The sequence below is a fragment of the Macaca fascicularis genome, chromosome 1, assembly GCF_037993035.2.
Source record: "Macaca fascicularis isolate 582-1 chromosome 1, T2T-MFA8v1.1".
In the NCBI taxonomy this organism is placed as follows: Eukaryota; Metazoa; Chordata; class Mammalia; order Primates; family Cercopithecidae; genus Macaca; species Macaca fascicularis.
In genome coordinates, this window is record NC_088375.1 from 99,482,517 (window position 1) to 99,549,504 (window position 66,988).

The window sequence follows — 66,988 nt, forward strand, 5'->3', positions numbered from 1 at the left end:
GTTATATTAGAAGGGAGGGAGAGGGATAGATATCAAGCTAGTACATCACATTCTATTTGTTGAGTTAACTGAGTCATAGCAATTTTTGAGTTGGAAAAAACTCAGAACCTACTATGGATTCAAGTTCAAGAAATCCTTTCCTACATACAATAGCATTGCTCTGTAGCCCTGAGCTAAGATAGCATCATGAAATACAGTCTTCTTGCTGTTTATAATTGTAAGCAAACTCTTGGACCTGAGAGGGGATGAATGGATAATGTCTGTCTGACTTGCTTCTTTCTAGTTAGTACCAACTACCTCCCTTCTTCCTGTGATCGTTCTTAGAATAGGATAAAAAATCTGCCCTTCCCTAGATCTTAAAGTCTCCCCTTCCCCCAGGCCTTTCTATTTTTAAGGATTTTACTCTAATCACCACAACACCAAAGAATTGTGAAATCTTTAAAGTGCATTAGAGTAGCTAGTTGTGGCAGCATTAAAACACGGCTGCAAATTCTTTGACACTCTCTCCATCAAGAGATGAGGCCTACATCCTCTACCCTTGAATCTGGGTGGGCTTATAACTTCTGATGGTTAGAATACAGCAGAAAGAGAAGCTGTATAGCTTCCTAAATGTTACAAAGTCTTTTATTATTATTATTATTATTATTTTTATTATACTTTAAATTCTAGGGTACATGTGCACAACATGCAGGTTTGTTACATATGTATACATGTGCCATGTTGGTGTGCTGCACCCATTAACTCGTCATTTACATTAGGTATATCTCCTAATGCTATCCCTCCCCACTCCCCTTCCCATAACATATGTGTGCATGTGTCTTTATAGCAACATGATTTATAATCCTTTAGCTGTCAGATGGGGCATTTACCTCTGCTGAGGTTTCTGCTGCTTTTTGTTTAGCTATGCCCTGTCCACAGAGGAGGAGTCTAGAGAGGAAGGCAGACCTCCTTGAGCTGTGGTGGGCTCCACCCAATTTGAGCTTCCCCGCAGCTTTGTTTACCTACTTAAGCCTCAGCAATGGCGTGTGCCCCTCCCCCAGCCTCACTGCCACCTTGCAGTTAGATCTCATACTTCTGTGCTAGCAATGAGGGAGGCTCTGTGGGCGTGGACCCTCTGGGCCAGGTGTGGGATATAATCTCCTAGTATGCCATTTGCTGAGACCCTTGGTAAAGTGCAGGATTAGGGTGGGAGTTACCTGATTTTCCAGGTGTTGTGTGTCTCAATTTCCTTTGGCTAGGAAAAGGAATTCCCTTCCCCATTGCACTTCCCAGGTGAGGTGATGCCTTGCCCTGCTTCAGCTCTGGCTGGTCGGGCTGCACCCATGGACCAGCACCAACTGTCCAACATGCCCCAGTGAGATGAACCCGGTACCTCAGTTGAAAATGCAGAAAGCACCCATCTTCTGTGTCGCTCATGCTGGGAGCTGGAGGCTGGAGCTGTTCCAATTCGGCCGTCTTGGGCACGCCCTCTAATGTTATAAATTCTTAATGATAGCTGCCAGCAAGACCTTAGGACAAAATGAGTCCTTGTTCACATCCAGTGGGAGAGAAAGAGAGAGACCCTCTCTCCCAAATATGGCACTCCCCTCTACCTATAACGTTTACATAAATGTTATAGGTTAAACATTCCACAACAAACTAAGTACTATTTAGCATCAAGAGGAAAAAGAGACAGGAGAAAGGGTTATCAAACCAGTTGATGAGGATCTAAGAAGACTGAAGGAGTCCTTGTCTGGGCCTGGCTACCCTTTGGTCTTGCAAGGAAGAGTCTGAGGTGGCAGAGCCTTCAGTGAAAGATGTCAAATTATTATCATGAGTGACTGCAAGACAGTGTCAGCTAAGATAGCCATTTCAAACTGCTGAAGGCCTTCTCTTTTAGTTATGGAGTCCCATGATAAGAACTGAAAGTTGGAAGAGTGTGCTTTTTTGTGGTCTTATTTGGTTGGATGCAGTCTTTATCATTTTTGTTTCTTAGAACATCTTATTCTTGTTGGCCCCATGAAATATAAAATGGAGTCTTTTTCTAAGATGGAGTTAGTTATGAAAAGGGTCCTTTATACAGTCTTCATCCTTTTTCCTGGCATACAACTCCTAAAATCCTTAGAATATCCAAAGTGATGTCTTTTGGTGTGCTAATGAGGTAACTGATGGCTGGCAGCTCTTAGGTAGCTTCATGACAGGGGCTGAGCACAAGAAAGATCATGGCAAGGTCAGAGGATTGGGGCTTTTAGCTCCACCCTCCAAACTTCCTCTGGGAAGTGGAGAGGGGCTGAAGGCTGAATTGATCACCAATAGCCAGTGATTTAATCAATCATTCCTAAGTAATAAAGCTCCCATAAAAACCCAAAACGACAGGGTTTGGAGATCTTCCAGATAGTTGAACACATGGAGGTTCTTGGAGAGTAGTGCACCAGAGGGCATGGAAGCTCCAAGCCCCTTCCCACATGTCTTGCCCTATTTACTCTTTATCTGTGTCCTTCGTAATATTATCACAAACTGATAAATGTAACTGTTTCCCTGAGTACTGAGAGCCGCTCTAGCAAATTAATTGAACCCAAGATGGGTGTGGTGGGAACCCCCATTTATAACTGGTTGGTCAAAAGCACGGGTAAAACAACCTGGGGCTTCACCCTGTAGTATCAGAAGTGTCTTGTGAGACTGAGTCCTTCACTTGTGTGACCTGATGCTATTTCCAGTTAGATAGTGTTGGAATTCAATTGAATTGGAGCAGAGGTCCAAATCCCCAGACCTGGAGTTGTCAGTGACCTCTTAGGAACTGGGCTGCACAGTAGGAGGTGAGTGGTGGGTGAGGAGCAAAGCTTCACCTGTATTTACAGTCGATCACCATGGCTCACATCACCGCCTGAGCTCCTCCTCCTGTCAGATCAGCTGTGGCATTAAATTATCATAGGAGCATGAACCCTATTGTGAACTTCACATGCAAAGGACCTAGGTTGGTTCTCCTTATGAGAATCTAATGCCTGATGATCTGGCATTGTCTCCCATCACCCTAGATGGGACTGTCTAGTTGCAAGAAAATAAGCTCAGGGCTCCCCCTGATTCTACATTACGGTGAGTTGTATAATTACTTCATTAAATATTACACTGTAATAATAATAGAAATGAAGTGCACAATAAATGTAATGCACTTGAATCATCCTGAAACCATCCCCCACCCCCCTACCTCTGTCTATGGAAAAATTGTCTTCCATGAAGCCAATCCCTGGTACCAAAGATGATGGGGACCACTGGATTAGAAGACACCCAGTTGGTGCCCAGTGCTGAATTGCTTGCTTGCTTGCCAGTGGAGAGAAATCCCCACATATCTATTGTCAGAAGTGTGTTGTGAGAGCATAGTGGGAGGAACTGAGTTTGTTTTTTCTACAGTTACAGCAATAGGTAACTGGAATTCAACTTCAGGACTATACCAAAGACTGCCAGGCCAGCCTACCTTTCTCACAGTCTTCCTGACTCCCTGTCTTGGATGAAGGCCCACATACCTTCATTCTAGCATTTCCTCAATCTGGTTGAGCTGCTTTGGAGGTACTGCAGGTTGTAGAACCCCCCTCCACTCCTGCTCAGGACTGTTTTCAGCAGGTGAATCAGACAGCAATTGGCATGGAGTACAATTGGAGAAATGTTACCAGCACTGAAGACTGATCCAGCTACAAATCCATAGCGACCCACCTCAGCTGCGCCCTTGGCATTGCTTGGTAATCCTTACAATTGTTTGGAATTCTTGGTAATTCTTGTACATACAAACAGTCGACTCCTTCTCCCATGCACCACAATGGCCATTCTCAACTCTGGTGTTCTCAAACCCCCAATCACAACTGTTACCCACTGTTTCTTGACAACTGTCTTTGACTCCACCTTAACCAAGAAAATCAGGACCAGCAGATATGGATGGTCACTCAACATCTGAAAATGGATTTGCATATGTACCCCCTCAGCTCCTGCCTTCAGCTCAGAGCGAGAAGTAATCCATATCCAGTTCACAGCCAACTCCCTGTGCATGTCCCATTCCCATCACCTCAGGACCCACACTTGCTTCTCTAGGTATTCCATCCCTGTTGGGCATCCAACTTCTCCCATCCTGCTGGTTTCTTCCCAAAGACCTATAGTCAGGCTCAATCTTTCACTTAAAAGAAAACAAAAACTCCCATACTCTTGAAACTGCCTTTGCAGAATTGTGTCTGAGACAGTGAGAGAGATCTAACTTAATTGACTCCATCTTGCTTCTAACCTCCAAGCTGTCTTTGCTCATTCTTGGGCATAGGCTGAACTAACTTTGGGAAAAACTTAATTTATAGTCTGTGGTTTAAAGCAAAGATGATAACAGCCCTTTCCCAGGGCAGACCTCCTTTTTTTCTGAAGACTAGATTGTCTTTGTAGGACTAACATTAGCCACAAGATTGGAAATTATGGTTTAGGAATCATGTAGCTGGAGGCTACAAGATTCTGACCCTCTCTGAACTGCTGCTAAGATTAGTGCTTGAGATATTTTGCAGACCCTGCACTTGATGCATCAGCTGGCACCACCCAGATCAATAAACTGGCTCATCTGATCTTGTGGTCCCCACCAAGGAACTGACTGAGAACAAGAAGACAGCTTCAACTCCCTGTGATTTCATCCCTGACCAGTCAACACTCCTGGCTCACTGGCTTCCCCTCGACCAACCAAGTTGTCCTTAAAAACTCTGCTCCCTGGGCCAGGCGCAGTGGCTCAAGCCTGTAATCCCAGCACTTTGGGAGGCCGAGATGGGCAGATCATGAGGTCAGGAGACCGAGACCATCCTGGCTAACACGGTGAAACCCCGTCTCTACTAAAAAGTACAAAAAACTAACCGGGCGAGGTGGCAGGCGCCTGTAGTCCCAGCTACTCAGGAGGCTGAGGCGGGAGAATGGCATAAACCCGGGAGGCGGAGCTTGCAGTGAGCTGAGACCCAGGTGACAGAGCGAGACTCCGTCTCAAAAAAAAAAAAACAAAAAAAACAAAACAAAACAAAAAAAACTCTGCTCCCTGAATGCTCCGGGAGAGTGATTTGAGTAACAATAAAACTCCAGTCTCTGGCTCAGCCAGCTCTGCATGAATTACTCTTTCTCTATTGCAATTCCCCTGTCTTGATGAATCAGCTCTGTCTAGTTACCATCCTCCACTTCTCCTTTCTTATTGTATCACTTAGGGCTCTAGGTTGTAAGCAACTTTATCAGAATCCAGATCTTTGAAGTAGAGGAAAGAAATTTATTGGATGGAGACTAGAGGAGGTCAGCCCATCCCACTGCTGTGATGACTGGGACCCAACCATCTCCCTCTCCTAGAAGTGAATCTCCCTTATGAGTAAACAAGTGTCATTTATTCAGGATTCATCTCAGAAGAGACTCTAATGGGCCAAACCTTAGTCATATGCCTGTCCTCTATTTGCCTATATCAGTTAGCTAGCACTTTTATAACAAAGTACCACAGACTGGGTGGCTTAAACAACAAACATGTATTTTCTTACAGTTCTTGAGGCTGGAAGTCCAAGATCAAGGTGTTGACAGGGTTGGTTTCTTTTAGTTTGGGGTTGTTTTTTTTTTTAACTTTTATTTTAGATTTAGGGGTATATGTGCAGGTTTGCTACACAGGTAAACTCCTATCATGGGGGTTTGTTGTACACATTATTTAATCACCCAGGTACTAAGCCTAGTACTCAATAGTTATTTTTTCTGATCCTCTCCCTCTTCCTACTCTCCACCCTCAAGTAGACCCCAGTGTGTCTGTTGTTCCCCCTTTGAGTCCATAGGGTTGGTTTCTGCTGAGGCCTCTCTCCTTGGCTTGTAGGTGTCCATCTTCTGCCTGTATGTGTCTGTGTCCCAACTTTTAGGACACCAGTCATATTGGACTAGAGCCTACCTAATGATTTTATTTTAACTTAATAACCTCTTTAAAGGCTCTATATCCACACGTAGTCACATCCTGAGGTACAGGGGGTTCCACATGTGGACCTCAACATATGAACTGGGAGAGACACAATTTAGTCCTTAATAGTGCCCTGAAGTGGGGAAAAGGAAGATCTGGAGCCTTGGCTTTCTGTAGTAGAAAGTAATCACTGCTTTCTATTAGGTACTCACAGTGGGGCTTCTCCAGGGGAAAATGACATCCTAGTAAGATGGGGAGGAGGAGGTGATCCTGAGCAGCCAGGTGATATATGCGCTATTCCTTTATAATGGAGATTCTGAAGAGAAGTACTTCACTAAACACTTTTTCACTCCTACTCCGTCTTCAACCAAAAGCTGTCAAACTTCTGTTTCTCAGCCCCAGCCCCTGAAATTGCTCAGGCAAAGGTCATTAATAGTTCCTTGATTGCCATATTTCAGTCAAACTCTTGTTTGAATTCTTTTCTACAACATTAATACTGTTACTGTTGACTACTCCCTCCTTGAAGATCTGTTCCCACTAAACTTCCTTATTCCTCCTCTTCAGCCCCTCCTATCCAAACTCCTCTGTCAGCTATTTTTCCTGTGAACAGTTCAAAAATATTTGCATGCCAAGTTTCTGTCACTGACTCTCTCCTCTTCTCCTCTCCCTCTCAATTCCTCCTTCCTTTCCCTCACTGTCTCCCTTTAATTCTCTCTCAATACTCTTATAGTTTGAGAGCTCTTATCCTTACTTTATCTTAACCTAGGATCTCTGGATGGGTTCAAATAGAGCTTCTTAAATTAAAGGAAACATAATGTGTATATTTGCATCCTTTCTTGGGAGAGGGCCCAAAGGTTTTTGTCAGAGGTTTGAAACCTCAACCATGTTGGTGTCTGCTAAATTGTGTCTTTTGTAAAGGCCCGTTTCTTAGTTCCAGGGCCATATGTCTCACTGCCTACTTGAAATCTTCACCTGAAACTTTCACAGCTACCTCAAACTCAATAACATCAAAAGCTAAGATTATTGTCTCTCCCTCCCAAAGCCTGCTCATCTTTCCATTTTTCTTTTGTCCATGAAAGGTACTGCCATCCTCTTTATCACCCAAATTAGAAATCCAAGCATCACCCAGACCTCTCCCTCTTCATCACCCCTCAGCCAATCACTCACCAAGTCTTGTCTATCCTTCCTTCCCAACTTCTCTCCTAGACGCTTCCATTGCATATCCACTTTTTAAACAGAATGGCTTTTGTCTCAACTAGATTGTTGAAATAATCTTCCAACTTTCCCTCCACCTTTCATCTCTCTCCCCTCTAACTCATTCCTTGGACTACTATCAGAGTAGTTTTCATAAAATATAAAACAGATCCTGTGACTCCCCAGTTTAAAGCCTTTGTATTAGTTCCCATTAGCTTTTAGAATACAATATGTACTGTTCATCCTGACATACAAAACTCTTCCTGATAAATACTAATTGAGTGCCTAGTATGTGCCTGCCCTTGTGCTAAATGTCGAGGCTACAGGGGTAAACAAGGTGAATAGGTTCCCTGCTCTCCAAGAGCTTTCAGTCCACAAATGCAATGAGTTTACAAAGGAGAAGCACAGCTCTTAAAGGAGTTGAGGTGGGGGTGGGGGTGGGGGTCACAACCTAATTTAGAAAATTGAGGAAGGTCTCAGCCTGCCATCTTGTACTTACAATAGTAATCAGCAGATGTGGTACCAAATATGGAACCAACAATTTTATCTGCATTATCTCATTTAAGCCATGAGTGCCATTATTGTTAGCCTCACTTTACAGATAAGGAAACTGAGGGCTGGAAGGTTAAATAAGTGGTGGAGTTGGGATTTCACCCAGACTCATGTGAGACCCAGACATCTTAATCCTTTTGGAACCTCTGCTTCTCCTTTGTAGTACTCACTATACTTGTGGAACTACACCCAACTACACTTGTGGAACTACAACCAGCTCTGCAAACACGACAGCCTATTTCACTCCAAGTCTTTGCTCATGCTGCTCCTTTTGCCTGGAATGCCTATTTCCCTCAAAAATCTTCCTGCTGAATCTTTTGCAATCTAATTAAAGTGTTCTCTCTTCCATGTACACTCCTCCCTCGGATAGAATTAGCCACTGTCTTCTTTGTGCATACACAGCATTTCATAAATACTGTCACAGTCCCTCCAGCACTCCAAATACTTATCTGATGTTCTCCCCCTAAGAAACTGTAAGTCCTAGGGGATGACAATCAACTGACCTCCATAGTCAGAAACTTCTGCTGTGCCTGGCCTTCCAATAAGAAAAGAAGAGAAGAAGAGGGGAGAGAAGAAAAAGGGAAGGAGAAGAAAGAAAAGCAAACATGAAGACAAACACTTCAGTATATGATATCCTAAGACCATCTGCTCTTTTGTAAAAATTTTGCTTTTTTTTTTCCCCGAAGAGTCAGGGTCTCACTCTGTTGCCCAGACTGGAGTGCAGTACCGTGAACATAACTCACTGTAGCCTCTAACTCCGGGGCTCAAGCAATCCTCCTGCCTCAGCCTCCTGTGTAGCTGGGACTACAGGCATGCACCACCTCATCTGGCTATTATTATTATTACTATATTAGTAGAGATGGGGTCTTGCTATGTTGCCTAGGCTGGTCTCAAATTCCTGGCCTCAAGCAATCCTTCCACCTCACCTTGGCCTTCCAAAGTGCTGGGATTACAATAAGCCACCATAGGCCAAAATTTTGCATTTTATCCATTACTGTAAAATTAACCCTTACAACTCCAACAACACTCAATTTGAGAATTGTTCAACAACCACTCAATGAAAACCCCCTGAAAGCTTCCCATTCTGTTGCGGTCCCTTTCACTTCTCCCGTGCTCTCTCCTCTTCTTCCTATCTAGCCCACCCTTTTGGCAGCTAAGAATTCCTCCCTCCATTGGAGAGCCACAGAGAAAAGAGAAGTCAGATAAGAAAGTAAGACCTCAAAGAAGGAAAACAAAGTGAAGGCCTTGCATCAGAAGTCACGTGGCAGAAAGCCACTTGGATATCTGAAAAGAAGAAAGAATTGAGGGATATCTACCTTTTGCCTCAGAGACCATCCTTAGCCCTGAAGGCATTGTTTCTGCTTTAGGTTTACCAGATAAGCATCTGAAGTGCTACAGCAAGGAACTTAAGTTTCCAGATACCTGTCTGGATTTTGCAAGGCGTAGATGAGTCACTTGAGAGGGAGAACTGGAATGGCTGCCTGGGTTCGTTTCCATTGTCCAATCAAAGGGCCTGTGGAGGAGGGGCTGCTACAAGACTCTGTGCAGGGAGGGGTGGGTACGTGGATGGCAATGGGAGGATCAATTAACTCCACCCAGGAGCCAAATGAAACACACAAATAAAAACAAAACCTGAGTAGTGGTTTTAATGTCACTCTGGAGTAGAAAGAGCATTCATTTAAAGCAAAGGTCTGTGACCACCTGTGTCAGCCCCTGCCTCCACTCTACCCCTAACAAGCATCAGGTGCCCACACGGGCCTGCTGCTCGCCTCCTGGGCTTTTCTAAGCCAGGTGAGACCTGTCCCAGATGTCCAGGAGTCCACTGGGGGAGTGGCACTATCAAGCAGAGTCATCTGGTTTTTCTGCCTGGGACCTAGACCATTGTGAGAGTCAACAACATGGGGGTACGGGGGAGAATCTGGAGAGAAGAGGTTAACAACCCACCCACTTCCTGGCCACCCTCCTCCACCTTTTCTGGTAAGGAGCCCTGGAGCCCCGGCTACTAGGCTGACAGACCAGCCCAGATCCAGTGGCCCCGAGGGACCTGAGCTAAATCTGCAGAACCGGGTAACACGGGAAGCACACGGGAAGCACGAGGAAGGTAAAGAGTTCCTGTCCTCGCCCCTCCCCACCCCCACCTTTTCTGTGATCTTTTCAGCCTTTCACCGGTGACTCGTTCTTCCAGGGCCCGTTTCTCTCCCCTACCTGGGTTTCTTCTAACCTGGAAATCTAATGACTAAATCACACTAAAAAGTCAGTAGCTCCTGTGGATTACATATCCCAGGAGCATATAGATTTTTGAATTTTGAATTTTGAAAGAAACTCTGGGTGGAGATAATATTGAGAGAGAGACTAGAAGATCTGAAAGGACTACTTTCTGTGTGCAGGCAGGGCCTCAGCTGGAGATAAATGAGTCTGGGTCAGGCAGGATAGTGAGAAGTTCTGAGGTGAAATGAAGGAAGCCCTCAGAGAATGCTCCTCCCACCTTGAATCTCATCCCCAGGGTCTTGCTGTCCCATTCTTGGTGCTGGGTGGATCCAAACCCAGGAGATGGGGGCAAGCATCCTGGGATGGCTGAGGGCACTCTCCGGTAGATTCTGCGTGTGCCCTCAAATGCTCAGCTGCAGACCTCTGAGGAGTAAAGGGGGCAGACCCACCCACTTCGCCTCCAGGCTCTTTCCTTCCTGTTCCTGTTCTATGGTGGGACTCCCTTGCCAGCCTTCAGATTGAGAAGTCAGATGAAGTTTCAAGAAAAGGAACCTGGTGGGTGACAGAGATGGGTGGAGAGGCTGGGGAAAGGCTGTTTACTTCCTCCTGTCTAGTCAGCTTGGTCCCTTTAGGGCTCCGGATATCTGTGGTGACTTGTCCACTCCAGCGTGGCATCATGTGGCAGCTGCTCCTCCCAACTGCTCTGCTACTTCTAGGTAAGTCAGGGTCTCCCTGGTTGAGGGAGAAGTTCGAGATGCCTTGGGTTCAGCAGAGACCCCTTTTCGGGCTAGGGATGAGACTCCCACCAAGGGATGGGACCCCTCACTACATCTATAGCCATGGATTGAGCTCCTAGGACAAGCCAAGATAGGGCTAGAAATGAGGAGAATGCTGGTTCCAATTCGGGCATACTCATGAGTGAGGCCAGTCACTTCATCCCTCTGGGTCTCAGAATCACTATGTGGAACCGAAGAGCTTGGACTAGATGGTCCCTAAGGTCTGTCTCTTTCAGTTTGACATTCCAGTGTTCTCCTCTATGACTTTTAATTTTTACTCTTTCTTGCGGGGATATGGGTTGAGGCTGTTTCTGTGGCTTGGTTCAGGGAAATTCAACCTGTACGCTTAATTTGTGAGTTTGCACAGGGAGCAAGGGGTAAGGGAGTAGTGTTGAAAATAGGGATTTGAGTTGACAGTGGCGCAAGAGGCATGAACACTGGAGACCAGAGAGCAGGTAGCAAGAAGGTTTCCACTAGAAACATCCTGATTCTTGGGAACATTGGGCTCCTGGGGCAGGGAAGGGCAGGGGAGTTTTAAACTCACTCTACATTCTAATCACTCTGATCTCTGCCTCTACTCAATATTTGATTTACTCTTTTTTCTTGCAGTTTCAGCTGGCATGCGGGCTGGTAAGTCAGCTTCATGGTCTTGGATTGACCCAGTGGGGCACGTATGGGGACATATGATATTGTGGCAATAAGATATTGGGAAATGCTTGCTGAATGGGAAAATGCTGACGTGGGGTTAGCAGGGATAGTTCCTCCAATACAGCAGAACTTGGCCCTATGCTTCTCTGGCCAGTTTTTCTCAAGATACTGAACAGGCCAAAAATGGGGCCAAGATGCTCTAAGACTGAGTCACCAAGCATGGGTTTGCAATGAGCTCATTCTAGCTTTGAGGCTCCCTGGGAATGGCAGTGTAGAGCCTGCTCCTCTCCCTGTTCTCACCCCATATTCTCTTGGCTCCTCAGAAGATCTCCCAAAGGCTGTGGTGTTCCTGGAGCCTCAATGGTACAGGGTGCTCGAGAAGGACAGTGTGACTCTGAAGTGCCAGGGAGCCTACTCCCCTGAGGACAATTCCACACGGTGGTTTCACAATGAGAGCCTCATCTCAAGCCAGACCTCGAGCTACTTCATTGCTGCTGCCAGAGTCAACAACAGTGGAGAGTACAGGTGCCAGACAAGCCTCTCCACACTCAGTGACCCGGTGCAGCTGGAAGTCCATATCGGTGAGTTGATGAAGGGAAAGAGGAAAATCACCAATAAAGGGTGAAACAAAGGGTGCTGAAATACTTGGGAAGAGCCAGAGATGATATTCTTAGAGATAAAAGCTAAGATGAGATGATCTGTGGTCCCACTGAATGGTATCAGGGTTGTAGTCCTAGCTCTAAGTAGGTCTTGGGCAAAATGTCAAAGCCTGTGAGACAATAGATATAGGACTGCTGCGCTGCACAATTTCAGGAAGCACCATATGGAATGCATACAATGTGAATGTGTCATGTGAAGGTTAGGCCTTGGCATAGATGCTCAATAATATTTATTTATTTATTTTCATTTTTTTTTTAATTTTAGTTTTTGAGACAGAGTCTCATTCTGTCACCCAGGCTGGAGTGCAATGGCACAATCTCAGCTCACTGCAACTTCTGCCTCCCAGGTTCTAGTGATTTTCCTGCCTCAGCCTCCCGAGTAGCTGAGATTACAGGCGCCCACCACCACATCCAGCTAATTTTTGTATTTTTAATAGAGACAGAGTTTCATTATGTTGATCAGTCTGGTCTCAAACTCCTGACCTCAAGTGATTCACCTGCCTTGGCCTCCCAACGTGCTGGGATTACAGGCGTGAGCCACCGCACCTGGCCAATAATATTTATTGAATAAATTTATGAATTTGGTGTTAGGACCTCAATCTCCTTCTCACTCTCAGACATGTAATGCCCTAAGCAACCTCCCAAAGCAATCCTAGTGGCCTAGCATCGTATCTTTCTCTCTCCTCATCAATGCTATACTCAAACCTATACTTAAGTATAAATTTGGTAATGTGATATCTCTTCCGATAGAGGCAGATACATGTTCAGTCTGCACATTAATCATGAGATGAAAGTGCTTGTGTACTATTAACAGAATATAGACATCAGACACAGGCAGGAGAAACACTTCGAAGGCAGGGGTCTTTCCCGGTGTCCCTACAATCTTACCACATAGCCTGGTCCCTGCAGTGTCGCCCTGCAAACCAAACTCTACTTCCATGGCTGTTCCATTCATACAATGTTTATGGGTGGAACAAGCCTTGGGGGAAGAAGGGCATAAAGAGGTGGATCTGCAAGAAAGCTCCATGGAATTGGGCCTCTGAAACTGATTTTTGTGGCTCTTTGGCCTCTGACAGTACCACTCAACTGACATGGTTTCACTCTCCAGAGCTACAAGAAGGAATGTCCATTTCTAGCTAGGTAAGAGATGTCCACCTACAGCCAAATAAAATGGGGAATTACCAAGAGAAAGCCATAGAAAAATCAAGTCTAGGAGTTACTAGTTTGCCTTGAACTTGGCTCTAGAAACTGGCTTTAGAACTCTAGCCAATCAAGTCTATATTAAACTGTGATCATGAGAATTAGCTTCACCAGGTAAACTTCTGAGCATCCTTTAGGACCCATTTCACTTATGGCCTCCTCTGAGGAGCATTTTTTACTTCTTTTTTTTTTTTTTGAGATAGTTTCTGTCTGTCACCCAGGCTGGAGTGCAGTGGCGCAATCTTGGCTCACTGCAACCTCCACCTCCCAGGTTCAAGCGATTCTCCTGCCTCAGCCTCCCAAGTACCAGGACTACAGGCACGTGCCACCACACCCGGCTAATTTTTTGTATTTTTAGTAGAGACGGGGTTTCACCGTGTCAGCCAGGATGGTCTGGATCTCCTGACCTCGAGATCTGCCCGCCTTGGCCTCCCAAAGTACTAGGATTACAGACATGAGCCACCGCGCCTGGCCTGCATTTTTTACTTCTTTCAGGCAGAATGTCTTTATTCCAATCTAGTCGGCCCTGCAGTCCTTTATTCTTAGCCTATTGTAGCACTCATTATATGGTATTGTGATTATTTCTGAATATTTATGTTTCTATGTCTAGACTTAGATTCTTTGAGGCTGAGAACTATATGTCCAGTCATCTGGGTATCTCCAGTCTGCAGTGTGTCATACATAGTGAGTGCTTGATGAAATATCACTTGAAGGAATATACATATGGACATTCACTGAGTCCATGACAGGACAGATTGGAACAAGAATGTTCCTCCAAAGGCCACCAGACTATATACTAACCATGACTTTATGCTAATAATGTTTCATCTCTCTGCTGAAAAAGTAAGTGGATAGATAGGCACATGGCTTCTTTTGATAAACGATATATCTTAATAGGTAATAAAGATTACTTTCTGTTTGGCAAATCGAGAATCATGACCAACACACGTCCTACCAATTTTGTTTAGCATCAGGTAGTAGATTTTTAAAGTTATAGTAATTCAACCTGAGAATGTAGGTTTAAAAAATAAAATTATAGTAAATTTTATTTTGTTCTTATTACAAAAGCCATTTGGGGTCAATTTCAAAAATACATAAAAGAAAACAGGAAAAATTTAAAATGTCCTTCGGTCCCACTCCTTCAGAGAAAGCCCCTATTAACATGTAAGTGCATACCCTTCTTTTTTTCTGTGCATAATACTTCTAAAATTTTTTTAAGTATTATGCTTTTTTAACTTAACGTTGTCTCATGAATATTTTCTTATGCCATTATAATATTTATCTACAATATCATTATTTTTTAATTATTCAGGCCCTTTCCCGACCATGACTTCATGTTCTCTCTCTGTGAAGTCTGATTACTTGGTGACATGATTGTGAGAATAAGCTCTGGCGATATGAGAATTTCCTCTCTTGAAGGCCATGCTCAGTAATAAAGTTGGTCTCATCGAGGCCCCATGACACCTCAGAAACCACCAATTGCCACACTGAGCACTACCAGTCATGCCCTTCCCCTTCCTGATGTTTACATTGAGTTCTCCTTCACAATTTCTGCAGCCACTCTGTGGCCATCGTCACCTTATTCCTGACTGCCACAAGAGTCTTTCAATATTCCTTCGATTGCCTGCTCCTTCTGAAATCTACCTTTTCTCTAATAGGGCAACAAAATCATCATTTTCAAATGCAAGTTTTACTCTGATCTAGAACTTACTGTGACTCCTTGTCACCTGCCACAGCAAATCTAAGTCTAGCACTTAAGGATCCTGCAGATATGCCCTTTGTTGCTTCTCACTTACCTCATTGCTTAGTCCCTCTGCTCTAACCCTATGTGTTGATCATATGTGTGTGTGTGTGTCCCTCTTCCCCATTAGACAAAGGTCTTGGTATGACTTCAGTTCTCTTGCAGGGCCTCATCAGCTCTTCCCCAAAGGGAGCTATGCAGGGTTGACTCCCAATCTGGCTTTCCCTTATGTCCCAGGATCTGGATGGTACGTGGGCCCTTCACAAAGCTCTGCACTGAGAGCTGAGGCCTCCTGGGCCTGGGGTGTCTCTGTGTCTTTCAGGCTGGCTATTGCTCCAGGCCCCTCGGTGGGTGTTCAAGGAGGAAGAATCTATTCACCTGAGGTGTCACAGCTGGAAGAACACTCTTCTGCATAAGGTCACGTATTTACAGAATGGCAAAGGCAGGAAGTATTTTCATCAGAATTCTGACTTCTACATTCCAAAAGCCACACTCAAAGACAGCGGCTCCTACTTCTGCAGGGGACTTATTGGGAGTAAAAATGTATCTTCAGAGACTGTGAACATCACCATCACTCAAGGTGAGACATGTGACACCCTGGAATGCCCAGGGAAGTTGAGTTGGGAGGAGATTCCCAATTCTTACACGCACTTCTTCATGTGCGGGTCCGCCCCGGTGATCAGCAGGAGGTCCCCGAAAGTCCCTGATTGCAGGGTAGGTTTGCAGCTCTCTTTCAGTCCATTCTTTTGGGGTAGCTAAGAGGTGTCATTCACTCTGCAGTGTGATGGCAGGAACAGAAGCCACATCTCCTCCCCAATACATACCTCTGTCTTTCCTTACCCTAATCACACCCACGATGTCATATGTTCCTATCATACTGGCCTCCTTCTTATCCAAGCCTTTTAGCCATGATCCAAACTGGCAGGAGCCCCTCATTCCCTCACAGAAAGAGCCTAGAACCTGGGTTCCGGCTCTGCAGCTAATTAACCATCTGACCAGAGGTGAACCACTTAGTCTCTCTGAACCCCAGTTTCTTCTGCTGTAACAAAAATAAGCTGACATTTATTGGGCACCTTTCAGTGTGCTAGACTCTGTGCTAAATCATTCTTTACATGCACCTGGTTTGACTATCATAGTGGACCTTCACAACATGAGATAGGTAATATTTATTCCATTTTACAGATGAAGTAACTTAGGTGCAAAAATAAATAAGTTGTCCCTAAGGTCACATCAAAGACTTCAAAGCCTGTATATTTAACCATTAAGTAAAAGATCTGAACAAGCACTAACATCTTATGATCCCAATTCAGTCATCCACAAAACATCTCTAGTTTCAGCACCAGCCTCCAGAATCATAGCTCTAGAGTGGTATGCCTGGACTTTCCAGTTTCACAGAACTTCTATCTGTAACTAGCCCAAGACATAAATTGTAAACAATTTGCATGTAGAAAGGCAGCAAAACACCTTTTGAGATTTTTTTTTTTTTTTTTTTTTTTTTTTTGAGACGGAGTCTCGCTCTGTCGCCCAGGCTGGAGTGCAGTGGCCGGATCTCAGCTCACTGCAAGCTCCGCCTCCCGGGTTCACGCCATTCTCCTGCCTCAGCCTCCCGAGTAGCTGGGACTACAGGCGCCCGCCACCTCGCCCGGCTAGTTTTTTTTGTATTTTTTAGTAGAGATGGGGTTTCACCGTGTTAGCCAGGATGGTCTCGATCTCCTGACCTCGTGATCCACCCGTCTCGGCCTCCCAAAGTGCTGGGATTACAGGCTTGAGCCACCGCGCCCGGCCGAGATTTTTTTTTTTTTTTTTTTTTTTTTTTTTTTTTTTTTTTTTTTTTGAGACAGAGTCTCACTCTGTCGCCCAGGCTGGAGTGCAGTGGCTGAACCTGGGCTCACTGCAAGCTCCACCTCCCGGGTTTTATGCCATTCTCCTGGCTCAGCCTTCTGAGTAGCTGGGACTACGGGCGCCCGCCACCTCGCCCGGCTAGTTTTTAAATATTTTTTAGTAGAGAGGGGATTTCACCGTGTTAGCCAGGATGGTATCGATCTCCTGACCTCGTGATCCGCCCGTCTCAGCCTCCCAAAGTGCTGGGATTACAGGCTTGAGCCACCGCGCCCAGCCACCTTTTGAGATTTTGACACTACAATGCCATAATTTGTACCAAAATAATTTCATGACACTTTAAACTGAAAGTAAATACTCCCAAGTGGTTAGGGAAAGAGAGCGAATAAAGCAAATGGGGTAACATGAAAACAATGAGTGGATCTGGGTAAAGGACATATGAGATTTCTTTATACTATTCTGGTAATTTTTTTTAAGTTTGGATATATATCAAAATCAAGAGTTTAAAAAATTGAAATACAAAATCAACGAATTTGTCCCAGTTTCTAGACAATAGCACTGTCTGACAATTTCTTAACTGTCACACAAAACCTAGCTTACAACCTAACTTGCTCATGCTCCCTGTCACATCTCTGTCAAACAAGCAGGAGCCTTTGCTAAGTGTTTGGTGAGCTGTCCTCTGCTCAGATAGCACTAAGATCAGGAACCAATGGGAGGAAGCAATACTTTCCCCCTAGACTTCCCCACCATTCCTACCACTTGTCTTTTGGCAGTTGTCAAAGACTCTACTGGTGACCTCACTGTTTGTTCCAAATATCTGCCTTAGTGACTTTTTTTTTTTTTTTTTTTTTTTCCGCATCTCTCCACTTCTCCTAACAGATTTGGCAGTGTCATCCATCTCATCATTCTTTCCACCTGGGTACCAAGTCTCTTTCTGCCTGGTGATGGTACTCCTTTTTGCAGTGGACACAGGACTATATTTCTCTATGAAGAAAAGCATTCCAAGCTCAACAAGGGACTGGGAGGACCATAAATTTAAATGGAGCAAGGACCCTCAAGACAAATGACTCCCATCCCATGGGGGTAATAAGAGCAGTGGCAGCAGCATCTCTGAACCTTTCTCTGGATTTGCAACCCCATCATCCTCTTTAGGCCTCTCCACAAGCGGCAGGAAACATAGAACTCAGAGCCCAGATCCCTTACCCAACTCTTGATTTTTCCTTGGTCTCCAGTGGAAGGGAAAGGCCCATGATCATCAAGTGCCTGCAGGGAAGTCCCAGTGAGTAGCTACATTCCTTGGAATTGAAGTTTCAGAGCTACACAAACACTTTTTCTGTCCCAACCATTCCCTCACAGCAAAGCAACAATACAGGCCAGGGATGGGAATCCTTTAAACATATAAAAATTGCTCCTATTATAAATTACCCAGTTTAGAAGGAAAAAAAGAAAATAATTGTTCCTAAATAAATGGATAAGTAGAGTTAATAGTTGAGGCAGGGCCATACGGAGTGTGGGAACTGCTGAGGATCTAGGAAATTCAGTGGGACCAATGAAAGAATGGCTGAGAAATAGCAGGGTAGTCCGGGATAGACTAAGGGAGGTGTCCCCATCTGAGCCCAGAGATAAGGCTGTCTTCCTAGAACATTAGCCGTAGTGGAATTTACCAGAAATCATGAGGGTGGGGTAGAATTGAGTCTTCCAGGGGAGTCTATCAGAACTGGACCACCTCCAGGTATATAATGATGAGCCCCCTTAATGCTAGGTGTAGAAAATGGTCCTAGGAAGGGGACTGAGGATTAGGGCGGGGGTGGGGTGGAAAAGAAAATACAGAACAAACCTTGTGTCACTGTCCCAAGTTAAGCTAAGTGAACAGAACTATCTCAGCGTCAGAATGAGAAAGCCTGAGAAGAAAGAACTGACCACAAGCACACGGGAAGGAAAGCGCAGGAGGTGAAAATACTTTTTTGACCAGGGTAGTAAGAAGGGCAGGGACTGTAAAACCACCTTTTCTGTTTCAATATCTAATTCCGGTATAGCTTTGTTCATTGCATTTATTAAACAAATGTTGTATAACCAATACTAAAAGTACTACTGAGCTTCACTGAGTGAAATTATGAAACTTTCAAATCTTTCATCATGTCAGTTCCAATGAGGTGGGGATGGAGAAGACAGTTGTTGCTTATGAAAGAAAGCTTTAGCTGTCTCTGTTTTGGAAGTTTTAAGTACAGCATTTCTTGGTTCCAATAAAGCATTTTACAACATCTTGCATGCTACTCTTAGATAGAAGACAGGAAAACTATGGTAATAAAATATGAATGATAAAATTATTTCTTCTTCCCTTTGTCCAGGACTGTAACAGAGATTGGTTTGGATTGGTGAGAAACACCCCCTCCTCCTAGCAACCATATCACCACAACTTATAAGAATTAGCCAGCTTGCTTTCCAAATCTTGCTGAGACAATTGGGTTAAGGTGGATTCTTATGGGAAGTATGGGAGAGGGTGAATAGGCATTAGAGATAGTTTCAGAGCATTGGGGCAGATAGGAGAAGGTACAGCTACACAGGAGGTAGAGGCCTGGGCAGAGGTAGAGGGTCAGCCTGATTGTATGAATTATGAGCTATATACCAAGACGATTCAAGCTAGATTACATACATAAATATTACATAAGATTCAGACATGACACAAGTGCATTTGGAAACCTTGGACATTCAACTCACATTTATTTACTACCTACAATGTGCAAGCTTGAGTTCAGGTGCTGAAGATATCAGATGAAAAATACAGGGTCATTCCCTGGAGAAGCTTTATTTCTAGTGAGAAAAACAGTTAAATAGGAAGAGAATGAAGAAAGGGCTGCAGAAAAGAGGCTTGATTTGGGGGATGTGGTCATGAAGGATGAGTAGGAGTTTGCCAGGCAAAGAAGAGAAGAAAAGCCCAAGCTTCATAGGCAAAGATTTAAAACCAAGAAAGCAGTTTGGTTCTGTGTCGGTGTGGGAGAGGAAAGAGTTTCAGGGCCAGATGATGAAGGGCATTGCCTTCCAAACTTAGGCGATCGTATCAGACCCTGCAGTACATTGACGGAATGTAAGCAGACCAGGTTTGTACCGTATAGTATTTTAGAAGGATTCTCTGACAACTACCTGATGGATGGAAGGGACGGGAGAGTTGAAGACAGGAAGCCAGCTAGGGCGGCAAGGCAGGATGCAGTAACCCAAAGGCAGCAATAAGGAAGTAACTGGCGGTGAGGCTGGAGAGGAAGGTACTTAATCCACAGGGTATTTAGAAGGCGGACTCTCCAAGAATTGGCAGCCAGCAGTACACGGCGTAACTAAGGACCAGGTTCCACACATAGTGCCCGTTTTCTGAGTTAGAAAATAGAAAAGCAAGGCAGGCACAGGTTTGGTGGAAAGACAAACAATTCGTTTTGGGATTATTAGTACTTACTTCCTTTGGTCAGTAAATTTTCTTAAAGATGGCAATTTCATAACGTAACTGCACTGGTTAAGCAGCTAAAAGTTAAAATTACAACCCTAGTCGGAAAAACCAAATACCTCAAAATTCTTCGTACAGCACTAAGGCGGAAGAGGACAGTGTGAACTACACGATGCTGAGGTCAGCTGGCAGGGCTCCCAGCGGTTAGCACCGAAGCTGGTTTTGAGAGCCAAGGCCCCAGCGCACCCGGTGGTTAGCATCGAAAGCGGTTTTTTAAAGTTTCTTAAAAACATGAGGTTTACAAAAAACTGCACTTCCGTCCCTGGGTGGGATCGAACCACCAACCTTTCGGTTAACAGCCGAACGCGCTAACCGATTGCGCCACAGAGACGGACGTTGAAACTTTTGGCTGCCAAGTCACTTCACTGAAGAAAAAAGGCTCACTCTACGTCTCCAAAAAACAGGCTGATTTGAAACCTGTGACACAATTAGTTTTCCGCGCTTCAGGGCGCAGCTCATAGCCCTGAGCAAGGCAGGTCTTTTTTTCCGCGCTAGCACTTGGGTAGATCTGAAGCAGGACTCAGCTTCCACCAGAAGAGGCTGAGAAAAGGGGAGCAGAAGAGGATGCAGGAAGGAAGGGTCTTTGGGGAATCCAAAATGGATGCTCTCTGTGGGTTCGGGGGTTCAGTTGTTTTTGGTCAGAGAAGTACGACGATAAGCTTTTTTTGCTGATGTAGACAATTTATGTATGCATGTGCACACGTTTAGTGCTGACTCATAATAAGCTTATTATCGTGAGCATTAAAAGTACTTTCTTATGGGTCCAATCACGTCCAGCAAAATGTGATATCTAAGTAAGTGAGTTTTGTATTACAAAATTGGTCTTCAACCCCCGCTGTTTTGAAAGGTTTCTACCGGCATATTAGACACGCAGGCAGAACACGGAGCTTAAAAAGCCTGTAACATTCCAATTAATGGTATTCAGCTTGGAAATAAAAAATATTTTTTTAAAAAAATGCCTGCAATTTAAGGACTTTCATACTGATATATACAGATCCAAATATCTGAGGACAGAGACCCCTAATTCCACCACCATCGACCTAGGGAACCTCGTCAGTGCTGGGTCTAAAAAGCCATTTTTTTTTTCTTTAATTCTTTTTTTATATATTTACTTTAAGTTCTAGGCTACATGTGCACAACGTGCAGGTTTGTTACATATGTATACATGTGCCATGTTGATGTGCTGCACCCATTACCTCGTCATTTACATTAGGTATTTCTCCAAATGTTATCCCTTCCCCCCTACCCCCATCCACGACAGGTCCCGGTGTGTGATGTTCCCGACCCATGCACACGTATGTTTATTGTGGCACTATTCACAATAGCAAAGACTTGGAACCAACCCAAATGTCCATCAATGATAGAGTGGATTAAGAAAATGTGGCACATATACACTATGGAATACTATGCAGCCATAAAAAAGAATGAGTTCATGTCCTTTGTAGGGACATGGATGCAGCTGGAAACCATCATTCTCAGCAAACTATCGCAAGAACAGAAAACCAAACACTGTATGTTCTCACTCTTAGGTGGGAACTGAACAATGAGAACACTTGGACAAAAGCCATTTTCTTTTTTTTTTTTTTTTTTTTGAGACAGAGTCTCGCTCTGTCGCCCAGGCTGGAGTGCAGTGGCGCGATCTCGCCGCACTGCAAGCTCCGCCTCCCGGATTTTTTACGCCATTCTCCTGCCTCAGCCTCCCTGATAGCTGGGACTACAGGTGCCCGGCACCTCACCCGGCTAGTTTTTTGTTTTTTTTTTAGTAGAGACGGGGTTTCACATGTTAGCCAGGATGGTTTTGATCTCCTGACCTTGTGATCCGCTCATCTCGGCCTCCCAAAGTGCTGGGATTACAGGCTTGAGCCACTGCGCCCAGCCCAAAAGCCATTTTCTATATTGCCCAAGACCCAGGGCCTCTCCATAGCCTCGACACAGAAGCTCCTTTCTTTCTGCCCTGCCATCCTCTGTCATCAGTGGGCTCCAGTTTAGGTGCAGGTGGAAGTTTTAAATGATGTTCAGCCAAATGAGAAGACATGCAAACATAGATATGCATATGCAGAAATTATATATGCATATATATGTGTACACATATTTTATATCTTATGTAAAATACATATATGTGTATTGTATGTATAATAAATAAGTAAATAAATAAATTTGCCAAATGACCTTTAAACTAGAGTCATTTATTTTTATTTATTTATTTTTAATTAATTTATTTTTTTGAGATGGAGTCTCAGTCTGTCACCCAGGCTGGAGTGCAGTGGCGCAATCTCGGCTCACTGCAACATCCACCTCACATGTTCAAGCAATTCTCCTGCCTCAGCCTCCTGAGTAGCTGGGATTACAGGCATGGGCCACCGTGCCTGGCTAATTTTTGTGTTTTTAGTAGAGATGGGCTTTCACTATGTTGGCCAGGCTGGTCTCGAACTCCTGACCTCAGGTGATCCTCCCACCTCAGCCTCCCAAAATGCTGATTACAGGCATGAGCCACCGCGCCAGGCCTGGAGTCATTTCTTTTATATTTTAAATTTTTGTTTTTGTTCTTTTGCTCAGACCTGTGGAGCCAGCAATATGGGCAAGTGTTGTGGACTGTCTACCGCCAGAAAGCTCCATAGTCACCGACAGGATCAGAAGTGGCGTGGTAAACAGTACAACAAAGCCCATTTGGGCATAGTCCTGAAGACCAGCCCTTTTGGAGGTGCTTCTCATGCAAAGGGAATTGGGCTGGAAAAAGTAGAGATTGGAGCCAAATAGCCCAACTCTGCCACTGAGAAGTATGCCAGAGCCAAGCTGATCATCCAGCATAAGCTAGATGCTGTGGTCTCCACTGGCACAGCTTGTCCTCTTGTTACAGGATGGAGGCTGTGAGGCAGATGAGAGAATAGCAAGAAAACCACAGCCTTTGTACCTGATGATGGTTAATTGAATTTTATTGAAAAAAATGATGAAGTTCTGTATCTGGGGAACCAACCCCCAATATTTCAATGTAGGTTCTTTTCTATTTTCCCTAACTGTCGGCCAGTCTGAGAAATAAAGAGAAAGAGTACAAAGAGAAGAATTTTACAGCTGGGCCACCGGGGTGCCATCACGTATCGGCAGGTTCCATGATGCCCACCTGAGTCGCAAAACCAGCAAGTTTTTATTAGGGATTATAAAAGGGGAGGGGGTGTATGAACAGGAGTAAGTCACAAAGATCACATGCTTCAAAGGGCAATAAAAGATCACAAAGCAAAGCAAGGCAAAATTAGAACTACTGATGAAGGCCTGTGTCCCACTGTGCATGCATTGTCTTGATAAACATCTTAACAGGAAACAGGGTTTGGGAGCAGACAACTGCTCTGACTAGAATTTACTAGGCTGGAATTTCCCAATCTTAGTAAGCCTGAGGGTACTGCAGGAGACCAGGGCATATTTCAGTCCTTATCTCAACCTCATAAGACGGACACTCCCAGAGCGGCCATCTGTAGACCTATCCCCAGGAATGCATTCCTTCCCCAGGGCTATCAATTATTAATATTCATTGCTGGGAAAAGCATTCAGCGATATTTCTCCTACTCACACATCTGTCTATAGGATCTCTGTAAGAAGAAAAATATGGCTCTATTCTGCCCAACCCCGCAGGCAGTCAGACCTTATGATTATCTTTCCTTGTTCCCTGAAAATCGCTGTTATTCTGTTCTGTTTCAGGGTTCATTGATTTCATGTTGTTCAAACACACATTTTACAATTTGTACAGTTAACACAATCATCACAGGGTCCTGAGGTGACATACATCTTCAGCTTATGAAGATGACAGGATTAAGAGATTAAAGACAGGCATAAGAAATTATAAGAGTATTGACTGGGGAAGTGATAAATGTCCATGAAATTTTCACAATTTATGTTCAGAGATTGCAGTAAAGACAGGCGTAAGAAACTGTAAAAGTATTAGTTTTGGAAACTGATAAATGTCCATGAAATCTTCACAATTTATGTTCCTCTGCCTCGGCTCCAGCCGGTCTCTCTGTTCCGGGTCCTTGACTTCCTGCAACAGTTCTGGTTGCTGGATTTGGCAGACAAGGTCATGCTGTTGGTGATATTCCTGGAGTCCACCTTAAAGTTGTTGAAGTAGCCAATGTCTCTCTTTTGGCCCTATCAAAAGCAAGGAGGAAAGACCAAGCTTTTAATGGGTTTTAAATGGTGAAAACCCATTAGTAATACTTTTTCATTCACCAAAATAAGTTGTTTTTAAATGTCCTTTCTTTTCTAAAATTAAAATTAGGATAGATGATAGTTTTGTGGCTATTTGTTTTATGAATTTCCTAACTTGGCAAAATGAAAAGTTGACCACCCTATACTAGTAACCAACTTTATTGATGTCATTAGAGACAGGGTCTTGCTCTATCACTTCGACTGGAGTGTAGCTGCACAATCATAGCTCACTGTAGCCTGCAACTGCTGAGCTCAAGCAATCCTCCCACCTTAGCTTCCCAAGTAGTTGGGATTACAGGCTTGAGCCACCTTGCCTGGCCAGTAACCAACATTATGGGGAAATTTTGTTCATCTGTGAAGTTCAAGTTTGGAACTACCACTCTTTGCTTTACCTCCATTGTTGGATTGACAGCAGAAATAAAAAGTTATTAGTTTCCAGTTGATTGTGAATACACATACATTTCCTATGCTTCATTTTACGTGTATGTGACAGCAGTGCAAAAGCAGGAGAGTAGAAAGTAAGAATTTTAAAAGAATAAAAGAATAAGTGAGGTCAAAAGCACAAAACGAGGTGGTGAAATAAGTTCAAATATATCAGCAATTTTATTTGGAGGGTGGGTGGACAGAGTCTCTGTCACCCAGCTGGAGTACAGTGGTGGCGTCTTGGCTCACTGCAATCTCCACCTCCCAGGTTCAAGCAATTGTCCCACCTCAGCCTCCTGGGGACTACAGCTGCATGCCACCACACCCACCTAATTTTTAGTAGAGACAAGGTTTCATCATGTTGGCCAGGCTGGTCTTGAACTCCTGACTTCACGTGATCCACCCGCTTCAGCCTCTCAGAGTGCTGGGATTACAGGTGTGAGCTACCATAACCTGGCCTATATTAGTAATCATAATAATGCAACTGAACAAAACCTTCCAGTTAAAAGATAAAGTGAATTTTTAAGATCAATTTTATTCTGTTTAGAAGAATGACATTAAAACATAAAGAAACAGAAAGATTAAATGGAAAAGGGAATGCCAGGAATATTCTAACAAAAAGAAAGTTGGCATATAGCTATATAATATCAGACAAAATAAGGTTTAAGGAACAATGCATCATTAGGGATGAAGATGGTCATCATATAATAAAAGATTAAACTGATGAATATGTAACTGATAAAATGGCATTAAAATATGAAAGCAAGAATTAGGCCTACAAGGGAAAAATGAACAAATCCGTCACCACAGTGAGAGAATTCCATATACTTCAACCCTTACTATATCAAACAGAGAAAAAAATTATTAAGCATATGTTTTTTTCTTATTTACTTTTATTAAGCATATGAATGCAATTAATAAGCTCAATTTAATAGATATATATATAGAATTGCAATCAATAATTATTAGTTGTACATTCTTCTCAAACACACATGGGATATTACGAAAACTGACTTTATATGAGGCTAATAAGTTTCTTTTTCTTTTTTTTTTTTTTTTTTGAGATGGAGTCTTGCTCTGTCACCCAGGCTGGAGTGTGATGGTACTATCTCAGCTCACTGCAACCTCCACCTCCTGGGTACAAGTGATTCTCCTGCCTCAGCCTCCTGAGTAGCTGGGATTACAGGTGCACATGCCACCACACCTGGCTAATTTTATTTATTTACTTATTTTTTATTTTTAGTAGAGATGGGTTCACCTTATTGGTCAGGCTGGTCTTGAACTCCTGACCTCAAGTGATCCACCCATCTCGGACTACCAAAGTGCTGGGATTACAGGCTTGAGCCACCACACCTGGCTAGAGTCAGTAAGCTTCAACATATATCATGGAATCAGTATTATATGAAGCACATTTTCTGACCCTAAGGAATTTAACTCAGAAATCAATGACAACAAATAACTTTTAAAAGGCTTCATATATTTGGAAATTTAAAAAAAACAAAATTTGTGGAATGCAGTGAATCCTGTTATAATGGGGAAATGTATGACCAGTGGCTATTCTGATTGGTCAGTGCTATATCTGTTAACTCCTCCACAAAAAGAATGGTCTTCTGGGTTTTGCTTTTGGCTTTCCCTAGACATCCCAAAAATCCAGTCTCCATACCTTGGCTGGCCACAGGGAACTCTAGGTGGCCACTTCCAGAAAAACCACTCAGTGGATCCCAACCTGAAGGGCTAACTGAAGCCAGCCTATGGCAGGAGTTGGTTATAGGTGCCTGTCCCTATATGTTTCCCAAGACAGGGCAGCCTGAACCCTGATCCACTTAGTGATTGCCCAGTGTCAATCTGTCCCCACACAGCTGTGGCTAGCCACTACCAGTCAGTACTACCCTTTGGTTCTTCTTGCCTGTGGGCACTGCAGCCTCCGTGGGACCTTAGTACTAAGAGTCAGAGAATATCAGGCAGAGCAGGTGGGCAGTAACAGGTTACACTGATGGCATAAGCTAGATGCTGTGGCCTCCACTGGCATAGCTGGTCCTCTTGTTATAGGATGGAGGCTGTGGGGCAGATGACAGCATAAGGTAGGTTTGGAGCTAAAGTGTGGCTGAGGTGCATATGTCCTTTCTTCCCATCCCTGTTGAATTTCACCTCCATTTTATGGAATAAGACTTAAAATCTCAAACATCATCCCACTACAGGTATTAACAATGGACTATCGGCTGGGCGCGGTGGCTCATACCTGTAATCCCAGCACTTTGGGAGGCCGAGGAGGGCGTATCACGAGGTCAAGAGATCGAGACCATCCTGGCTAACACGGTGAAACTCGGTCTCTAGTAAAAATACAAAAAATTAGCCAGGCGTGGTGGCAGGCGCCTGTAGTCCCAGCTACTCGGGAGGCTGAGGCAGGAGAATGGTGTGAACCCGGGAGGCGGAGCTTGCAATGAGCTGAGACCGCACCACTGCACTCCAGCCTGGGCGACAGAGGAGACTCCGCCTAAAAAAAAAAAAAAAAAAAAAAAAAAAAAAGTGGACCATCCTGGCAATATTTATACATTTGCAATATATGTTTATATATTAACCCATTTAAGAATTACAATTACCATCATTATCCTCTTTTACAGATGAGGAAATTGAGACAAGGAGAGCCAAGATTCAAATACAGGAAGCACAACAGAGCCCATGCACTTAATCTTCACACTGTGTTGCCTCATCCAGCCTGAATGGTTAGGGTCAATCTAACTATATATATCATTCCAATAAATGACTTTTGTATAATAAAAGATAACAGATACATAAAACCTTCATACAGTATTTTAAAGGCTAGAAAATTTGTGAATACAATTGCTGTTAGTTCAACCAGTGACAAAGAACTCAGTATCATAAACAGCATGTTAGGAAAAAGTTTCGACTTATCGAGACTACAAGTCATCTAATGACTATCAGTTTATTGGGAAATTATTAAGAGTTTGATTCCCAAATTGAATCCCTACCTCTCCCCACGTAATTCAGTTCCAAATCAAATGCTCACTCCAGTACATCTGAGCTTTTTGCCAGCAGAGAGGGGGGCCCGAAAGGGTTGCTTACTATCAGGCCACTTTGGGGGTTTTTATGGACTGGAAACGGGAAGGAATGTGCTTAGTTTGCGGGCTGTTTTGGAGAAAGCGTGATTTAGCTTGGCCTGGGACCTTGGCCGGGAACTAATTAGAAAGCTTGGCCCGGGACCTTGGCCTAGGTCCTCAGCCGGGAACTAATTAGGGGATGAAGTGATGATTTGTAGAGGCTGCTTTGCTTGGCTCTAGACCTATTAAGGGGCTGAAGTGAAAACTTGGCCCGGGACCTCGCCCCAGGACCAAGTGGGAACTTGTGATTTATAGAGGCTGGACCTGCAGTTTAAAAAAAGGAAAGGAAAGTGCATACTGGAACCCACTGGAGCCTACTGTGCCTATGCCTACAAAAAGAGAAGGAACTTTTTCCTGGGAGCCCGCTGACTATACAAAGGACAAAGGCATTTCTATTTCAGGCCTTGTTCCCTTATTTCAGTGAGCTGGAGGTTTGTGCAAGTTTTTATCTCGAAAAGTCGGAGGCTCTCCTATTTGTGCCCCCGCCCGCATGTTTTCAGGCACAACCTCCGTTCCTAGTTCCCTTATCGGTGCCCCGAAGCTTGACTTTTTCCCAGGCTGCTTTTTGGTTACGTGGGAATGAGGCACTGAACCATGGGGCCGGGGGCTCTCCAGAGACGCTTCCCTTGCTATTTACCAAGCTAACTAACTCCTTTCAGTTCCCCCTTAGGAATGGAGACCCTAACTGCTGTTAGGGAGATTGGGTCTTGATTTTTTTGGCTATTTTTTGCTGGAAAGGGGTGTTGTGTGGGGAACAGCAGCTAAGGTTTTTGCGGGGGCAAGCTGAAGGGCTTTTGGAAGAAAGGTATACTTATGCGCGGTTTTATTGCATTGCCCTTTGGAGCTTGATAGCCTTTAGACAAGAGGAAAACAATTTGGGTTACAGCATTGAGTATACAAGGCCTAAACATTAACACCAGCATATATGAAAAATAGGTTTTAGGGGCTAAGTAGGTTTAAAATGAAGACTGGAATTTATTAAAAAGGGAGTGTAGCTAACTGGGACTGGAGTTTGTGTTTCTTTTTAATTTGTTAATTATTTTAATTTGGTTTTTAAGCACTTGTAAATTGTTTTTTACTTGACTGGAAGAGGCGAAGAGGAGAAAAAAAAAAAAAAGAAAAAAACCCCCGTCATCTCCCCGTCGGGGAATCGAACCCCGGTCTCCCGCGTGACAGGCGGGGATACTCACCACTATACTAACGAGGAGGACTTCGGAATTGATTCGACAATTGTCTTTTAGAAAAAGATATTCCTAAGCTGCCAGCATGCTTTCAGGGAAAGTTGCTGACTGTTGGCAAAGTTATGCTTCTACTCTCTAGACCGGCACACTACAGTAGAAACATAATTCGAGTCCTACATGTCATTTTTAATAGTCACATTAAAAAGTAAAAAGGTGATAATTTTAATAATAAATCTTATTCTTTAACCCAACATATGCAAAAAAATAGTAATCAATATAAAAATATTAATTGGCTATTTTTTTTTTCTTACCCAGTCTTCAAAAATTGCTATGTATTTTGCACTTAAAGACAGCACGTTTCAACTCGGAAGGGAAATTTTCATTGGAAAAACAATCCGTATTTAGATTTCATAAAATTTACAATTGAAAAAGTAGATTCAATAGCCAAGTTGTTTCAAATGCACTGAAACCTTCTCCAATGCTTATTAAGTATCCATTTAAAAATTTCCACTCATTTATTAATTTTATTTCAACTGATTTTTTAATTGAAACTAAATTTGAAAATGCAGTTTCTTAGAGAAACTAGCCAAGTTCAAGTGCTCAGTAGTGCGTGGCTACCGAATGAACCTCGCAAGACACAAGAGCCCCTTTCTGAAGCCAAGACTTCATCCCAGGATTCAAATGATCCCAAAGATTCCTCAAGAGTTGGAAGTTTACAAAGAAAGGAAGGGAGGAAAGAACCATCAGAATTTAATCCCTTCAAAAAAGGCCTGGTTTTAGAAAGAGGCCAGGGGGAAGACAGGAAGCGAGTATGGAAAGTGAGGTATAGCTGCAGTTTCGTTGAGGCGTAAAACGGATACACAGCGCGCTGTAGCTCCGGCTCAGAAAAGTTTTTCGTAGAAGGAAACAAAAATCTGCGTTGGCCGGGAATCGAACCCGGGTCAACTGCTTGGAAGGCAGCTATGCTCACCACTATACCACCAACGCCGCTAAGCATAAAGCTTTAGAAATCTATATATAAGATAAGCAAAGAGTATGACTTTCCCGACCATTCTAGCAGTCTCTTGTGTTTATTTATGATCCTGAGGTTAAATACGCTAAGCCCTCACTTGTTGAGAACCGATTCTTATGACTCGGCCCCGCCTACAAACGGCGGGGGGCTATGGATGCAGAAGCCACTGGCTCTGGAAGCCTGAGGGCGGGGCCGGCTGACATCCCAAAGAGAAAGCCGGAGTTGAGCACCGCCGGGTGATTTTCCTCTGCAGTCTTCTCTTACACCTGCTCTCCTCACGTCCCGTAGCTCCCAGCTCCGCAGCTGCTCGAGACTCCGCACTGGATCCGCCGGCTGTCGGATTCAGCAACAGCGATTGGTGCCGAGGATCCGAGGGAGACGGGCCGGCTCAGGGTCTATCTTGACATGGCTCGACCCCTCTAGAGAAGTAGAGGGGCGCTCGAATAGTCCCCAGGGAAAAATGGAAGCTTAAGGTTTAGTTTGGGTAGTGAGGAAGTAGGAAAGAGGAAAGAACTGTCGGAGCCTGTTTTATTTTTTCCGCTTTGCGACAGGGTCTAGAGAGAGTTAGAATCTTACCTGAAACACTAAATAGACAGAGTAATGTGACCTTATAGCGTGCACCATCAGTATATGATAAAATTAGGAGAAATTAGGAAACGCCACCTAACGGGTGTCAGGATGGCCGAGCGGTCTAAGGCGCTGCGTTCAGGTCGCAGTCTCCCCTGGAGGCGTGGGTTCGAATCCCACTTCTGACAATGCATATTTTCGTCTTTTTCCTCTTGATATAAACCAACTAGAAATTATGCTTGAATTCGTAGAGAAAGACTTTTCAATCGATCAACATTGCGTTTTATCCTGGGTATCTATATTTACGAAAATTATTTGTGCTGCTCTGCACATATAGACTAAATCTATTTTTTCTGTATTGTAGGCTAGAGTCTGGTCTATGAAAGCAGGGAGCAGTTGAGACTAAGATTAATTTTGCACTCCAACTTCCCAGTGTCAATTTATCCATTCCTTTATTCTACAACAATGTGTTGAGCCCTTTCTGTGCGTCAAGCACACTAAGGCAGGCAGATACCATCTCCTTTGACTAAACAACAGAACGTTGTTTAGGATCATTTAATTTGCCGTACAGTCTTAGTCTGAGTGTTTTCTTTTTTTTTTTTGAGACGGAGTCTCGCTGTGTCTCCCAGGCTGGAGTGCAGTGGCGTGATCTCGGCTCACTGCAAGCTCCACCTCCCAGGTTCACGCCATTCTCCCGCCTCAGCCTCCCAAGTAGCTGGGACTACAGGCGCCCACCACCACGCCTGGCTAGTTTTTTGTATTTTTAGTAGAGACGGGGTTTCACCGTGTTAGCCAGGATAGTCTCGATCTCCTGACCTCGTGATCCACCCGCCTCGGCCTCCCAAAGTGCTGGGATTACAGGCTTGAGCCACCGCGCCAGGCGAGTGTTTTCTTTTTTAACGCTAACGCAGTAGTGTCAAACTTTGATAAGGATCAGATTCTCCACCGCGTTGCCCCGCCTCCCCTTTTTTTTTTTTTTTTTTTTTTTAGACAGGGTCTCACTCTGTACCCCAGGCTGGAGTACGGTGGCGCGATCTCGGCTCACTGCAGCCTCCGTCTTCTGGGTTCATGCGGTTCTCGCGCCTCAGCCTCCCAAGTACCAGGGGTTCGCGCCTGTAGTCCCAGCTACTCCCGGAGCCTGAGGCGAATCTCTTGAGCCCAGGAGGCAGAGGTTGCAGTGAGCCGAGATCGTGCCACTGCACTCCAGCTTGGGGTACAGAGTAAGACCCTGTGTCAAAAAAAAAAAAAAAAAAAGTAAAATCTGAATAAAGTCTACAGTTAGTCATTAATGTTATACCAATGCCAATTTCTTTGGTTTGATAAATATAACATGGTTATGTAAGATTTTAACATTAGGGGAAGTAGGAAGGATATAGAGTAACTTTATGTAGTATCTTTGCAACTCGTCTGTTCATCTAAAATTATTGCAAAATCAAAAATTCTTTTAAAAAACCAAAAACTTGAAAGTGGTTGCCTATGAGGAGTAGGACCTGGGAATGGGGCAAGAAACTGCTTGTACCAAGAATTGATTTTTTAGTAATGGGCATGTGTTCTGATTTAATTTGTTCAAACCCCGCCCCCTCCCCCCCCCCACCCCCGCCTTTGGAACTGGATGACATCGTCATGATTACAATAATCAAACTAAGACTACATACAACATAAGGATTTTTAGATACCTAGTGTACAGGAAACAGTCCCCAAAGAAACTAAACCAAAATGATCAACAGAGATTTAAAAGTAAATGAAGTTTAACTCTCTACATAGAAGAATAGATTGCACTCAACTGGGAGGATCTGAGATGTCACAACTAAACACGATAAAAATCTTTCTTCTTATATTCTGTGTGTGTTGGGTTTTTTAAAAGGAGAAAGAGGCATGCTATCAAAATACTGAGAAACTATATAAAAGTGAGTACCATCAATCCTCTTCAGAAGTTCAAACAGGTTGAGGGGGTCAATGTTGAGTTGAGATGAGGTTCAGGAAAGGGAGAATGTAATGCAGGGTGTACGTGTTACTCCAGCTCTCTCTCTTTTTTTTTTTTTTTTTTTTTTTTCAGGTTCCTTCCATATGAAGCCAGGTTGCATAAAACTTGGGCCAGGGCCAGGAAAAGAGGGCAGTTAAAAATGTGAAATGACAGCCAGAGACAAGTGCATTGTTAGTGTAACCTTCTCCCCATCTTTAAATAATCAACCTAAGAAATATAATGTATAAGGTAGCATTGTTCTAGCCCATAATTTCTCTCCCATAATTTCTGAGATAAAAATAAATCTCCCATTGTGCATAGGGCAAATATACTATGGATTGGATTGTTTGGGAACTAACACAAGTTTATCCTTTTGATTATTTTGTTTACACCAACAAAGCAAAGGCAAATATCCTTGCTTTTATATTGTCATTGACTCAACTGGCAGTAAAGTTGTGCCTGAGGATATTTTGCAAGTTCAGTCACTTGCTATAAAAAACACACAACTAGCTGGGCGTGGTGGCTCACACCTGTAATCCCAGCACTTTTGGAGGCTGAGGCAGGAGGATCACCTGAGGTCAGGAGTTTGAGACCAGCCTGACCAACATTGTCCCATCTTTAATAAAAATACAAAAATTAGCTGGGTGTGATGGCAGGCACCTGTAATCCCAGCTACTCAGGAGGCTGAGGCAGAAGAATCGGTTGAACCCGGGAGGCAGAGGTTGCAGTGAGTCGAGATTGTGGCACTGCACTCTAGCTTAGGCGACAGAGCAAGACTCCGTCTCTGCAAATATACAATAAAATGCACTTTTTCTCACGTGGCTCAGCATCCAACTGTATTTCAAAGGCATAATATATCCAATTGCAAAACATCTAGGGGAAGTGGAGTTATGGCCTATTTGTAAGGTGGCATGCTCAGGCTCTAGAATTAGACAGGACAGAGTTCTTCATTCCAGCCTTCCCTTCCCCTGTCCCCACTTAATAGCTTTGTGTCTTTGAATAAATTGTTTAACCTCTTTGAACCTCATAATCCTTATATTCAAAAAGAAGACAGTATTCCATAATGCTGCTGTGAAGATTAAGTTAGATTGTGTATGTCAAGTACCTGGTACATAGTTAACATCCAACTAACAATGAATAGTAATTGCTAATGTTTGTTGATAGTATATTATATGCCTGACATTCTTCTTTGCCTCTTACACGTATTAATTAATTGAACCCTCACAACAATCTGGAGGTTGGTACTGTTACCATCATCACCCCAACTGCAGGGAAGGGGAAACTCAAACTTGGAGAGTTTAATTTGCACAGTATATAAAGTGGCAGGGCTGAAAATCTATAGTCTTGTTCCAACATCCTCATTATGCCATAGGCAGAAACCAGATGGGATCATAATATTTCTCTGACATGAAGTCAATAGTAACTTTAATCATACCACCAGACCTACTTCCTCTGACATATACCATCCTCCAGAGTCCAGGACTCAAGGTCTTTTCTCTAAAAGAACAATGGATAAAGTGACATGATTAGAAACAGCTAATAAGCATGTAAACTATTTGTTAGTGTTACTAAAACACCTAGACTGACAAACTAAACCAGGCTCCTATGACAAAAATACAGAATTTGTATCATAGGATCACATATGGAAACCTTGCCAGTACTTAAGTTTCTCCTCATTCTCTGCTTTTCCAATTCCACATCTCTCCCTCTCTTCCTGCATTGTAAGTCTCAATCCTCTCCTCTTTATCAGCCCTAACTCTTCAGTACTGTTCCAATGTGTTGATCTCAAACTCTTTTCCAAATCATGCCTTCCACTATAGAAATCATGCACATGGTCTCAGGAATATTCTTCACATTCCTCCTTCAGCACCCACCCCAACATTTTCTGCTTCTGAAAGCCTTTGTGTACTTTTGTACTTTGATTGGTTGGAATGAAAAGTGTCACACGAGCATTAATAAATTAATGACTTTTTATTTGAAGCAGAAGAGGACGAACTTCCCTCCCCACAGAAAGTCAAAAGACTTCAGTTATGAAATATTCTGGGAAGAAAGTTCTAGCTTTGGGGAGAAGACCCCCCAGCCCTTCATCTCTGAAGGGTAGGATCATAGAAGACAGTCTAGAAGGCCCATACCACAGCCCTGACATTCACAGCTGACTTACCACGAAGGACCATTCAATCAACCTCCTCAATGATGGGGCCAGTGCTGGGGTCCCCCTGACGGGCTTGAGCGCCACAACTGCTGCCCCCAGGGACACCAGGCCCTCCATAGAGCCTGGAGAAGATGGGGCGACAGATTTGCTCCAGCTCCCTCTTCTGATGCTCATACTCCTCCTTCTCTGCCAGCTGGTTGTGCTCCAGCCAGGCAAGGACTTCCTGACACTTGTCTTGCACATTGCGCCTGTCCTCTTCGGGAATCTTGTCCCTAAGCCTTTCCTCTTGCAAAAAACCTTTCACAAGGAAGACATGGGCCTCCAGCGAGTTTTTGGCAGACACTCTGTCCCTCTGGGCCTCATCCTCAGCCTTGCACTGCTCGGCTTCATGAACCATCCTCTCCACCTCCTCCTTGCTCAGCCGGCCCTTGTCATTGGTGATGGTGATCTTGTTATCCTTACCTGTGCTCCTGTCAGTAGCTGTCACGCTCAGGATGCCATTAGCATCAATGTCAAAGGTCACCTCTATCTGGGGGACTCCACGTGGGGCAGGAGGGATGCCACTGAGTTCAAAACGCCCCAGCAGGTTGTTGTCCTTGGTCATGGCCCTCTCACCCTCATACACCTGGATGAAGACCCCAGGCTGGTTGTCCGACTAGGTGGTGAAAGTCTGGGTCTGCATGGTGGGGATAGTGGCCTTCCTCTGGATCAGCGTGGTCATCACCCCACCTGCTGTCTCCAGTCCCAGAGACAGGGGAGCCACATCCAGCAGCAGGAGATCCTGTACTTTCTCACACTTGTCCCCCATCAACACGGCCGCCTGCACAGCAGCCCCATAAGCCACAGCCTCATCAGGGTTGATGCTCTTGTCGAGCTCTTTGCCGCTGAAGAAGTCCTGCAGCAACTTCTGCACCTTGGGGATGTGAGTGGAGCCCCCCACCAGGACGACGTCATGAATCTGGGCCTTGTCCAGGTTGGCATCCCGCAGGGCCTTCTCCACCGGTTCCAGGGTACTGCGGAAGAGGTCTGAGCACAGTTCCTCAAAGCGTGCACGAGTGATGGACGTGTAGAAGTCCACGCCCTCGAACAGCGAGTCTATCTCCAGGGTGGCTTGGGTGCTGGAGGACAGGGTGCGCTTGGCTGACTCACAGGCTGTGCGCAGCCTGCGCAGGGCCCGCTTGTTCCCACTTAGGTCCTTCCCATGCTTCCGCCGGAATTCTTCCATGAAGTAGTTCACCAGCCGGTTGTCGAAGTCTTCTCCACCCAGGTGGGTATCTCCAGCAGTGGCTTTCACCTCAAAGACACCGGCGTCAATGGAGAGAACCGACACGTCGAAGGAGCCCCCACCCAGGTCAAAAATGAGCACATTGCGCCCCGCCGGTCCAGCCCATAGGCGATGGCGGCCGCCGTGGGCTCATTGATGATCCGCAGCACGTTGAGCCCCGCGATGGCCCCCGCGTCCTTGGTGGCCTGGCGCTGCGTGTCATTGAAGTAGGCGGGCACGGTGATCACCGCGTGCTTCACGGGCTGGCCCAGATAGGCCTCGGCTGTCTCCTTCATCTTGCTCAGCACCATGGACGAGATCTCCTCGGGGTAGAACGTCTTGTCCTCCCCGCGGTAGGACACGCGCACCTTGGGCTTGCCGCCCTCGCTCACCACCTGGAAGGGCCAGTGCTTCATGTCCGACTGCACCGTGGTGTCCGCGAACTTGCGAACGATCAGCCGCTTGGCGTCGAACACGGTGTTGTCCGGGTTCAGGGCCACCTGGCTCTTGGCCGCGTCCCCGACCAGCCGCTGGGTGTCGGTGAAGGCCACGTAGCTGGGCGTGGTGCGGTTGCCCTGGTCGTTGGCCAGAATCTCCACGCGACCCTGCTGAAACACGCCCACGCACGAGTAGGTGGTGCCCAGGTCGATGCCCACCGCGAGCTCCCGTGGGGCCTGCATGGCTGAAGCTTCTCGTCTGATGCGCGAGGCCAGGGACGCTGCTGCAGCTCCGCCGTCAACGGGCGCTCAGCAGTGAGGCTCTCCCTGCGGTTTCTCTCCAGCCAGCCCGGCTCGGCTCTGCTCAGCTCCGCTTCCACGGGATTTTTATCCTTTTGCGCCTCCTGGGCTGACTCAGCCGGGCAGCTCGGCGGCCCGCGCGGCGCTGACCGCTGGAGAAGGCTTTGGCGGATCCGGTCATGAGATGGGGGGCGGGGCGGCTACGCCAGGCCAGCCCGCCTCTGACTCAGGGCTGCTGAAGAAACGCGGGGAAGGTTCTAGCTCCTCCCGGCTGGCTCTGAGGTTGCGCCGTTGTGGCAGAGGCTGCAAAGGCAGTAACTTTAGAGGTCAAGGCCTCCCCGGGGCTGTGGGAGGTCGGATCCGCGAGGTGCACAGGGTCCTGCCCGCTGCCTTGGAGGGCCGCTGCGAGTCCAGCGGCTCAGGAAGCCCAAAAGTATGTTACCATGCGAATACAGATATATAAGAGATATATGTGTATATCTTAAAACAGTTTTATCTTGAACAAAATATTTTCCAAACCGCGATTTAAGACGGTGCCTGATTCCTTCGTGAATGGCCAGAGAGAGCGTTAAGGAATGATACTAAGCTTTAAGAAATGATCATGCAGCTCTTTTGTTCTGTAGTAGCATTGGTGGTTCAGTGGTAGAATTCTCGCCTGCCACGCGGGAGGCCCGGGTTCGATTCCCGGCCAATGCACGCTTTATTTTCTCTATTCAGTTATTTTTCTCATCTAAGGTTAATGACTCTTGAATAAATTAAACCATGTCGCCGAAGGCTTTAGGCTCCTCCAATTTTGTTCTCTCTCCTTTACCACTTTCCTCAAAGGAGAGGTGACATCGCGCTGTGGCCCTACCACTCGGGAGAGACCTCGCCGCTCAGCCCAAGAGAGAATGCAACACCCGGGAAAGGAGGACGCAGTGTATGGTCGGGATGTCCCTCATGTTCTCCCCAGCGTTTGTAACACCGAGGAGCCTCCTCTCCAGAGGCCCAGTGTGCGTTTTTCTCAGTGGCCTAAGTGGGTTCTGAGTCAGAGACCAGGACTCAGGTGGAGAGTAAACTACTACAGGCTCCAGTCCGACCTATGCCCTAAATGCTGGAGGATGAGATGGGTTCACTGGGCAGTAAAGTCACACTGGTTTCTATCAGGCTGTGACTTTGTGATTTGAGGCCATTTCCCACTTTTTTTAATCCAGAACATTCCATTCAGATCTTCTGGTGTTCGGATTTCTACTGAAAGCCAAACAAGGAGACATTTCTGAGACTTCTGAAGGTTGACAAAATCCTCACACAATTTTCCGTGACCTCCCCATCCGGGAATCGAACCCCTCTCTCATGCATGACAGGCAGACATACCACTATAGTAACAAGGGTGGCAACTGTAATGGCTGGCAGCTGGAGAGTATGTGTTATATTCTGGTGTTATAATTTAGCAGTGTATTAGAGAAACTTAAAAGTTGGCTTTTGGCCGGGCGCGGTGGCTCAAGCCTGTAATCCCAGCACTTTGGGAGGCTGAGACGGGCAGATCACGAGGTCAGGAGATCGAGACCATCCTGGCTAACACGGTGAAACCCCGTCTCTAATAAAAAATACAAAAAAAAACTAGCCGGGCGAGGTGGCGGGTGCCTGTAGTCCCAGCTACTCGGGAGGCTGAGGCAGGAGAATGGCGTGAACCCGGGAGGCGGAGCTTGCAGTGAGCCGAGATCTGGCCATTGCACTCCAGCCTGGGTGACACAGCAAGACTCCGTCTCAAAAAAAAAAAAAAAAAAAAAAAGTTGGCTTTTATTTAATGTTACTTGCCTGATTCAAAGGAAACTTCCATTTGTAAAAAGAGAAACTAAAAGCCCTTCCTCTATAGGTGGCTATTTTCTCCTTTGACAGGTTAGAACCCACTAGGAAGTTCGAGAGACCTTTTAAGAGGGAGGCAGGAGTCCAGAAGTAGAGGTCAGTACTGTTCCTGGGCTGAGTTTTTTGGTCAGTCCTCTCTCCGAGAGCACCAGTGACAGCTGGTAGAATTTGCTGCTTGAGAGATCAGCTGTACTGGTAAGGTGATCAGTCCAGGGAAAAAAAAGGAATGTTTAAAGAACTGGGCAATATATGACTTCCACAGTGGAAAATCAAACTGTCGTCGAAAAGAAGTAACCTATGTCATAACTCCAGGAGGGAAATAAGCTGTCGGCTTTAAATTCACTCACTCTCAGTGTCTAAGCTGGTCACAGCTGGATGCCAGAGTCAAGACATTTGCTGACGGCCTGCAAGAGACGTGTCTTCACCTCAGCAGGGAAAAGCTGGCCCAGCCAGGGGGTCTGTGCACTGGCTTGTTAAGGGATTCTCTTGTGTGGACTCTTCCAACCTTCTCTTCCAGCCCCTAGCCACCTCAAAACCCCACTTACCCACTCACCTCCAAGAGTTACAGGTATGGCCCTAACGCAGCCTATGAATGTTACCACAGCATCACACAGGCATGCTTCCAATGTCACTCACTTCTTTTTAATTGATCTCTTCAGAGTGGTTCAAACATAGCACAGGGGAGCTTATGCATGCAGTACAGTTTTGGTTTTGTTTGCTTGTTTTTTGTAAAAGAGTCACTGCAGGGTTGTTGGGGTTTTTTTGTTTCATTTTAGTTTTTTTTTTTTCTTTTTTCTGGTTCCTGCTCTGTTCCCCAGGCTGGAGTACAGTGATGCAATCCCAGCTCACTGCAGCCTTGAACTCCTAGCCTCAATCAATCCCGCCTCCACCTTCCACGGCTCTGGGATTACAGGCATGAGCCACCACAGTTGGCCTAGTACAAATTTTATACATACACTTAAATATATCCACTTATGTTTAGTAGCTTAGTTTGAGTAGCTTTAAAAATAGAACTGACCTTAAAGTAATAACTTAAATAGACATTGTAAAGTGGTGCAATGCTCACGACTCAATATTGAGTACAAAAAAAAAGCAAGTTGTATGTATTAGCCCATTCTCACACTGCTAATAAAGACATGCCTGAGACTGGGCAATTTACAAAAGAAAGGTTTAACAGACTTATAGTTCCACGTGGCTGGGGAGGCCTCACAATCATGGCAAAAGATGAAAGTCACATCTCACATGGTGGCAGACAAGAGAGAGCTTGTGTGGGGAAACTCCCCTTTTTAAAACCATCAGATCTCGTGAGACTTACTATCACAAGAAAAGCATGGGAAAGATCTGCCCCATGATTCAGTTACCTTCCACTGGGTCCCTCCCATGTGTTGTGGGAATTCAAGATGATATTTGGGTAGGGACACAGCCAAACCACTTCACTATAGAACAAAATTTATAGTATAATCCAAACTGTATATATATAAAGGTCAGTGACATCCACTACCTGTTTGCCCTTGAACAAGTCATTTCACCTGTCTGGGCCACAGCTTCCTCTATTTTAAAAGTCCCTGATTTCAGTTTAAAAGTCCCTGATTTCAAATGTCAAAGAATTTACTCATTCCACATATATTTATTAAGTGCTTTACCATGCACCAGATACTGACCTGGGCTCTGAGTATGTGACAGTGAACAAAACAGACAAAGGCTTCTCCTGGAGCTCACATTCTAATGAGAGGAGTGGGGAAGTCAGACACAAAACAAACAGTAAACATATATTAATAGCACATCAGTAGTAATAAGTACAATGGAGAAAAATGAAGAAGGAAAGGGACATTAAGAGGATGGGAGGGCAGATGGGTTATACTGAATGATCAAGGAGACCTCACTGATAAGGTGACATGTGAGTAAAGACCTAAAGGACATAATGAGGCATAATGTGGGTCTATAAGAACATTCCAGGAACAGGAAATAACATAGGCTCTGGGCAGAAGTATAACTGGCATGTTCAAGGAAGAGCAAGAGTGACCAAAGACAAGCAAGGAAAAGCAGTAGGAGATGAGGTCAGAGAGAATGAAGAGCAGGATCCTGTAGCATCTTGTAGAGCATTGCAAAGGCTCTAGCCTTTACTCCAAGCGCAAGGGGAAGATGGTATATGATTTTGAGAAAAGAAGTGACAAATATGACACACATTTTTAAAAGATCACAACAGCTGTTGTGGTGAGAATAGATTATAGGATGGCAAGGGTGAGTGCAGGGAGGCCCGTCAGGAGGCTATTGTAGTAATCCAAGTGAGAAATAATGGTGGCTTGGATCAGGTGGTAGGAGTAGAATACTGAGAAGCAGTCAAATCGCTGGGTGCATTTTAATGTAAAAGCAAGATTTAATAAGGTTTTGTATATTTGAGGAGCCTCTGTCTAGGGTGATATGGTTTGGCTGTGTCTCCACCCAAAATCTCGTCTTGTCATCCCCATAATCCCCATGTGTCGAAGGTGGGACCAGGTGGAGGTAACTGGATCATGGGGGCAGTTTCCCCCATGCTGTTCTCATAATAGTGAGTGAGTCGCACGAGAGCTTAAGGTTTTATAAGCGTCTGGCACCTTCCCTGCTTGAACTCACTCTGTCCTGCTACCATGTAAAGAAGGTGCCTGCTTCTCCTTTGCCTTCTGCCGTGATTGTAAGTTTCCTGAGGCCTCCCCAGGGATGAGGAACTGTGAGTCAATTAACCCTCTTTTCTTTATAAATTACCCAGTCTCAGGTTATTTCTTCACAGCAGCCTGAGAACGGACTAATACATAGAGTCTGGAAGCTAAAGGGTAGGTGGAAGCTCCATAGCCTCCTTAGAAATCGATATAAACTATCCAACACAAGCAGCTGCTACTTTTCAAATGCAAAAAAAATTTTGCACAGTGATGCTGTGTCCCAGGAAAATGGAAGGCTCTTTAAGGGCACCCACCAAACCGTCAAGGAGACTGTTGGTCATGTTTCTAATCTGCCTAGAATGGCTTCTCTGAGAAGGTCACATCTTTCTGGTAACTACATTGGGAAAATAGCAGTGCAGGAAGTCAGCAATCTCCACTGACGACTCATCTGAAGTTTGCCTTTCTGAGAACTTGTCTTCCAAAACAAAGTGTTTTATTTGCCATAGAAGGGAAGGGAAGAAGACATGGAAACAAGAATACAAGTTCATTAGAAGAGTATTCCGTTTTAAGAAGAGGGGCACTCACCCTACACTCCAAATCCCCATCTCTCCTCTCCTCCACATCTTATCCATTACTACCTTCTCAAGATTTTCATCACCAAAAAGAAACAGACCCCAGATAGTTCAGTCTACACCCCAATCAATAGAGCCCTGAAAAGGTAAACAGAATGTTTTGGTTATAATGTTTTATTACAAAAGTAATATATGATCATTATAGAAAAATAAAATAGGTCATCAATAATGGCATCACCTTGAAACAATCACTTTTAATTTGTTGTTAGAGGTTAGTCTATTTTAACATTTCTGAAATCATATAGACTTACATGATTGTTCTCATGTAACCTGTAACATAAGCATTTCTCATGTTGCTACATCTGTTAATAACAGTGGTTTGATTAATTGTATTGGCTGTGTGGATGTGGAACAGAAGATTCTTGATGTCAAGAAGGGCTGAGGCACAGAAGGTGCAGTCAGTCATTTGGGACCATATTGTCTGTGGCTTTCAGGACAGGGAGCTTCGGGACTCAGGTAGTGACTCTGGAAGAGTCCTTCTCTTTTGGAACTGCAGCATCCCTTCGTCTTCCTCAAGGGGAATTTAGTCCAGGAAATACCAGATCCTCGCCTCTCTAATTCTCTTCTCAAATCCCAAGGCAAAACAATAGAGACCTAATGTGGTGCTGGTAATTGGGCTGTTTGTTTTTCTGGAGCTTCCGACTGCAAAAGCAGTGAATAGGTGGTTTTACTCTCAGCAATGAAGAAGGCAGAAACCAGCAGTAGGGATCCACAGAAAGGGCATAGGAAAGACGATGTTAAAGAGGCCAGGCATGGTGGCTGAAACTGGCCATCCCAGCACTTTGGGAGGCCGAGGCGGGCAGATCACTTGAGGCCAGAAGTTCCAGACCAGCCTGGCCAACATGGCAAAACCCCGTCTCTACTAAAAAAAATAAAAATACAAAATACAAAAATTAGCTGGGCGTGATGGCACATGCCTGTAATCCCAGCTACTGGGAGGCTGAGGCATGAGAATCGCTTAAACCTGGGAGGCGGGTTTGCAGTGAGCCAAGATAGCACCACTGCACTCCAGCCTGGGTAACAGATTGAGACTCTGTCTCCAAAAAGAAAGAAAAAAAAAAAAAGATGTTAAAGGAAAAATCTGAGGCACAATATACTTTTAAAAAGTTATTTGAGGCCGGGCGCGGTGGCTCAAGCCTGTAATCCCAGCACTTTGGGAGGCCGAGACGGGCGGATCATGAGGTCAGGAGATCGAGACCATCCTGGCTAATATGGTGAAACCCCGTCTCTACTAAAAATACAAAAAACTAGCCGGGCGAGGTGGTGGGCGCCTGTAGTCCCAGCTACTCAGGAGGCTGAGGCAGGAGAATGGCGTAAACCCGGGAGGCGGAGCTTGCAGTGAGCTGAGATCCGGCCACTGCACTCCAGCCTGGGCGACAAAGCGAGACTCCGTCTCAAAAAAAAAAAAAAAAAAAAAGTTATTTGAGTAAGAAGCAATTCATGAAGTTTAGTGTTCCAGTGGCAAAATGTCACAGGCAAGTATTTATTGGGGAAATGTGGAAGCAAAATAAAGACATTTGATTGGTTTTCAATTACATAATTGTTTTTGGGGGTGAGTATCTTGTTAGAAAGTCCCTAGACAGATAGTTATATGTTAGTAGGCTGCTTATGATTGGCTGGGGTTGTCTTATTTCTAACATAAGCATTTACCAGAAATGATCCAAGTTAAGTTTTGCTTATGCTTGTAGTGTGACCCCAGTGAAGTTTTGCTTATGTTTCTAGTTTAAGCAAAGTTAAAGCTATTTCTAAGGGCCAGGTGGTTTTGTTTGCTCAGGAATTTTTCCAGTCTCCATTTAAATTTTCCTTTAACAATTCCCCTCTTTTCGTCATCCACTCAGCAAGCTGAGAGTGTGACCACATGGCATAACTTTACTCTTAGTTATTACTGTTGTCATAGTCGTTGGGAGAAAGAGTCATGTAGATGTTTCTATCATCATCAGTAGGTGCCCTGGGGTTCAGAGTCATGTAGCCGCCGTCGGCTGTTTCATAGTCATTGTTGGTTTCTTCAAGTTGTCTCTTTCTGAGGGCAATCGTTTGACGTCCAAGTGGCTGCAGGAAAGCATTTAAAACCCGTAGGATAATTCAATACACCGGGGAGGTAAATACAATAACTATAAGGAGAATAATAGCCAAGGATTGAAAAATTCCTCTGAGCAAAGATTCTCGGGAGCCAAGACTTAACCAATCGAATAAATTAATGAATACAAATAAATATTATCTGATGAAAAACTCACATTTGTTCTTTAAAGTCTTTTAAATTTTAGGAGGCTATTGTTTTGCACTAAGCTCCTGCACTAGGCCCAAACAGAACAGACTAAAAATCAAAATGGAATCACCCATGATAAAGTTTCAAGTCGCCAAACAGAAACTACATTGTTATCTGGCCTTTGGAAAAATCAGGAGAGAGAGATAATAATGTAATAACCTAAAAACCTAATTTCGCAAACAGGCCAGTTTCAATTGGCATCCTTACAAAAAAGTAACCTGATGTTAACCAACCAGTTATTTATTATTGTTTCCCTATTCTGTCTTTTGCAACTTTAACCAGCTTTAAAATAGCCAATCCACTTTAAATTCTGTTTCTTTCTTCAGACCATTCTCTGTCTATGAAGTCAATCTCCTCTGCTGTAACTCATTGGAAACCTTATTCTAATTTAAGGAGGCAAGTGTTGCCCAGTTCTAGAATCACCATAAAGCCAACTGAGATCTTCAAGCATTTCTTTTGACATCAGTAGGAACACAAGCTCTTCCTTGTTAAGCATTAAGATATCAAGAACTTCTATTTTGGGGTGCTATTGAGGCTAACTTACTCATTTTACATTGTATTGCTTGAAAGGAATTTAGGGTATTATTCTATTTAAAAAACAGTTAATATTTGGAGCAAATTATGATCTTAAGTTTTTGAGTTTAGAGGGCAGCTAGGTGAAACAATTTCTAGATGTGAATTTGAGGCAAGTTTAAATGGTAGACTGAAGATGGCAGTTGCAATGTGATGTGCTTTACTGGTTTGCAATTTGAATGTCTCTGGTTATTTCATTAAATATTCTGGTAAACTCTCTGAGTGACTCACATAGCAGCAGGCATTAAGATTGGTATTAATAAGGCATAAATGCTCTGTTGTAGTGAATTTTCTGAAGCTTAAAGTCACCAGTTTCAGTTTGTAGAGCTTTGGAAAAAGGCAGTTTTAGTTTTTAATGGCACTAAAAAACAAAATATCAGGAGTCAATCCAGTTTATAGGGAGATAGTAAAACTTCAAAGAAAATGAACAGGCCTAGAATTTGACAATGGATGCACCATAGTTTTCTACTAAAATATAATCTTTTTTATTCTGGAGAAAAATATTTTTATTTTCCATTTTTACCAAAAATCAAAGTTAACTTTTTTGCAAAAATAAATCTAGTTTCACTAAATTTGACCTGATTATTTATATAGGTATAATAAAAATAGTAATTTTAAAATATATTTTAGCCAGAGCTTTGGTGATATCCAAGGCACTTTACTGACTTTGTATCAGTCAACTTTAGTTTTTAAAAACTATCTAGTAATTGAGAAATCTCAGATTAGACCTTTAAAAGCCTCTCTAGGCTAAGAAGCCAAGCCAAGGACTTGCCCAATTATGTCCTGTTACAAGGAGAATAGATTCTTATTGAACCTATGCAAATACCCAGATTGAAAATGAAAATACTTAATAAGAGTTTCCAAATTCTGAAACAATCAGGTAGAGAGAAAAAGGTAAGTGGAACACTTTTTTATTTTTGTTTTAGTAGTTTGTCTTATCTGGAAATGGTGTAGATATTTAATGAATACCTGTCATTTCATTTAATATAGTTAAAGTGGCAAACATAACATTAAACAAAACCAACTACGTGTCATCTCAAGGTATTTTTTTTACAAATTTTGTAGGAGACAACATGAGCTTATTTGGGTAAAACTAGGTGGAATATTCACTTTCATTAATACCAATATTCTTATTTATTAAAGATTACTCAGGTAAGATGAAGTTGAAAAGCATTTTGGCAAAGTTCTTTTTTTCTGAGAAAATATGTAATTTATACAAGTGCTTATTTTTCTCTAGGCTAATTGAGTTCCTTTAATACTGTTTCTAATAAATACCTTCTGGAGGTAGAATAATAGTATGTACAAATAGCATACATATGTGTAGATATACATAAACATACAGCAAGATGCAAACAGAAATTCATGGCTTTTGTTCTGAAACTTTAGCCATGTGCCAGGTACAATAATATAAAACTAATTAGTTGGATCCAGCTTCTGGGAGTTAAAGTTAGCTGTTCAGATGGCTGACACTTTTTATTGATATTTTTGGAGAGGACTATAAAGATTTTTCTTTTGCCAGTTTGTTTCTAAAAAGTTCCTCCTTTTTTTTTCTTTTTGATGAGTCATTTCGCTGAAGCTTGTGTTTTAAAAACATTTACACACCTCGAAGGCCCAGAGAAAGGGTATTAAGCTTTCTCCAATAAGGAATTTTGGGGCATTTTCACCTATTATTAGGAGTCAATCTTAATGAGACTGTGGATTAAATTGTAAATGACTGACTAAGGAGACATCTAGTTTATCTGGCCTAGTTCCAATTAGTTTTTATTCTTTTTAGCCTTAGTGGTTGCTTTTATAATAGTTCATGTGTGCAATAATAAGAGTTAAATTTAGTTGTTGTAGATGCTCCTGGTTCATTTGAGGATCTAATTTTTTAAGGAGGTTAGCATTGAGTAGGTTCAGATGGAAAAAGCAAGCAAAGAATAATTTCTTATTAGCACATTGTAGAGATTTACTGAGAGACTATTTTTAAAATCATTCTTTTAGAAACCTTTATATACCAATCAAAAATGTTTATCATTGTTTCTGAGACATTTGGGATCTCATTTTTTCCCAGTACATCCCTTAAATGAACAATTTTTTCTAGATTTAAACATCCTCACTGTGACCATTGCAATTTTAAGTCATCTGTGGTAAGGCACACCTATTTCTCTAGAAAGTCACAGGTTCTGGGCCCATATTATCTGAACATAAAAATCACTGTGTTTCGGATGGAGGAGTCCCAGACTCTGTGCATTCTGACAAAGCCATAATATCTTGTCCTTCTGAAATTTACCTATCTGAGGACTCCAGTTGAACCCCCAGTTCAGTTTCTGTTAAACACCTAGTCCAATCTGTCAAATACCCAATTTGACCTCTAGATCCCAATCCAGAAAGCAGACCTTGTCTGGAAACTAGTACACTATACTAGACCTAGTGTAGTTCCTGTTGAAAACAGATGAACTTGACAAACACCCAGATTAACCGCTGAATCAAATGAGAAATAAAATTACTGAAATAAACTCAGAGAGCTCAGGACACAGTTGCAAGCCTGATATCTGAGAGGGACTTACCTAGTGACTCACAAATGCAGTAAGAAACCAGTGAACACAGTGGGCTCAATGGGTACCTATGCCTGGTTACCCATTGCTCTTAGGGATATCTGGAGGAGAGTCTACTTTATATCCTACTTCTGACGCCAAACTGTTAAAGAAAAATCTAAGGCACAATAAAATTTTAGAGAGTTCATTTGAGTAAGAAGTAATTCATGAATTGGGTGACACAAACCAAAAGAGGTCTAGTGTTTTAATGACAGAAAGTCAGAGACAAGTATTAACTGGGAGAATGTGGAAGTAAAATACAGAAACTTGATAGGTTTGCAGTTACGTAATTGTCTTTTGGGTGAGGTAACTTACTGAAGTGTTCTTAGTCACATAATTATGTTAGTTGGCTGCTTATAATTGGCTAGAGTTAAATCTTATTTCTGTCTAACATAAACATTTACCAGAAATGATCCAAGTTAAGTATTACCTATTTTTAGTTACAACCCAACTTGAGTTTCACTTATGTTTGCAGTTTAAGCAATGATAAGGCTATTTCTAAGGCCTGGGTGGCTTTGTTTGCTCAGGAGTTTTCAGGCCCAGTCTCTATTTTAATTTTGCATTAACAAAGGTAAAAAGAGAGGAAACAGGGGAGGAGGGATGGGGGAGGAGGAAAAGGAGATGACTGGGACTACTCACCTCATTTCGGGCAGCCTTCACAGGATCAGTGGAATTGGCTGTGGGGAAAAAGAAAAAGATTAGCCAGGGCACTGCTGTTGAAAAGGGCTTGCCCTTGCTGATGCTGAGGCTGCAAAATCATAACCAGACTCAAGGCAAGGACTGCTGACCCCTTGACACAGTCCTGTAAGGCCAAGGACTAAGTAAATATGGCCTCATGTTCCCACCCTTGGGGTCACCCAGCCACAGCCTTCCCCACGGGACACACTGGTGGAGGGAAGCAGTCACTTGGGCCACACTCTTTTCAGGGAATTGCTGAGCTTTCCTAGAAGCAAACCAGACAGCTTGGGGATCTGAGATATTGGAGAAGAGGTACAGGAGGGGTGTTCAGCATCAGAGTTAAGTAAAGTCCAGGTTTTTGCTGACCACATCAGGGAGAGAAGGCTGAGGGCCATTTCCACATTGTCCAAATGTCGTGCATCTTTGTTGGAACTTTGAAGAATATAGTAAGTACTCCATGGCATTAAAAAGGAAGACAGAGTGAGAAAGTAACAAGAGAGAGAAAAAGAGAGGCAGGGAGGGAGAAAGGGAGAGGGAGGGAGAGAGGGAAGCACTTTCTCTGGTTAGTGTCCAAAACACACCTAATTGCCTCATGTGTTTGTCATAAACTGACTTTCCCAGTGTGAAAAGCAGCCTCAGTATCTGCAGAGCAGCATTTCTCAGGAAGTTAGGAGGGGTCTGACACAATGTATCTAGTCTCTTACCCCCTGAACACAGAGAGTCTTTACTGCAGCAAACCACATTCTGAATTCCCCTTCTAATACATTCCCCAACAATTCCAGCAACCCAGCTCTGCCTTTTGGGAAAGGATTTTTAAAAACCTGTTTATGCAGCACCAACGCCTGGCTGCAAAAATGCCCTGTGAAATGTGCTTATGCCAGTGTAGACAGAACCACACAACAAGATGGATAATCCAGTTGCTCGGACTTTGTTTTTTCCAGATCTGCTTTGGCCCTGGTGTGAACACAGGCCCCTGTCCCCACTGGGCCCGGCCAGCGGACATGCAACCTTGCTGCAAGCACAGCGGGACGAGTGATATTTTGCTCAAGCTCTCAAATCTGTTGGCTCTGCTCTGAATCATACTCCAGCCATCTGAGTTGGGGTCTTTGACAGCCTCTTTTTCCTGCCTGTTCCTACTGTCATGGAAGCCCCCAGAGAAAGCCCTGGTTGCCTTTGTGCTCTGACTTTACCTACAGTCTGGAAGTTGCCTGGCATCCTCCTGGAAGTTCCTTTACATACTCCCACCTAGGCCAGGGTTTGAGTGGCCCGTGGCTCTCAGAATGTCAGACCTAGAAGGCCTGAGAGGTCACCCCGGTCACCCACTCATTTCCTCAGTGAGCAGACTGAACCCCATCAGGGAGACTGACTGGCTCAAGGCTCCACTGTGTGATGGGGGCAGAACCAGGCCAAAATTCAATCAACCTTGAGTGCATGGGCATTGGAACCAAGCTTTGCCCACAGAGTAGAGCCCACTAGTGCCCCTAGTCCCCAGGAATTTTCTCAAGCCCAAACCTCCTCTTAGCATTCCACAGACAGCTGAGCCTGGCCACTCCACCCCATCCCTCCACAGAGACAGATTTCTCAGCAAATCAAGGGGTTTCCAGGCCTCCTCCTCCTTTCCCCTTAGAATCCTGCCTCCCACATCCGATTGGCCTCAGTCTTACAGCCCCTAGCCCTATCCTTTGCCAGCTCCGCCAAAGCTCCATGGAAAGACCAAAGTATCTCTGATTTCCTGCTCTAGAAATATCACCAGATTCCTGGTCCTAGAAATTTGAACACAGCCCTCTCTATCTGGGACTGGTGTTTCTCTTCTCATCTCCAGAGAGGTCCTCTTTAGGCCCAGAAATTAGACTCAGAGCTGACCAAGCGATTTGAGCCCCGGCCATCCCCTCACCGATGCTCCCTCCCTGGCTCCCAGCTGAACTCGCACAAGCCCCTTCTGGCTGGCTCCGGTCCAGCGGGCAGCCCTGGTGAGCCATCACTGAATCCCTGAGACAACCCTGTACTCACCTGGTTTCTCAGGGAGGGTCTCTCCCATTTCCCTGCACTCAGGGTTTCCTGGGAGAGCTGGGAGGGGCACACAGGAGGTTAGTAGGATTAGGGGGTGGGGCCTGAGTCCTCAGGACCAAGGACCAGGGCCAGGATTGGATGGAACCAGCTCAGGCCTTCCCTCTGGCAGATGCTTCCCGTCCTCCCACCCCCAGCTCCCCTGCTCAGGGGCTGCTCCCGCCTGGAAAAGCGCTGGTCCAGAGGCAGAGCTCAGCTCACCCATGGGGACGCCCAGGAGTGTCAGAAAGGCCACTCATGGCATCTGTCTGAAGCTTGCTATGCCTTTTAAAAACACCTCTGTGTCTCAGTCTCTCTCTCTTTCTCTGTATTATCATCAGTAATTGAGGTCCTGGTTATGAACCAATTGCAAAGTGCTTTGTGAGGTGTTAGTGGGATTATTTCTCTTTCTCAGCAGCTTGCAGCACCCTCTCTACTCCCCCGTGACACCCATATGAGCCCCACCCAGCCTCAGTCCCTGCCTTGGCCCGGTGCCTGGAGAGTCCTCTTTCTCTAGCTAAGCGCTGCCCTCACACACCACCTCCTCCAGAATGGCAACAGCCCTGCGTGTGTGCTGTTACTGCCTGACAGGCACTGGTGTAAGAGCGTCAGCCTCTTTCATCCCCATGGCAACCCTGTGAGGTGAGTCCTATTAGTGCTCTTGCTGAGGATGAACTAATAAATGAACTAATAAATAAAATGTGGGCCTAGATCTGAATGCGTATCTAGCCCTAAGAGAGGGATTCTGGCAATGTCTGAGGTTAGGGCCTGGACCAAGTGGAAACTGATAACAAAAGGGACTGGGAGGAGCTACAAACCTGAAATCCGCTTTTTCCTGCAGTAGATCAAGGCCACTACAGCAGCAACAACGGCCGCTACAGCAATCCCAGTGACCACAGCCACAATGATCCCCGTCGGTGAAGAGCTGCCCACGCTGGGCACTAGGGAAGACAGACCTTAGGACAGGATGGGGATACTATTTGAATGACAACTTTTGTATTCTCCCTGTCCCACCTCCCTCCCCCTCCAGTGCTATGTCCTAGTGCTTGTCACCCAAAGCTCTTCTGTGTCTGAGTCACTCACCAATGCAAGACTCACTACATCCCCCAGCCTCACCTGCACAGGGTTTCTGTGGCTGGACTTATGCCTCCTGCCTATCCAGGTTTCTCCACCAAACTAATAAAGGCACATTGGCGAGCAGGCAGGAGCAGAGGGAAGGAATCCCCTTAGCCCTTGCGGGCAGTAGGGAGGGCGGGCCCAAAGCCTTGCATAGCTGGAGACATCATTACTCTACGGAGCACAGCCTTGAACAGACTATGACATGCCAGGCTTTCTGGAGTGAATGGCTATAACATGAGCCATGAGAAGAAACGAGGCAAACTTCAGCTCTTAGGAATGCCCAGGAGCCTGGGGAACCTCTGCACCAATGAGGAAGCTCTGCTTCGCTGCCCTCTTCAGTCTGGGGCCTGCATTTCAAAGTGGAACAAGAGCCTGACTACCTATTACCTGGGAGGTGAGGGCTCCAAGTTCTGGCCCCTACTCCTGCTCATTGGCCAATACTTAGCCAGGCCTCCACACCACTCCTCTTTGCTCCAGTGCCCAATTTTGCTGCTGTGGCCTTTCTCAGACCTCCGTGTAGGCCCATGTGACCTTAGCGCTTGTCCATCCCCTCTTCTACCCTCCCTACATCTTGGCAGATTCCCCATACCTTGGACAGTGATGGTCACAGGTTTGGATGAGTATGGCGTGTAGCCTATGTTTCCTGTGCAGTGGTAATCACCACTGTGACTATGGTTTGCTTGTGGGATGGAGAAGTTGGGATTCATATGGGAAAATTTCTTGGATTTTCCATTCTGGAAGAATGCGACCTTGATCAGAGGCTTGTCCTTCCAGCTGTGGCACCTCAGCATGATGGTTTCTCCCTCCCGGAACTCCAGGTGAGTGGTCTGAAGCGCCAGCCACTCTGAAAGACACAAATATGATAAGAAAAGTTGTAAGACTAGATTCCAAGAGTTTTTCAGCTCATTTTCAGAGGTACATTACTCACAGAACTTGAAACGATGTCTGTCAGAGAGAAATGAAGAGCTTCATGACAGATATGAGCATTCTCTTATAGGCAATATATGGGATTATATATCTATGGGACTTCTAAAAAACAGAAGTTTTCAGAAGTTTCAAAGATGCAGAACAGATATTTAAAACAATTCTGAGGAATTTAAAATACTATGTTTGAGTAGAGAAATGAGTGCATTTCAGTAACTGTAGAGGCTACTCGACAGGGCCTGAAGCCATCAGTTTGTGTGGTCTGGGGATTACTAATTTAATGGTAAATTTTGTACAAGCTTTGGGAAGTGAGGGTGGGCAGCCACGAGCTGTATTAGCAATGAAGTAGAGCATTTTTCCCCTTTTTTCCACATGCTGTTGCTGGTTTAAAAAAAAAAACAGAGCCGGGTGCGGTGGCTCACGCCTGTAATCCCAGCACTTTGGGAGGCCGAGGCAGGTGGATCACGAGGTCAGGAGATTGAGACCATCCTGGCTAACATGGTGAAACCCCGTCTCTACTGAAAATATAAAAAATTAGCCAAGCATGGTGGTGGGTGCCTGTAGTTCCAGGTACTTGGGAGGCTGAGACAAGAGAATGGCATGAACCCGGGAGGTGGAGCTTGCAGTGAGCCAAGATGGCGCCACTGCACTCCAGCCTGGTGACAGAACGAGACTCTGTCTCAAAAAAAAAAAAATAGAGCCTTAATCATGCCTCATCCACCCTGTCAGTCTGTTCTGGCTGCTATATCAAATGGGTGATTTATAAACAACAGAAATTTATTTCTCCCTGTTCTGGAGGCTGGGAAGTCCAAGACCAAGGTGCTTGCAGCTTCTTTGGTAAGAGCCTATTTCTTGGTTCACAGAACTGAGGCTTCTTGCTGTGTCCTCACGTGGCGAAAGAGGCCTTTGAGCTCCCTTGGCCCCCTTTAATAAGGGCTCTGCCCTCATGACCCAATCACCTACCCAAAGACCTCACCTCCTAATACCATCACTCTGGGGGTTGCTATTTGATTAATTCATATCATATGAATTTTAGGGGCACAGAAACATTCAGACCATACTATACCCTGCGTGAAATCTTCCATCCACATAAGAAAGAAAAAGGTATGACTTTTGAATTCACACAAGTGAATTCAGTATTCAGTTGTGACTCTGAATAAAAGGGGCATTCAAGAAAATTTTTAAACTTAAAATCACTTTTTCCTTTTTGCCTACAAACATCCTCACTCCCAACAATTCCTTCCCTTCATTGATGGCAGAGTAATCAGATTCCAAAATTCAGCTACCTCGGAGGACAAATCTATTAACAAAGTTTCAACAAACTTAATAAAGAAGAAAATCAAATTGCCCTATCATAGGAATAAATATAGTTTATTTATATTTATTGTTTTATTTATATTTATTCAATTTTAACAGTTTTCTTTTTTGTTTTTGAAACGGAGTTTCGCTGTTATTGCCCAGGCTGGAGTGGAATGGCGCGATCTTGGCTCACTGCAAACTCCACCTCCCAAGTTCAAGTGATTCTCCTGCCTCAGCCTCCTGAGTAGCTGGATTACAGCCATGTGCCATCACGCCCGGCTAATTTTGTATTTTTAGTAGAGATGGGGTTTCTCCATGTTGGCCAGGGTGGTCTCAAACTCCCGACTTCAAGTGATCCACCCGCCTCAGCCTCCCAAAGTGCTGGGATTACAGGTGTGAGCCATTGTGCCTGGCCAAAAAAAAAGGATTCTGTATATGAAAGGCCAAGTACCATTAATGAGATGGCATGAAACAGAAACTAAAGTCAGGATTGGGATTGTGGCTGTGCCATTCACTGCTGAGTTCTTGGGTCTAATCAGCTTCATTTCTTTGTACAATGGATGGGTGGGACTAGGTAGTTTCTCTCTAACAACTGTTCAGATCTCAATTTTTTTTTTTTTTTTTTGAGACAGAGTTTCACTCTTGTTGCTGAGGCTGGAGTGCAGTGGTATGATCTTGGCTCACTGCAACCTCCACCTCCCAGGTTCAAGCGATTCTCCTGCCTCAGCCTCCTGAGTAGCTGGGATTACAGGCATGCGCCACCACGCCTGGCTAATTGTTTTTTTTTTTTTTGAGACGGAGTCTGGCTCTGTCGCCCAGGCTGGAGTGCAGTGGCCGGATCTCGGCTCACCGCAAGCTCCACCTCCCGGGTTTACGCCATTCTCCTGCCTCAGCCTCCCGACTAGCTGGGACTACAGGCGCCCGCCGCCTCGCCCGGCTAGCTTTTTTGTATTTTTTAGTAGAGACGGGGTTTCACCATGTTAGCCAGGATGGTCTCGATCTCCTGACCTCGTGATCTGCCCATCTCGGCCTCTCAAAGTGCTGGGATTACAGGCTTGAGCCACTGTGCCCGGCCTGTATTTTTAGTAGAAACGGGATTTTTCCATGTTGGTCAGGCTGGTCTCGAACTCCCGACCTCAGGTGATCCTCCTGCCTCAGCCTCCCAGAGTGCTGGGATTACAGGTGGAGCCACCACGCCCAGCCCTCAATTTGTATTATCTATATTTTTACATTTTCATAAGAAGAGTCAGAAGTACTATCAGCTGTCTCTGGGAAGCCAATACAGAGGGGAGCTATGATGTCATTGGGTAGCTTTTGAGGTCAACTCAGTATTTATTTATTTCCCTTCAGTAGAGCACCATCAAGAGAAAGCAACTCCACCGCCAGGATCTCTCTGGTACAGCCGCAGCCTTAAAGGACCACAAAAACAAATCACCATCTCAGTGTTGAACAGGAGAATCTAAAACACTGAATGTTTACCTGCGACCATCTCCAGGGTTTATGCACCAAGAGTGCAGCTCAAGTAAACAACAGTAGAAATGTGCTTATATTTTCAGACATTGGAAGCAGGTAGAAACAGTATCTAAGCCAGGCGTGGGGGCTCACGCTATAATCCCAACACTTTGACAGGCTGAGGAGGGAAGATCACTTGAGACCAGGAGCTGAAGACCAGCCTGGGCAACATAGTGAGACCCTGTCTCTATAAAAAGAAATAAAAATAAGTCGCTTGGCATGGTGGTGTGCACCTGGAGTCCCAGCTACTTGGGAGAAAAAAAAAATACTATCTAAAAGCATTTTCTCTACAGACTCTATTAAACTGAACACTGTCAGATGTTTACGTAAACCAAAATCAGATGATGTGACTCCTTTAATTAAAGCCATCTCAACTCACTCAGGAATAAAAGTCAAAATAGTTGCAACAGCCTATCAGCCTCTGCTTGATCTACCCTTCACTCTCCCCTCACTTCTGACCTCATCTTCCAGACAGAATTCTGCACTCCCACGTCCTCACAGCTGTCTGGCAGCCTGCCGCCTTAGAGCCTTCAGAGGTCTATTTCCTCCAACCTCTCTGCTTTACCACACTGCCTCAGGAGGAAGGTAGTTTTTTTGAAGTAGGGATTTCCTTCTGCTTCTCTCACACTCAGCTGTTTGTGGCCTTGTAACCCCCTTGCTCAATCAAGACTGAGGCAAAAACAACCTAACACATGCTGTGAAAATTATTAGAAATTCCCCCTTCCCCCACCACACATGCTAAGCAAAGGGGGTGGGTGAAATGGGGAATGAATGAGCAACTCACAATAGTGCTTCCCAGTAAGCAGGCCACCCCTACTTTTTCCTGCAAACCTCTGCCTGAAAGCAGATTTCAACCGTCCTGGGTCTCCCAGGTCCACCCCGGGGCCTTCCTCCACTGACCAGAAAGCACAGTCAGATGAACAGGGTCGCTGAGGCTGGTCCGGCCAGTCTGGCACCTGTACTCCCCGCTATCATTGTTGTTGGCCTTGAACCTGTAGCTGGGCTGCGTGTGGGTGGGGATGAGATTCCCATTGTGGAACCACTGGGTGGAGTCGCTGTCAGGGCTGTGAGCGCCCCCGCACGTCAGAGTCACAGAGTCCTCCCGGAGCACGTTGATCCACGGGGGCTCGAGTTTCAGCACAGCCTTCGGGGGAGCTGCTGAGAGGCAGAGAGTGGAAAGGAGTGTGAATAAATAACCCTGAAGGGACTGTGGATGCCAAAGGAGCTCCCAAGGGAGGTCAGGTACCAAAGAGTCCTATTGTAGATGCAGTTCAAGATCTGTACTTGCAGCAGCCTCATTCCCTTGGGTCTTCAGTGGATCTAAGAAGCAAATCCCAGACCCCACTAAAATGGGGGAACTGCCCATGCTGAACCCAAGCTTGATTTTCAGTGGAACAGACATATCCCCCATAGCAAACACAGCATCATATTATGAGGATATAATACTGTCAATACAAAGAAGCAAAGGGCATACTCACCAGTTTGACTGTCTGCAGAAGCTGTAAAAGAGAAGAGAGTGGATCAACCTCTAGCAGGAGAAGATGGCTTCAAATTTAGCTGCGTATGTGAAAGGGGCAGGGGAGGTGAGCTTGGGCTCTTCCTTCTCCAGCACCTATCTCAAGATCTTTTTTCCAGTTTATCTTTTATAAGAGTATTCACTTCATATGTCCCCCTTATCTCATTCCCTGTTCCTCCTCATGACTACAAAGTACACATGAATGTTTGGTGCAGAATGGATTTTCCAGGGACTACGTAACTACCTCTAAGTTCTGACCTTAAAAACCACTGGAGGGCGGGCACGGTGGCTCAAGCCTGTAATCCCAGCACTTTGGGAGGCCGAGACGGGCGGATCACGAGGTCAGGAGATCGAGACCATCCTGGCTAACACGGTGAAACCCCGTCTCTACTAAAAATACAAAAAATTAGCTGGGCGTGGTGGCGGGCGCCTGTAGTCCCAGCTACTCGGGAGGCTGAGGCAGGAGAATGCCCTAAACCCGGGAGGCGGAGCTTGCAGTGAGCTGAGATCCGGCCACTGTACTCCAGCCCGGGTGACAGAGCGAGACTCCGTCTCAAAAAAAAAAAAAAAAAACGAAAAAAACACTGGAACACTTAAGAAATCAGGGTCCTGTCTCCTCTTTCAATCTGTCCCCTGCTTCCAGGGCCCAGGCCTGCTCTTTACCACACTGGTGCCTAGAGTCCAGGCAGTAGGAGTGTCTGAAATTGCACTCTTTCAGAATGACCCTCACTCACCCAGCAGCAGCAAAACTGTCAATGGTTGAAGCAGCCACAGGTTGCCGGGACATACATTCTGAGACATTTGGGTCTCCATAGTCATCCCAGCACTGTGCCAACGTCCAGTCGGGTTTAAGAGATAAGCTTAGAAAAGAGGAAGGAAATGGTTTCATCTTCTTGTGCAGCTGTCATCAGTCCTCAATTCTGTTTCTGCTAACCAATCAGGAACAACTCCAGTTAGGAGTTGCGTCTGCTTTACGGATAAGTCTATTACACACCACCTTCTGTCCTTGTGAAAACCCCGGGGAGGGGTTACCATTGTGCTGGCTGGTATACCCCTCCTTAGAGTATTCTTTAAGATAACTCCTGGTCAAAATCTTATCCAAAGGCATAAGAGCAGTTTGCTCCCAACAGGAGCCAAAAATGACCAGCAATACAGCCTGCTGGAGAAGAGGAGACCAGAGCCTGGGAAGAAGATAATGTCCAGCTATTTTTTATACCCATAGGACAGAAACTTAAAGTAGAAAATTACCTTGTTTTTCACAATATTTTCTCCTACTGAAATTTCCTTTTCTTGAAACGGGAACCTTTTCTCCCCCTGAAACTGTAAGTGGTTTTTCCTCTATGTTTTCCATTACGGAAATTGTAAGGAACTGCCCATGCAGAGCAGTTGATTTGCACACATATTTATATATTTCAAAAATGGAACACAAATAATAGGGTTATAAATTGGCAAACATTTTTGAAGGGGATTTAGGCACTATCTATTAAACATTTGAAATTTGTAAGCCTTATCACCTGAAAATTCCACTTCAAAAAATACATCCAATAGAAACACTTAGGTGTGAAAAAAATATCAACAAGAATATTCATTGCAGTATTGTAGCATATAAGGAAAAAAGTCAAGATTAGAAGATAATGGAGACAGTTCAAGACCATCCTGGACAACAGAGTGAAATGTCATCTCTATAAAATTAATTAAAAAGTAAATAAAATGGGGGATTTTATTAAATAAATAAAATGTATTATTTTTATAAATTTAATAAAATTAAACAGCAACTGCCTTATAGAGTTGTTTTGAAAGTTAAATAATGTCAGGTAAATTAATTGTATAAAGTACTTAGAATAATAACTAACAAAAATATCAGAAAATGTTAAATAATTTAATTACTATCTTTATGCTACTCTTTTATGGATGGGCCTGTGAGAAGACAGTGTGATACCCCTGTATTTAGTGGGTGGTATTTTACCTGAAAAGGGTGGTCATACCCAGTCCCTAAGGAAGCATGTTTCCCAGAGCAGATGGAGAGCCACTGTTGGTGCAGTGGGAATCTTGCTCTCCATAGTGGCTGCTAGTCATCATGCCCCTAGTCTGGACCTCCTGAGAGTCAAGGCATACAGGATGCAGTCCAGGGTGGGAAGTATAGCAACATATGCTCCATGGAGTGGCAAGTTGGGAGTAAGCAAGTAAAGACCCCCCAGGGAGGTGCCAGCAGAGCCACAGACATATTCTGTGGAGAGTATCTTACGAAGAATGTGACAGGGTACATGGGTCTGAGAGGGTGCTGGTTATGGTAGATTCAGACCTTGTGATCATGGCTAGGACTGGAGAGATTCCTAGGGGAATACCCACACGCTGAAAATTAAATGCACACTTCATTACTACATAGACAAAAGAATATTATCCTCACATATGCAGGTGGCAAAGGAAGGAGAAACAAATTGTTCTATACTCTGCTTACCCATGAGATACAGTATACCCCACCACAGTCCAACTGTAAAATTTCAGGACAATGATTTTGTATCTAAGGTAGTCTTTAAAAAATACAAATATGTTTAAACTTTTCCTAAAATTTTTTTTTTTTTTTTTGAGAATGAAGTCTCACTATATTGCCCAGGCAGATCTTGAACTCCTGGACTTAAACTATCCTCCCACCTCTGACTCCTTAAGAGCTGGGATTACAGGCATGAGCCACTGAGCCCAGCACTTTTCCTAAAACTTTTCTCAGACTTTATAGCAATATATTCTGCCCAATCCCCAAGACCACATCCTGAGTGACTCCTGGGAACTAACTCTGTGGAAGGGAGTTAAACTTTTGGGGTAGCCAGATAAAGCTATTCTCAGCAAGGAGAAATTTCCTAGAAACCAACCACAAATATTTGTCAGTTCTTCAGACTTTTCATAACACTTTGTATTCTTCATTCCTAAGTAACTATTGTACCCTCTGCAATGGATTTTATATTTTTTTATAATTTTTAAAATTTATTTGTTTTTCCTTGTCCTTTGGTAAAATCTCCTGAGAGTCCCAAGTCTTGGGAAATCAAGGGAAGGGATTTTTGTCCACTCTTTGGCCAGAACATTGAAAGAGAATTGGCATATCCCCCAGAGACCTATTATGGCAGGGTCAGCAGTTATTAAAGAAGAAGATTCTAGAGAGAAATTGTGATGTGGGTCTGAATCAAAGCCTCTAAGTCAACCACCCACTCCCACGGCACAGCAAAGCATGAGGTGCAGTGTTCTGTTTCAGTGTGGAAGTAGGCATCTCCTTTCACCTACCCAATGCCGTAGCACTCACATTCTCAGGGCATCTATCTCTGGCTTATGTTCTCAAAAGACAGTTCACTTCTTCATGTTGTTTCATTAACAAAATCTCCTCTTTGAGATGATAGGGATGTTGGCACCCACACAGAATCAATAATGTCAAGCCAGCTCAAGAAGCGCTACTCCTGCTTTTTTGTTTGTAGGAGTTCCTTCCTCAGTGGGGTTCTAGTTTGCCCTCAAGGGGGAGGGAGTCTACAGTTAGGCGTTTGTTAAGTTACTTTTCAGATTGAATCCCATTGAGGGAGAAAGACAGGCACGTTAGAGAGATTTACCATTGAAGTAGAGCTAAAGAGATGCTGTGGAATAAGGAAAAGTAAACACAACGTGTAATCAGCGTAAGTGGAAATAAATGGCAAACTGTGGAAACATGGTACTTGATACACACTTCCTCCTCTGCTCCTAGGGGGTGGCTGTAGGCATTAAAAGAGACAAGGCAAGTAAAAGCTGCAAACTCTCTGCTCATAAGTAAGAAATAAATGATAATTTTGGGTCACCCCAAAGACAATGTCATTAGAGGATATTGTGTTTGAGGCCTTGAGAAGTGAGGGGAAATCTAAAATTAGAAATAATACTGTTTTAGTTTCTCAGAAGATCAGAAAAGCTATTTTTTAATACTAAAGAAGATAGAAAACTATTCATTACTACACAACAAAGAATTCAAGAGAACCAGGATTTAAGACACAAGAGAAATTTGATATTAAGAAGTCTGGCAAATTAAACGTGCTAGGACTTCTGAGCAGTCAGCAGCATTAAGTAAGGTATGCTTCTTCCAGAATTTTAGCTCCAGCCTTTGCCTTCCCCTTCACTCCACTTTTGCCTCTATATATTAACATTTTACCTCTCCCACATGAGGATCTGAACCTGGACATGACCCCTGGTTTTTGGCTTGTTACTACTCAAAATGTGCTGAGAGTGCATCATAGTCTTACCACACTGCAAGCAGAGACCAAACCAAAATTGGAATTCAGACTACAAGAATAGAAGAAAAAGGCATTTTGGAGGAAGAAATATAAAAGGGAACCTACCAAAAATTTAAATGACATATCAAAAGCCAAAAGATGGATAATTTTCCCCTTCTAGGGAAAATTAGGAAAGGGTATATTTTTCTAGAGAAAATGTGTGTGTGTGTGTGTGTGCATGTGTGTGTATGTGTACATATGTGTATGTACCTGTATGTTTGTATATGTATCTCTGTGCATATGTGTGTGTGTAAATGTGACCTACCAGAGTACCATGACTCGTATCATATAGTAAGAGGGCCCAAGGTTTTATTTTTGTTTTTTTGTTTGTCTGTTTTTGATATTGAGAAGGGCAGGCAATAGAATTTATAAAGAACCTAAGAAGATTAGTTGTTTTTGTAGGTTTTATAGACAGACTTTGTAAAGGAATAGTTCTTGAGAGAAGAAATATGTACTTGGATTTAATATTTAAATGTATGATAGGCACTCCAAGAAGATTCAGGGCCCTTGTGTACACACATCTCCTGGTGACTTGTCCTGTTATTTCAGGTTGGTGGACAGAACTGTAGCAGTTCCTTTGTAGGAGGAAATTCTACCAGGCTTGGATTTTTAGCAATCCTGCTGTAAGATTTCCTAACCACCTACCCCAACACATTTTCCAGAACTTATAGAAATTCTATTCAGCATCCAGATCTCAGGAGCAGCATTCCTGTGGTGTTGAAGAGGATTTCAAACTTAGTGCAAAAGATCTACAAGAATTTAAGGATTATGATAACCTGTGAACAAGATCAGGAATAGAAACAGTATGGCCCACAAAAACAAAGATACAAAGTCTTCCCCTATCTCTGGAAGAAGTTCATATATAGAAACTCTCCCTGAGGAAGGAGAGTTGAAATGTGTCTGAGCACAACTGCCATTAGAAAAGAATATCTTCTTTCACTATTATATTGGACATTGTTATTTTTCCTGTGATTAGATATGCCTCTGACCCATTAGAATGACGAAGTGCAAACAGAGCTTCAGAGGGGTGTCCTCAGGTATAACTGTGAGAATTGCCTAGGAAACAGCCTCAGAGCACCCAGACAACAGATTTTCACTCATTCAGCTAGTATCTATTGGGTACTTACCAGGTAGTAAACTGTTCTAGATGCCTCAGATACATTCGTAAATAAAACAGACAAAAATCCCTGCTTTCAGAGAGCTTCCATTCTATTGGAGAGAGACATAAAGTAAATAATAAACATATTAAATAACTATATAATATAATATTATATGAAATGATACAAAGTATGGGAGAAAAAAGAGCAGGGAAAGGGAATTAGAAGCGGAAGTGGATTGCAATTTTAAGTAGGGTAAGAAGGTGACAGTTGAGCAAAGATTTGAAAGATGAAGGGAACTGAGCTCACAGCTATCTACTGAAAGAACATTTCTGGCAGATGGAACAATCAGGTGAGGAACTGAAACTGCTTTATGCCTGGAATGTTCCAGGAGTTGTTTGGAGTGGAACTGAGGGAGGGAGGGAGCGGCAGGAAATGAGGTCAGAGAGGAAATGAGAGACCAGATCACACAAGACCTCATAAGCATGAGATTGTTCACTGTGACACAAATGAAATGGGGAACTTTGGGGAGATTTTGAGCATAGGAGTGACATGATCTGAAATGTTTTTGAAGGACCATTCTGACTGCTGTCTTGAGAAAAGATTGTAGCAGGGCAAGGGCAGAAGCAGTGAGACAAGTAGGACACTGTTGCAACAAGCCAGGCATGAAAAGATGGAGGCTAGTAGTATACAGGTAGCAGGAAGTCTACATTCCATGTATGTTTTAAGACAGAACAATCAGACACAGTGGCTCACACCTGTAATCCCAGCACTTTGGAAAGCCAAGGTGTGAGCATCACTTGAGCCCAGGAGTTTGAGACCAGCCTGGGCAACATAGCAAGACCTCGTCTCTATAAAATATCAAAAGAATTAGCCACCCATGGTGGGACTACGCCTATAGTCCCAGCTACTCAGGAGACTGAGGTCGGAGGATTGCTTGAGCCTGGGGTGTCAAGTCTGCAGTGAGCTATGATCGCACCCCTGCACTCCATCCTGGGTAACAGAGCAAGACTCTGTCTCAAAAAAATAAAAAATAACAAAAAATAAATAAAATGAAGATAAAACCACCAGAATTTCCTGATAGACTAGATATGGGAAGGAGATGAGTCCAAGATTTTTAACCTAAATGTCTCAGTTGTTTATCGCACCATAAAAAACCACCCCAAAAGCTAATGGCTTAAAACAACCAATTTCTTATTATCTCTTATGCTCCTTCTGTGGGTTGACTAGGCTCAGCTGGGCATTTTTGTTTGGGGTCTTTTATGCTACTGCAGTCAGACAGTGGCAGTCTTATGCAGATTTGAATGCAGGAGATGACCTGGGAGAATAATGCTTCCTGTGTTGACTGGCATAAACATGGATAAAGGATATCATGATATATTCAAGATGAGCAATGCCAGTGAAGCTATGAGTGCTGGCATGTAGAGGACAGTGGTAATCTGGGGCTCTCTCTTGATGCCTGTTAACAAGAGACTGGTTGTAAGTCCTGAGTTCATTCTGAGTGTACTGACCCCAGCTGGTGGAGTTGAGGTTGCCTAGAGAAGCCACTCATTACTCCAAATATATGGCCTTTCTTGACCCTGATAAAGTGGGTTAGGGTAGAAGTCCTGGGTAATCTAAGGTCTTGGTCTCAGGGAACAGGGATCAATCTTGACCTCTTTGGGGAATTAGTAATTCTATACATTGTCTTCCTCTAGACCTTTGCTGTCCAATATGATGGGAGTCATCAGCCACATATGGCTATTAAAATGTGGTTAGTCCAAACTGAAACGTGCTATAAGCATAAAATACAGAGTGGCTTTTGAAAACTTAGTTTGAAGAAATGAATATTAGATATCTCATTAATATTTTATACTAATTACATGTTAAATGATATTTTGAATATATTGGTTACATAAAATATTAATAAAATTACTATCTTGGTTCTTTTTACTCTTTTTAATGTGGCTACTAGAAAGTGTTAAACTATATAGGTGATTTATGTGATCTATGTATTGGACAGAGCTGCTCTTATACCCTTGATGGGGCTGAAGATATCTGAAAACTCATGTGTGAAATCCCTCCGAACCCTTCTTAGAAGTATTGCACTCCTTCCCCATATGGTCGGAGTTTCATCATTTCTCTTGAAAGTTAGAAATCCTAGAACCCTCAGGCTTCTGAGAGTTCCAAGCTTGAATGCCTTTGCCCTTGCCCCCAGGTTTTTTGTAGGTAGAGGTTTGCATACAAAATTCCTTTATTTTGCTGTAACCTGGTCACTTTCACATGTACAACAGGGTGCTCAACACCCTCTTAAAATCTCTTCATCCCAACTTTCTTTGTAATCTATTTTTTTATTATTTCATTAATGTAACTTCAATTGTTAGTTTAGTGTTACCACAATCCCTCTTAACAGCTACAGTTATCCCTTACCATAATTGTTTCTGATATAGTTTGGCTCCTAGGGGTTCAAGTTAACATTACCTAAATAAGCACTAGAACATTCCTATTCTCCCTGGATGCAAGAGTACTGAAGTGCTGCATCTTGTTTCAAAGTTTTGAACTTATGATAAATTTTACAATAGATGTATGCATTGCCAAAAAACAAAAAGGAAAGAAAGAGAAAAATGTGGAGGATGACATCTGATGACAGCTAATGCCAGCTGCTGACATCAGAATTTAAGGGCAGAAGGTTTATTTATAAATCACAGGAATAGAACATTGAAATCCAACCCCTTCAATTTTACAAATGAGGAAACCACAGCTCAGACAAGAATTGTGAGTTGACCCAAGGCAGACCTCTCCTGTGCCACTATAATAACTCATCGTCTCCATTCTGTTATCTGCACTGCCTACTCAAGACATATTTTATCACGTCATGTATCTAATCGTCTCTGTTGTTAGTTTTTCCATAATTCAAGAGTAAGATCTCCAGAATGAAAGTTTCTCTAAGGTAGAAATTCTAATGGATTCATTACACTTATTTTTACTGCATTGGGTAAATGGGCACAGGAAGACAACACATTTGTTGAGCATCCAACTTTATTATAATTACTGATTTTTCTATGTAATATCAGCTTATCTATCTAATATCAGTTTCTCTAAAGTGATTTTTGGGGGTAAATGTTCCCCCAAAGTTTAGTTTTCTATATTGTTTCATTAGAAGATAGGATGAGAAAGTTATTGCAGGCCAGAACTTCAAAGAACACACAGAATCTTCATCAACTTATATTATAAGTCAACAATTTGTCCCTGAAGTTTAACACCATTGCATACAGTCAAGATGATATTTGCCTAGAAAACTTTCAAATCAACTGGTACTAAAATGCTCACCATGGCTCATAGAACAAGGTTTACATTCCCATTGATTGACTGCTTTCTGAACAATATAGCTTGTGTTTAGTTGTCCATCCCTAGTATCAAAATCAAGCAGGTCAGCCCAATTGATATGATTCTATAGGGTGATGGATGATGGATGGCTGTTGGTATGTTGATAGCAAAAATATCCATGAAAAAATTTTTAAATAAATTTTAAAAATCATAGCTTTCTACAAATATTTTTTAAATCTCTATGGCTGAAGATGCATGGATTTTAAGTTCAAACAAAGAATTGTGTTCAGGAGAGAGTATCAGATGTCAAAGACAGATACTTTTTCCAAATACATTATCAAGAAGACCTGAGAGTTTGAGAGTTGGATTACAGATCAGTGGAAGAGTGTCTAGGTAAATACCAAAGGCAGTATCAGTTGCTGTTTGCTGATTATAGATTGACTTTCTATATTAATTGGGCATATGAAGTAGATAGGCATCCCCACATAAAGCACTTGAAGAAGAAATCACTTCCTGTTAAATCTGACAGGATAAATTTATTGCTAAATATACCTCTAGAATATACCTCTAAAATATACCAACGGAAATATAAGAAATTCAATTTAGCATTTTTAAAATTAATTTTTTTTTTTTTTTTTTTTTTTTTGAGACGGAGTCTCGATCTGTCGCCCAGGCTGGAGTGCAGTGGTGCGATCTCGGCTCACTTCAAGCTCCACCTCCTGGGCCGACGCCATTCTCCTGCCTCAGCTTCCTGTGTAGCTGGGACCACAGGCGCCCGCCTCCGCGCCCGGCTAATTTTTTGTATTTTTAGTAGAGACGGAGTTTCACCGTGTTAGCCAGGATGGTCTCGATCTCCTGACCTTGTGATCCACCCGCCTCAGCCTCCCAAAGTGCTGGGATTACAGGCGTGAGCCACTGCGCTCGGCCTTAAAATTAATTTTAATAATGTATTTTATTTAACCCAATGTATTAGTTTTCTGGAGCTGCCATAACAAAGTACCAAAAACTGGGTGGCTTAAAAAACAGAAATGTATTGTCTCACAGTTTTGGAGGCCAAAAGTCCAAGATCAAGGTGTCAGTAGGGTGAAGGCACTAGGGAAAGATCTATTCCAGGCCACTTTCCTAGGTTCTGGTAGTTCCTTAGCATATGGCAGTAGAGCTCTAACTTCTCATGGTTTTCTCTTTGTCTATATGTCTTTCTATCCACGTTTCACTTTTTAAATTAGGACACAAGTCATATTAGATAGGGGCCCACTCTACTCCGGTATGACCTAATCTTAACTAACTATGTAGAAAGCAGAAGTCTAATTTCTTTTTCTTTTTTTTTTTCTTTTTTTTTTTTGAGACAGAGTCTCTCTCTGTCACCCAGGCTGGACTGCAGTGGCCAGATCTCAGCTCACTGCAAGCTCCGCCTCCCGGGTTTATGCCATTCTCCTGCCTCAGCCTTCCCAGTAGCTGGGACTACAGGCGCCCGCCACCTCGCCTGGTTAGTTTTTTGTGTTTTTTAGTAGAGACGGGGTTTCACCGTGTTAGCCAGGGTGGTCTTGATCTCCTGACCTTGTGATCCGCCCGTCTCAGCCTCCCAAAGTGCTGGGATTACAGGCTTGAGCCACCGCGCCCAGCCAGAAGTCTAATTTCTAAATAAGCTCACACTTGCAGGTACTAGGAGATAGAACATCAACATATGTACATTTTATTGTACGTCGATTACATATCAATAAAGCTGTGAAATGAAGCTAATTGTAAAAAGATTTAATACAGAAAGACAAATGGCATAAATCCCACCCATCATATTATCACGTCATGAATTTCAGGGGGTTATGTGAAAAATACATACACATGATTTATTATTATCTATATAC

General features: G+C 43.9%; 3 protein-coding genes, 1 long non-coding RNA gene and 5 other non-coding genes across 21 annotated transcripts; 3 read left to right on the top strand and 6 right to left on the bottom strand.

Annotated features, from left to right (window-relative positions):
* Nucleotides 1-10,512: 10,512 nt before the first annotated feature.
* Nucleotides 10,513-18,980, top strand: FCGR3A (Fc gamma receptor IIIa). Of its 2 annotated transcripts, none has more exons than XM_045398707.3 (5): nucleotides 10,513-10,572; nucleotides 11,242-11,262; nucleotides 11,604-11,861; nucleotides 15,203-15,460; nucleotides 17,599-18,980. In XM_045398707.3, exons 1-5 carry the CDS (start codon nucleotides 10,533-10,535, stop codon nucleotides 17,784-17,786), a joined length of 765 nt encoding a protein of 254 aa, XP_045254642.2. In that variant the 5' UTR covers nucleotides 10,513-10,532; the 3' UTR covers nucleotides 17,787-18,980. The 2 variants fall into 2 exon arrangements, with proteins under 2 accessions (XP_045254642.2, XP_065399194.1); XM_065543122.2 differs by having other exon boundaries at nucleotides 11,607-11,861.
* A 1,489-nt stretch (nucleotides 18,981-20,469) lies between these two features.
* Nucleotides 20,470-20,543, bottom strand: TRNAN-GUU (transfer RNA asparagine (anticodon GUU)). The gene has a single exon. It is a non-coding gene; the product is annotated as a tRNA-Asn (tRNA).
* A 2,586-nt stretch (nucleotides 20,544-23,129) lies between these two features.
* On the bottom strand, nucleotides 23,130-32,304 carry LOC135970496 (uncharacterized). 2 transcript variants are annotated; one of them, XR_010586155.1, is made up of 3 exons: nucleotides 30,239-32,304; nucleotides 27,069-27,323; nucleotides 23,130-24,346 (listed from the first exon to the last, which is right to left on the bottom strand). It is a non-coding gene; the product is annotated as an uncharacterized lncRNA (long non-coding RNA). The 2 variants fall into 2 exon arrangements; XR_012434357.1 differs by lacking the exon at nucleotides 27,069-27,323.
* Nucleotides 29,084-29,155, bottom strand: TRNAD-GUC (transfer RNA aspartic acid (anticodon GUC)). The gene has a single exon. It is a non-coding gene; the product is annotated as a tRNA-Asp (tRNA).
* Nucleotides 30,045-30,116, bottom strand: TRNAG-UCC (transfer RNA glycine (anticodon UCC)). The gene has a single exon. It is a non-coding gene; the product is annotated as a tRNA-Gly (tRNA).
* On the top strand, nucleotides 30,814-30,896 carry TRNAL-CAG (transfer RNA leucine (anticodon CAG)). The gene has a single exon. It is a non-coding gene; the product is annotated as a tRNA-Leu (tRNA).
* Nucleotides 32,305-34,623: 2,319 nt separating the features above from the next.
* HSPA6 (heat shock protein family A (Hsp70) member 6) lies at nucleotides 34,624-36,975 on the bottom strand. The gene is given in 2 exon segments (XM_005595941.4): nucleotides 34,624-36,194; nucleotides 36,197-36,975. Coding segments are annotated over 2 exon segments (1,920 nt in total). The 5' UTR covers nucleotides 36,768-36,975; the 3' UTR covers nucleotides 34,624-34,845.
* A 474-nt stretch (nucleotides 36,976-37,449) lies between these two features.
* Nucleotides 37,450-37,520, top strand: TRNAG-GCC (transfer RNA glycine (anticodon GCC)). The gene has a single exon. It is a non-coding gene; the product is annotated as a tRNA-Gly (tRNA).
* A 4,515-nt stretch (nucleotides 37,521-42,035) lies between these two features.
* On the bottom strand, nucleotides 42,036-57,276 carry FCGR2A (Fc gamma receptor IIa). Of its 11 annotated transcripts, none has more exons than XM_005541168.5 (8): nucleotides 57,181-57,276; nucleotides 56,409-56,429; nucleotides 55,831-56,085; nucleotides 51,785-52,039; nucleotides 50,895-51,017; nucleotides 50,041-50,097; nucleotides 47,992-48,029; nucleotides 42,036-43,986 (listed from the first exon to the last, which is right to left on the bottom strand). In XM_005541168.5, exons 1-8 carry the CDS (start codon nucleotides 57,263-57,265, stop codon nucleotides 43,813-43,815), a joined length of 1,008 nt encoding a protein of 335 aa, XP_005541225.3. In that variant the 5' UTR covers nucleotides 57,266-57,276; the 3' UTR covers nucleotides 42,036-43,812. The 11 variants fall into 11 exon arrangements, with proteins under 11 accessions (XP_005541225.3, XP_065399201.1, XP_005541224.3 ...); XM_065543129.2 differs by having other exon boundaries at nucleotides 50,895-51,032; XM_005541167.5 differs by having other exon boundaries at nucleotides 55,831-56,088.
* Nucleotides 57,277-66,988: the final 9,712 nt, after the last annotated feature.

Bases quoted from the DNA above. Each gene is read 5' to 3' on its own strand.
- FCGR3A (XM_045398707.3), top strand. From the start codon at position 10,533: ATGTGGCAGCTGCTCCTCCCAACTGCTCTGCTACTTCTAG. The intron at 10,573-11,241 runs GTAAGTCAGGGT...TTTTTCTTGCAG, and splicing joins AACTGCTCTGCTACTTCTAG to TTTCAGCTGGCATGCGGGCT. The intron at 11,862-15,202 runs GTGAGTTGATGA...TGTGTCTTTCAG, and splicing joins GCAGCTGGAAGTCCATATCG to GCTGGCTATTGCTCCAGGCC.
- FCGR2A (XM_065543124.2), bottom strand. From the start codon at position 57,265: ATGACTATGGAGACCCAAATGTCTCAGAATGTATGTCCCGGCAACCTG. The intron at 56,430-57,180 runs GTGAGTGAGGGT...TCTCTTTTACAG, and splicing joins GACAGTTTTGCTGCTGCTGG to CTTCTGCAGACAGTCAAACT. The intron at 43,987-47,991 runs GTGAGTAGTCCC...GCTTTCCTGCAG, and splicing joins TGAAGGCTGCCCGAAATGAG to CCACTTGGACGTCAAACGAT.